Below are 72,089 nucleotides of genomic sequence, written 5' to 3' on the forward strand. Positions count from 1 at the left end.
GACGTACTTGTGCTAGATCGGCAATACCAGCCTCGGAAGCCTCCGAGTGATCACTGTATGTGGAACTGCTCTTCCAAGCTGCTTCCAAGTCCGGATTGAGTTTGGTGGCAGCGATGTGTACCACCCGAAAGCCGATCCTGTGAGGGACCGTGCGAAGAACCTCACACGCAGCTCGTCCGACGCCGAGATCGTGCCAGCCTGTGCCAAATATCGGCTCACATGCTCGATGGAGCTGGAACCATCTGATCCATTAAACTTGGTGAAATCGGGGAGCCGATATTTGGGTGGTAGTGGGATCAATTCGTACTCGTTGGGGTACGGCTTGGAATAGCCGATTGTCCTCCTTTTCGGCATCATGCCGAACTGGTCTTTCGAATTGTACAAATCTGATCCGCGGTGATGGCTGCAGGCGTCGAACTCGAAGATTCGCCGGAGTGGCATACTTAGCCAGCCATGCTTGCTTTTCCAACTTCGGAGCCAACTGCAGGAGCTGAGCTCGCGAGGTTTGTCGGAGTGGCATACTTAGCTAGCCACGTCCGCTTCTCAAGATCTGCTCCCGACGTTCCTCCTCGCCGTTCCGTGAAGTCCCTGCTCGTTGCGGCTCTGGTTCGAGAGTGCCCGATGCTATCGCGGTCCGGCACGTATGCGCACGTGTATCCGTGCGGGATCTCCTTGGGCGCCTCATGCAAGAATTGGTAGTCACTAGGGTCACCATCGATCTTGTAGACGACGTATGCCGATGAACTCGGCACTTCGCGGTGCTGCCAACGCAAACGGCAGCGGTGGACGGGACTGGAGTGGCATCTCTCCTTGGTAAGTCCCCAGAGCCGGTCCTGACGGAGAATACTGATGGCTCATGATTTCCTGGATCACGCGCAGAGCGACACACTCCAAAGTGTTCACCAGGCTCTCAGAATGGCGGTGTAGCGAGTGAGCCACCATGAAGTTGATCTCCTGACGCAGCGACCTGGTGCGTTCTTCTGACGGGGTGGACAGGTCCACTCCATCGAGCGCGCCTTCAGGTGAGAACCCTTTCCACCTGATGCCATGTGAGCGGGTTCTGTGAAAAGAGCCGATGAGGTCGGCTTCGAGGACCTGCTTTGATCTCGTCATGCTTCTTCTTGAGCTCTTCGGTCGGATCCTCGTACTTGACCGGAGTGCCTTCCGCCATCTCGGATGTAGATGGCGATGCGGTTGATGTTGAAGATGGTCCCACCGGGCGTGCCGAAATGTGTTGCGGTCGGAAACCCACCGGCGGGCAGCGACGGGCAACACCGTGGAGCCGGGAATCTCCCGGGACTGCGTGGCTGGCCCTGGTCCCTCCGAGCGACGGCCCGCAAAGCCTTCGGCACGCACGTCCGATGCTGATGCAAGGGCGTGCCACCTGACCTATACCTGGTCAGGAAGGTGTTGGAGAATGCCTCGCTTAGTTTCCTGCATGGCATACATGTAAACATTAAATACGAGCCTCGATCGGCTCTCAGGTTGTCCTGTCAATCGGCTCAAAGAGCCGATCCACCCACGATGCGTACGAGGTGTACGATCAGATGGTGGTCCTGCTTGATCAAGATAAAGCTAAAACAACCTACTACGATCTGGGGTTTTCACCGCATAATCGGAACATCCTACTCGTGATCGAGCCTCGCGGCCACGCACGGTGATCGTAAACCGACCCTAGACAAGGCCTAAAAACCAACACGAGGTTGATCCTCGGAACATCCTGTCTAGGGCTAGCGAACTACACCCTACGCGCCATCGGATCCTTCGACCCGTTTGTAAGGCCTAACAATGCAGATATTAAACTAATCCTTGAAGAACAAGGAGCAATCATAACGGATCGGATCTACTAAACGATGATCAAGCGGGGTGCCGCCCTTACACCCAAGATAGGTGTAAGGGCGGCTAGATGCCTAAGGGCTGCACGACGATAGCATATGATACGAAGAACAATGCTAACCCTAAAACATCTATGATAACTACGTTGCTCGCCATCAAAAAGGCTTCAGTACGAGCAACGCATGGACGACGAATAAACGTGTGTTGCCTAGATCGCAAGATGCGATCTAGGAAGCATGGTGCTTCCCGGAAGAAACCCTCGAGACGGGGGAGTTGGCGATGCGCCGAGATTGGTTTGTGGTGAACATTGGTTGTTGTTTATTTCATAAACCCTAGATACATATTTATAGTCCGGGGGACTTTCTAATTCAGGCGTGCACCTAACCGTGCACGGGTTAAACTCTAACTTCTAAACGACACGTATCCTACTATGTTACAGATACACTGGCAATTCAGCCCAAACTTGGTATACAAGGCCGATTCATGTATTTCTTCCATGTATATTCTTCAATCGCGGCCCACCTCTGATCCGGTCAAATTCTGGTGATAACAAGACCCCGGTCCAATTCTTTACATCTGAAATACAAACTAGTGCAAACTCTGTTCTTTACTGTTCTTCGCAAACATCATCATCCACACTATACATCTAATCCTTTGTTTACAGCAAGCCGGTGAGATTGACAACATCACTGTTACGTTGGGGCAAAGTACTTTGATTGTGTTGTGCAGGTTCCACGTTGGCGCCGGAATCCTTGGTGTTGCGCCGCACCAACAACCTTCACGTGCTTCCTTGACTCCTACTGGTTCGATAATCTTGGTTTCTTACTGAGGGAAAACTTGCTGTTGTGCGCATCACACCTTCCTCTTGGGGTTCCCAACGGACGTGTGTCTACACGCCATCAAGCTCTTTTTCTGGCGCCGTTGCCGGGGAGATCAAGACACGCTGTAAGGGGAGTCTCCCACATCCAATCTCTTTACTTTGTTTTTGTCTTGCTTTGTTTTACTTTATTTACTGCTTTGTTTGCTTCTTATATCAAAAACACAAAAAAATTAGTTGCTAGTTTTACTTTATTTACTGTCTTGTTCTCCATATTCAAAACACACAAAAAATTAGTTACTTGCGTTTACTTTATTTAGTTTGCTTTATTTACTACTGCTAAAATGGGTACTGTTGAGAATACTAAGTTGTGTGACTTCACTAGCACAAATAATAATGATTTCTTATGCACACCTATTGCTCCACCTGCTACTACAGTAGAATTCTTTGAAATTAAACCTGCTTTACTAAATCTTGTTATGAGAGAGCAATTTTCTGGTGATAGTTCTGATGATGCTGCTGCCCATCTTAATAATTTTGTTGAACTATGTGAAATGAAAAAGTATAAGGATGTAGATGGTGACATTATAAAATTGAAATTGATTCATTTCTCCTTAAGAGGAAGAGCTAAAGATTGGTTGCTATCTCTGCCTAGAAATAGTATTGATTCATGGACTAAATGTAAGGATGCTTTTATTGGTAGATATTATCCTCCCGCTAAAATTATATCTTTGAGAAGTAGCATAATGAATTTAAGCAATTAGATAATGAATATGTTGCTCAAGCATGGGAGAGAATGAAATCTTTGGTGAAGAATTGCCCAACCCATGGACTAACTACTTGGATGATCATCCAAACCTTTTATGCAGGAATGAATTTTTCTTCGTGGAACCTATTGGATTCAGCTGCTGGAGGTACCTTTATGTCCATTACTTTGGGGGCGGCAACAAAGCTTCTTGATGATATGATGACAAATTACTCTGAATGGCACACGGAAAGAGCTCCGCAAGGTAAGAAGGTAAATTCTGTTGAAGAAACCTCCTCCTTGAGTGATAAGATTGATGCTATTATGTCTATGCTTGTGAATGGTAGATCTAATGTTGATCCTAATAATGTTCCTTTAGCTTCATTGGTTGCCCAAGAAGAACATGTTGATGTGAATTTCATTAGAAGTAATAATTTCAACAACAATGCTTATAGGAATAATTCTGGTAACAACTATAGGCCATATCCTGCTGCTAATGGTAATAGTTATGGTAATTCTTATGGGAATTCTTACAACAATAATGGGAGTGTAACCCCCTGGTCTTGAAGCCATGCTTAAAGAATTTATTAGTACACAAACTGCTTTTAACAAATCTGTTGAAGAAAAGCTTGATAAAATTGATATTCTTGCTTCTAAGGTTGATAGACTTGCCTCTGATGTTGATCTTTTGAAATTTAAAGTTATGCCTAATAAGGATAATGAAAATAAGATTGTTACTACAGCAAATGCCATCCAAGTTCGAATTAATGAGAATATTAGATTGATGGCTGAATTGCATGCTAGGTGGGAAAGAGAAGAAAACGAAAAACTTGCTAAAGAGAATAATGTAGCTAAAGTTTGGACTATTACCACCACTAGTAATGATAATGCTTCACATGTTTCTACACCCCCTACTATAAATGGTAAAATAATTGGTGTCGGCAATGTTTCTACTCCTATTGCAAAGCGTGCAAAATTGCCTGAAACTGTTTGTGGTAAAACTGCTGAATTTTTTCAAAATATTGCGGACAATGATCCCATTGCTGTAGATCATAATAGTTTAGATTTTGATGATTGTCACATCTCTGAAGTTATAAAGTTCTTACAAAAACTTGCTAAAAGTCCCAATGCTAGTGCTATAAATTTGGCCTTTACAAAACATATTACAAATGCTCTCATAAAAGCTAGAGAAGAGAAACTGAAACTTGAAACTTCTATTCCTAGGAAGTTAGAAGATGGTTGGGAGCCTATCATTAAGATGATGGTCAATGATTTTGATTGTAATGCTTTATGTGATCTTGGTGCAAGTATTTCTGTTATGCCTAAGAAAATTCATGATCTGCTTGACTTGCCACCATTGAGAAATTGTTATTTGGATGTTAATCTTGCTGATAATGCTATAAAGAAACTTTTGGGGAGGATTGATAATGTTCGTATTATGGTTAACAATAACCTTGTTCCCGTTGATTTTGTTGTCTTGGATATTGAATGCAATGCATCTTGTCCCATTATATTGGGAAGACCTTTTCTTCGAACTTGTTGGTGCTACCATTGATATGAAGGAAGGTAATATTAAATATCAATTTCCTCTCAAGAAAGGTATGGAACACTTCCCTAGAAAGAGAATGAAGTTACCTTATGATTCTATTATTAGAACAAATTATGATGTTGATGCTTCATCTCTCGATGTTACTTGATATACACTTTCTGCGCCTAGCTGAAAGGCGTTAAAGAAAAGCGCTTATGGGAGACAACCCATTATTTTACTTCTGCACCTTTATTTTATATTTGAGTCTTCGAAGTTGTTATTACTGTAGCAACCTCTCCTTATGTTTATTTTATTGCATTGTTGTGCCAAGTAAAGTCTTTGATAGTAAAGTCACTACTAGATTTGGATTGCTGCGCAGAAACAGATTTCTTTCTGTCACGAATTTGAGTAGTAGTATCTGTAGGTAACTCAGAAAAATCTGCCAATTTACGTGCGTGATCCTCAGATATGTACGCAACTTTCATTCAATTTGGGCATTTTCATCTGAGCAAGTCTGGTGCCTCTAACAAATTCGTCTTTACGTACTGTTCTGTTTTGACAGATTCTGCCTTTTATTTCGCATTGCCTGTTTTGCTATGTTTGATGGATTTCTTTGTTCCATTACCTTTCAGTAGCTTTGTGCAATGTCCAGAAGTGTTAAGAATGATTATGTCACCTCTGAATATATGAATTATGCATTGACCCTCTAATGAGTTTGTTTTGAGTTTGGTGTGGAGGAAGTTTTCAAGGGTCAAGAGAGGAGGATGATACAATATGATCAAAAAGAGTGAAAAGTCTAAGCTTGGGGATGCCCCCGTGGTTCATCCCTGCATATTTTAAGAAGACTCAAGCATCTAAGCTTGGGGATGCCCAAGGCATCCCTTCTTCATCGACAACTTATCAGGTCACCTCTAGTGAAACTATATTTTTATTCCGTCACATCTTATGTGCTTTACTTGGAGCGTCTTTATGTTCTTGTTTTTGTTTTTGTTTGAATAAAATCGGATCCTAGCATTCTTTGTTTGGGAGAGAGACACGCTCCGCTGTTTCGTATGAACACATATGTTCTTAGCTTTATTCTTAATGTTCATTGCGAAGGTTGAACTACTTCATTCATTGTTATATGGTTGGAAACGGAAAATGCCGCATGTGGTAAATGGTATAATGTCTTGAATAATTTGATACTTGGCAATTGTTGTGCTCATATAGATCATGTTTAAGCTCTTGCATCATGTACTTTGCACCCATTAATGAAAAACTACATAGAGCTTGTTAAAATCTGGTTTGAATGATTAGTTTCTCTAGAGTCTAGATATTTTCTGGTTAAGGTGTTTGAACAACAAGTAGACGATGTAAAGTCTTATAATACTTACAATATGTTCATATGTGAGTCTTGCTGCACTGTTTCATACTTGAGTTTGCTTCAAACAACCTTGCTAGCCTAGCCTTGTATTGAGAGGAATTCTTCTCGTGCATCCAAATCCTTGAGCCAATAACCATGCCATTTGTGTCCACCATACCTACCTACTACATGGTATTTCTCTGCCATTCCAAAGTACATTACTTGAGTGCTACCTTTAAAAATTCTATTCCTTTATCTTTGCAATATATAGCTCATGGGAAAAGTATCCTTAAAAATTATTGTGGTGAAGAATATGTACTTATGTGTCATATGTCTTAATAAGTTGCTTGTTGAGCGGTAACCATGTTTCTGGGGACGCCATCAACTTTTACCTTTGTTGAATATCATGTGAGTTGCTATGCATGTTCGTCTTGTCACGAAGTAAGGGTGATTTTCATGATCATATGGTTTGAGTATGCGTATTGTTAGAGAAGAACATTGGGCCGCTAACTAAAGCCATGATTCATGGTGGAAGTTTCAGTTTGGACAATTAATCCTCAATCTCTTATGAGAATTTTAACTCTTGTTGAATGCTTATGCATTAAAGAGGAGTCCATTATCTGTTGTCTATGTTGTCCCGGTATGGATGTCTAAATTGAGAATAATCAAAAGCGAGAAATCCAATGCGAACTTTCTCCTTAGACCTTTGTACAGGCGGCATAGAGGTACCCCTTTGTGACACTTGGTTGAAACATATGCTATGCAATGATAATCCATGTTAATCCAAGCTAATTAGGACAAGGTGCGAGCACTATTGGTATACTATGCATGAGGCTTGCAACTTATAGGATATCTTATACATAACACATATGCTTTATTACTACCGTTGACAAAATTGTTTCTATGTTTTCAAAATGAAAAGCTCTAGCACAAATATAGTAATCCATGCTTCCCTCTGCGAAGGGCCTATCTTCTACTTTATTGTTGAGTCAGTTTACCTACTTCTTTCTATCTTAGAAGCAAACACTTGTGTCAATCTGTGTGCATTGATTCTTACATGTTTACTTATTGCACTTGTTATATTACTTTGTGTTGACAATTATCCATGAGATAAATATGTTGAAGTTGAAAGCAACTGCTGAAACTTATATCTTCATTTGTGTTGCTTCAATGCCTTTACATTGAATCTATTGCTTTATGAGTAACTCTTATGCAAGACTTATTGATGCTTGTCCTGAAAGTATTATTCATGAAAAGTCTTTGCTATATGATTCATTTGTTTACTCATTATCTTCATCATTGCTTCGAATCGCAGCATTCATCTCATATGCTTTACAATAGTATGATCAAGATTATGATAGCATGTCACCTCAGAAATTATCTTTGTTATCGTTTACCTACTCGAGGGCGAGTAGGAACTAAGCTTGGGGATGCTTGATACGTCCCAAACGTATCTATAATTTCTTATGTTCCATGCTACTTTTATGATGATACTCACATGTTTTATACACATTATATTTCATTATTATGCATTTTCCGGCACTAACCTATTGACGAGATGCCGAAGAGCCGATTCTTTGTTTTCTGCTGTTTTTGGTTTCAGAAATCCTAGTAAGGAAATATTCTCGGAATTGGACGAAATCAACGCCCAGGGGCTTATTTTTCCACGAAGCTTCTAGAAGACCGGAGGAGATACGAAGTGGGGCCACGGGGAGCCGCCACACTAGGGCGGCGCGGCCTAGAGGGGGCCCGCGCGGCCCTAGCGTGTGGGGCCCCCGTGACACCTCCTGACCTTCCGCCTACTTAAAGCCTTCGTCGCGAAACCCCCAGTACCGAGAGCCACGATACGGAAAACCTTCCAGAGACGCCACCGCCGCCAATCCCATCTCGGGGTATTCAGGAGATCGCCTCCGGCACCCTGCCGGAGAGGGGAATCATCTCCCGGAGGTCTCTTCATCGCCATGATCGCCTCCGGATCGATGTTTGAGTAGTCCACCCCTGGACTATGGGTCCATAGCAGTAGCTAGATGGTTGTCTTCTCCTCATTGTGCTATCATGTTAGATCTTGTGAGCTGCCTGATGTCTACGGGTGCTTCTATTCTTGTAGACAGTGTTGGGCCTCCAAAAGCAGAGGTTTGTAGAACAGCAGCAAGTTTCCCTTAAGTGGATCACCCAAGGTTTATCGAACTCAGGGAGGAAGAGGTCAAAGATATCCCTCTCATGCAACCCTGCAACCACAAAGCAAGAAGTCTCTTGTGTCCCCAACACACCTAATAGGTGCACTAGTTCGGCGAAGAGATAGTGAAATACGAGTGGTATGAATAAATATAAGCGATAGCAACGGCACCGGAAAAGTGCTTTTCCCGTGGATCGGCGTGTGGTTGATGGTGGTAATATTGCGGACAAGTAGAGATGCGAGTAAAACGATGAAACAAGCGACGATAGCGATATTTAGGAACAAGGCCTAGGGATCATACTTTCACTAGTGGACACTCTCAACATTGATCACATAACAGAATAAATAGATAAATGCTAGACTCTACACTCTCTTGTTGGATGATGAACACCACTAATTGTGTAGGATTACACGAACCCTCAATGCCGGAGTTAACAAGCTCCACAATATTCGATGTTCATATTTAAATAACCTTAGAGTGCATGACAGATCAACATAACCAAACCAAGTACTAACATAGCATGCACACTTGTCACCTTCACGCTACGAAAGGAGGCATAGATCACATCAATACCATCATAGCAATAGTTAACTTCATAATCTACAAGAGATCACAATCATAGCCTACGCCAAGTACTACACGATGCACACACTGTCACCATTACACCGTGCAGGAGGAATAAACTACTTTAATAACATCACTAGAGTAGCACACAGATAAATTGTGATACAAAACTCATTGCAATCATAAAGGGATATAAATAAGCACTTCACTATGCCATTCATAACAGTGAATAAGTATTCGTGAAATATAGCCTAAGAGACCCACACGGTGCACACACTTGTCACCTTTACACACGTGGGACAAGGAGTCTCCGGAGATCACATAAGTAAAACCCACTTGACTAGCATAATGACATCTAGATTACAAGCATCATCATATGAATCTCAATCATGTAAGGCAGCTCATGAGATTATTGTATTGAAGTACATAGGAGAGAGATGAACCACATAGCTAGCGGTACGGCCCCGAGCCTCGATGGAGAACTACTCCCTCCTCATGGGAGACAAGCGAGCGTTGATGAAGATGGCGGTGGTGTCGATGGAGGAGCCTTCCGGGGCACTTCCCCGTCCGGCGGCGTGCCGGAACGGAGACTCCTGTCCCCCAGATCTTGGCTTCGCGATGGCGGCGGCTCTGGAAGGTTTTCTCTGGTTTCGTCGAACGTGTCAGGGTTTTCGCGACGGAGGCTTTAAATAGGCGGAAGGGCAAGGTCAGAGGGGGTCTGGGCCACCAGACACTAGGGCGGCGCCCCCCCCTGGGCCGCGCCGCCATCATGTGTGGGCCCCCTGTGGCCCCCCTCTGACGGTTCTCGGGTGTTCTGGAAGCTCCCGGGGATTCTAAGATCTTCGGTGTTGATTTCGTCCGATTCCGAGAATATTTCCTTACTAGGATTTCTGAAACCAAAAACAGCGAGAAAACGGGAAGCGGCCCTTCGGCATCTCGTCAATAGGTTAGTTCCGGAAAACGCATAATATATGACATAAAGTATGCATAAAACATGTAGATATCATCAATAATGTGGCATGGAACATAAGAAATTATCGATACGTCGGAGACGTATCAGCATCCCCAAGCTTAGTTCCTGCTCGTCCCGAGCGGAGTAAACGATAACAAAGATAATTTCTGGAGTGACATGCCATCATAACCTTGATCATACTATTGTAAACATATGTAATGAATGCAGCGATCAAAACAATGGTAATGACATGAGTAAACAAATGAATCATACAGCAAAGACTTTTCATGGATAGTACTTTCAAGACAAGCATCAATAAGTCTTGCATAAGAGTTAACTCATAAAGCAATAAATCAAAGTAAAGGTATTGAAGCAACACAAAGGAAGATTAAGTTTCAGCGGTTGCTTTCAACTTATAACATGTATATCTCATGGATATTGTCAATGTAAAGTAATATAACAAGTGCAATATGCAAGTATGTAGGAATCAATGCACAGTTCACACAAGTGTTTGCTTCTTGAGGCGGAGAGAGAGATAAGTGAACTGACTCAACATAAAAGTAAAAGAAAGGCCCTTCGCAGAGGGAAGCATTGATTGCTATATTTGTGCTAGAGCTTTGATTTTGGAAACAAGAAACAATTTTGTCAACGGTAGTAATAAAGCATAAGTATCATGTAAATTATATCTTACAAGTTGCAAGCCTCATGCATAGTATACTAATAGTGCCCGCACCTTGTCCTAATTAGCTTGGACTACCGGGATCATCGCAATCCACATGTTTTAACCAAGTGTCACAAAGGGGTACCTCTATGCCGCCTGTACAAAGGTCTAAGGAGAAAGCTCGCATTTTGGATTTCTCGCTTTTGATTATTCTCAACTTAGACATCCATACCGGGACAACATAGACAACAGATAATGGACTCCTCTTTAATGCATAAGCATGTAGCAACAATTAGTGTTCTCATATGAGATTGAGGATATATGTCCAAAACCGAAACTTCCACCATGATTCATGGCTTTAGTTAGCGGCCCAATGCTCTTCTCTAACAATATGCATGCTCTAACCATTAAAGTGGTAGATCTCCCTTACTTCGGACAAGACGGACATGCATAGCAACTCACATGATATTCAACAAAGAGTAGTTGATGGCGTCCCCAGGAACATGGTTATCGCACAACAAGCAACTTAATAAGAGATAAAGTGCATAAGTACATATTCAATACCACAATAGTTTTTAAGCTATTTGTCCCATGAGCTATATGTTGTAAAGGTAAAGAATGGAAATTTTAAAGGTAGCACTCAAGCAATTTACTTTGGAATGGCGGAGAAATACCATGTAGTAGGTAGGTATGGTGGACACAAATGCCATAGTGGTTGGCTCAAGGATTTTGGATGCATGAGAAGTATTCCCTCTCGATACAAGGTTTAGGCTAGCAAGGTTATTTGAAACAAACACAAGGATGAACCGGTGCAGCAAAACTCACATAAAAGACATATTGTAAACATTATAAGACTCTACACAGTCTTCCTTGTTGTTCAAACTCTTTACTAGAAATTATCTAGACCTTAGAGAGACCAATTATGCAAACCAAATTTTAGCAAGCTCTATGTATTTCTTCACTAATGGGTGTAAAGTATATGATGCAAGAGCTTAAACATGAGCACAACAATTTCCAGGTATCAAATTATCCAAGACATTTTATCAATTACCACATGTAGCATTTTCCGTTTCCAACCATATAACAATTAACGAAGCAGTTTCAACCTTCATCATGAAAAATAAAAGCTAAGAACACATGTGTTCATATGAACCAGCGGAGCGTGTCTCTCTCCCACACAAGCATTTATTCAAACAAAAACAAAAACAAAAACAAAAACAAACAGACGCTTCAAGCAAAGTACATAAGATGTGACCGAATAAAAATATAGTTTCAAGAGAAGTGACTACGATAAGTTGTCGATGAAGAAGGGGATGCCTTGGGCATCCCCAAGCTTAGATGCTTGAGTCTTCTTGAAATATGCAGGGATGAACCACGGGGGCATCCCCAAGCTTATACTTTTCACTCTTCTTGATCATAGTATATCATCCTCCTCTCTTGACCCTTGAAAACTTCCTCCACACCAAACTCGAAACAAACTCATTAGAGGGTTAATGCATAATCAAAATTCACATGTTCGAGAGGTGACACAATCATTCTTAACACTTCTGGACATTGCCCAAAGCTACTGGAAGTTAATGGAACAAAGAAATCCATCCAACATAGCAAAAGAAGCAATGCGAAATAAAAGGCAGAATCTGTCAAAACAGAACAGTCCATAAATACGAATTTTATTGAGGCACCAGACTTGCTCAAATGAAAATGCTCAAATTGAATGAAAGTTGCGTACATATCTGAGGATCACTCACGTAAATTGGCATAATTTTATGAGTTACCTACGAGAGAATTAGGCCCAGATTCGTGACAGCAAGAAATCTGTTTCTGCGCAGTAATCCAAATCTAGTATGAACCTTACTATCAAAGACTTTCCTTGGCACAACAATGCGATAAAAATAAGATAAGGAGAGGTTGCTACAGTAGTAAAAACTTCCAAGACTCAAATACAAAATAAAAGTACTGTAGCAAAATAAACACATGGGTTATCTCCCAAGAAGTTCTTTCTTTATAGCCATTAAGATGGGCTCAGCAGTTTTAATGATGCACTCGCAAGAGATAGTATTTGAAGCAAAAGAGAACATCAAAAAGCAAATTCAAAACACATTTAAGTCTAACATGCTTCCTATGAAAAGGAATCTTGTAAATAAACAAGTTCATGAAGAGCAAAGTAACAAGCATAGGAAGATAGAACAAGTGTAGCTTCAAAAATTTCAGCACATAGAGAGGTGTTTTAGTAACATGAAAATTTCCACAACCATATTTTCCTCTCTCATAATAACTTTCAGTAGTATCATGAGCAAACTCAACAATATAACTATCACATAAAGCATTCTTATCATGAGTCTCATGCATAAAATTATTACTCTCCACATAGGCATAATCAGTTTTATTAGTTGTAGTGGGAGCAAATTCAACAAAGTAGCTATCATCAAATATAGGAGGCATATTGTAATCATAATTAAATTTATCCTCCATAGTAGGCGGCACCAAAAGACTACTATCATTATAATCATCATAAATAGGAGGCAAAGTATCATCAAAGTAAATTTTCTCCTCAATGCTTGGGGGACTAAAAAGATCATGCTCATCAAAACCAGCTTCCCCAAGCTTAGAATTTTCCATATCATTAGCAACAATGGTATTCAAAGTATTCATGCTAATATGTTCCATGGGTTTTTTAATTTTCGGATCAAACCATCCATGTCTTAAATTAGGAAATAGAATAAGAAGCTCATTGTTGTCCATTATGCCAAACTAGTGTAAACAAGAAACAAAAAGATGCAATTGCAGGATCTAAAGGAAATAGCTTCGAACACTCACACAATGGCGCCAGAAAAGTACTTTACCTGGGACCGGAGTATGAGTGCCTTTTACCTTTCTTCCCCGGCAACGGCGCCAGAAAAGTGCTTGATGTCTACGGGTGCTTCTATTCTTGTAGACAGTGTTGGGCCTCCAAGAGCAGAGGTTTGTAGAACGACGGCAAGTTTCCCTTAAGTGGATCACCCAAGGTTTATCGAACTCGGGGAGGAAGAGGTCAAAGATATCCCTCTCATGCAACCACTGCAACCACAAAGCAAGAAGTCTCTTGTGTCCCCAACACACCTAATAGGTGCACTAGTTCGGCGAAGAGATAGTGAAATACGGGTGGTATGAATAAATATAAGCGGTAGCAACGGCACCGAGAAAAGTGCTTTGCCCGGGACTGGCGTGTGGTTGATGGTGGTAATATTGCGGACGGTAGAGATGCGGTAAAACAAGTAAACAAGCGGCGATAGCGATATTTAGGAACAAGGCCTAGGGATCATACTTTCACTAGTGGACACTCTCAACATTGATCACATAACAGAATAAATAGATAAATGCTAGACTCTACACTCTCTTGTTGGATGATGAACACCACTAATTGTGTAGGATTACACGAACCCTCAATGCTGGAGTTAACAAGCTCCACAATATTCGATGTTCATATTTAAATAACCTTAGAGTGCATGACAGATCAACATAACCAAACCAAGTACTAACATAGCATGCACACTCTGTCACCTTCACGCTACGAAAGGAGGCATAGATCATATCAATACCATCATAGCAATAGTTAACTTCATAATCTACAAGAGATCACAATCATAGCCTACGCCAAGTACTACACGATGCACACACTGTCACCATTACACCGTGCAGGAGGAATAAACTACTTTAATAACATCACTAGAGTAGCACACTGATAAATTGTGATACAAAACTCATTGCAATCATAAAGGGGTATAAATAAGCACTTCACTATGCCATTCATAACGGTGAATAAGTATTACGTGAAATATAGCCTAAGAGACCCACACGGTGCACACTACTTGTCACCTTTACACACGTGGGACAAGGAGTCTCCGGAGATCACATAAGTAAAACCCACTTGACTAGCATAATGACATCTAGATTACAAGCATCATCATATGAATCTCAATCATGTAAGGCAGCTCATGAGATTATTGTATTGAAGTACATAGGAGAGAGATGAACCACATAGCTACCGGTACAGCCCCGAGCCTCGATGGAGAACTACTCCCTCCTCTTGGGAGACGAGCAGCGTTGATGAAGATGACGGTGGTGTCGATGGAGGAGCCTTCCGGGGGCACTTCCCCGTCCCGGCGGCGTGCCGGAACGGAGACTCCTGTCCCCCGGATCTTGGCTTCGCGATGGCGGCGGCTGCGGAAGGTTTTCTCTGGTTTCGTCGAACGTGTCGGGGTTTTCGCGACGGAGGCTTTAAATAGGCGGAAGGGCAAGGTCGGAGGGGTGCGGGGCCACCGGACACTAGGGGCGGCGCGCCCCCTCCTGGGCCGCGCCGCCACCATGTGTGGGCCCCCCGTGGCCCCTCTCTGACGGTTCTCGGGTGTTCTGGAAGCTCCCGGGGATTCTAAGATCTTCGGTGTTGATTTCGTCCGATTCCGAGAATATTTCCTTACTAGGATTTCTGAAACCAAAAACAACAGAAAACAGGAACTGGCCCTTCGGCATCTCGTCAATAGGTTAGTTCCGGAAAACGCATAATAATAACATAAAGTATGCATAAAACATGTAGATATCATCAATAATGTGGCATGGAACATAAGAAATTATCGATACGTCGGAGACGTATCACTGCCTATCATGATCAAGATCATCTATTTGTAATCCTACATGTTGTGTTTGTTGGGATCCGATGAATATTGAATACTATGTCAAGTTGATTATCAATCTATCATATATGTTGTTTATGTTCTTGCATGCTCTCCGTTGCTAGTAGAGGCTACGGCCAAGTTGATACTTGTGACTCCAAGAGGGAGTATTTATGCTCGATAGTGGGTTCATGCCTCCATTAAATGCGGGACAGTGACGAGAAAGTTCTAAGGTTGTGGATGTCTTTGTTGCCACTAGGGATAAAACATCGATGCTTTGTCTAAGGATATTCGTGTTGATTACATTACACACCATACTTAATGCAATTGTCTGTTGTTTGCAACTTAATACTGGAAGGGGTTCGGATGATAACCTGAAGGTGGACTTTTTAGGCATAGATGCATGCTGGATAGCGTTCTATGTACTTTGTCGTAATGCCCTGATTAAATCTCATAGTACTCATCATGATATATGTATGTGCATTGTTATGCCTTCTTTATTTGTCAATTGCCCAACTGTAAATTGTTCACCCAACATCTGTTTATCTTATGGGAGAGACACCACTAGTGAACTGTGGACCCCGGTCCAATTCTTTACATCTGAAATACAAACTATTGCAAACTCTGTTCTTTACTGTTCTTCGCAAAAATCATCATCCACACTATACATCTAATCCTTTGTTTACAGCAAGCCGGTGAGATTGACAACCTCGCTGTTACGTTGGGGCAAAGTACTTTGATTGTGTTGTGCAGGTTCCACGTTGGTGCCGGAATCCCTGGTGTTGCGCCGCACTACACTCCGCCACCAACAACCTTCACGTGCTTCCTTGACTCCTACTGGTTCGATAACCTTGGTTTCTTACTGAGGGAAAACTTGCTGTTGTGCGCATCACACCTTCCTCTTGGGGTTCCCAACGGACGTGTGTCTACACGCCATCAAGACGCGCTGCCGCCGGGACTACCACGGCGACAGCACCGACGAGGAGGACGACTGATAATGAAGAGCGTTGTTTCTTCGCAGCGAATACGTGCACGGAAGTTTCTAGATGTTCGTCTCATCGGTAGAACCAACAAGGGCACCATCCTCCCGCTGGATTTTCCAGTTTGGGTGACTGGGTGTGCCCTCGAGTGTTCTTTCTTAGCAGCGAACACAGGAAACCTTCAATGCACGGCCTAGTTAGGTTTAGTTTTTTTGCAAAATTTTATATTTGTGTCCACCATGGTTCAAACTATGTATTAGTTTTCGGAAAACCATGTTCCAAACCGTGTCTTCCTGTAAACCACGTTCCCAATTATGTATTAGTTTGTGGAAATTGAAATAAAAATGCCAAAAAGAAGTATTTTTAATGTTTGGGGCGGCGTTTGGGGGACGCGGCTGGGGAGCGACGTTCCCCAAACGCGTCACGAACAAAACACGTCCCCCGAACGCTCAATTCGGCGCGGTTTGGGGGACGCTTTGGGAGACGCGACTGGAGATGCTCTTATTTGTTAGAGAAAGTTGTTGTTGTTAGCCGTAAAAATGTGAAAAGTAATGTTATACCGAGACCATGTGCAAACAACTTGAGAGGTGAGTGACTAGCAATGTTGAGGAAATCACTTATCGGGGTTAACTCGGTCGATTGACGATTAGCGATTAATAGGCAAATCGACCAATTAATCGGGCGATAAATGAGTTAATCGGACGGTAAATGAGTTTATCGACTAATCGGTGACCACTGAATAGGGATTAATCGGGCGATTAATCGTTGAATCAGACGATTTTTTGAACAGTGGTGACTAGTGAGAGAGGGATAGTGCCTTTGAGCGGAAGGCATCGTGGGCTTTGATACCCAGTCCACACCGAGTACTACAGGGAACACTGTCATGGTAAGGCGATTTGCACAAAAATAACCCAAAAGTGAAAGAAAAGCACAGACTGACCCTCCGGCGAAACTATTTCACCCATCTAACCCTTTTGTGTGGCGCCCCTCCCATCGGCGCCACACATGCCAGTGTGGCGCCCCTCCTGCCGGCGCCACTCTCCCAGCCGACGTGGCGCCCTCGACGCTGAGCTGGTGCGCCAATCCGACGTGGCAGGATGTGTGGCGCCCCTCCCATCGGCGCCACACATGCACTTATAATTGCCCAAAACAAACTGTGATACAATTCGTCTGGGACTTAGCCGTTTTGGCGAGGCTCTATGTGTGGCGCCGATGCCACGGGCGCCACACTAGCATGTGTGGCGCCGATGCCGCGGGCGCCACACAAAGAGCCTCGCCAAAACGGCTAAGGACTTATCGTCCGGAGCCCCTGGATGTTTTCAACCCAATAGTTGATATAGGTTGGCATGTGTGGCGCCGATGCCGCGGGCGCCACACGGTGCGATGTGGCGCCGGTGTGCGGGCGCCACACATTGACTTGTGTTAAAAACATGAAAAATCCTACCAAACTCCAACAGGTTTTGAGTACAACATTGGACACAACAAGTAGCAATTTCAGAACATACACATATAACACTTCATAGCTCACATCGTAGCAAGTAGATTCAAACAACAAGTAGCATTACAGACATAGTTCGAAATGACATAGGGTTCACAACTCGATACTTATGAAGATAGAGTTCACAACAACACGTAGAACATCCTAGTATCGTCCTCGACGTGCCGTCCTCACGGGTTGCTTCCGGACGGCCATCTTTTTCGTCCGTTGCCGTGGCTCTTGTTGCTGCTGCTCCTCCTGCTCCTCCTGCTCCTCCTCCTCTGAAGATAACGGCTCGTCGTTCCTCATCCTCAACAAAGATGATCTCCGCGGTGGCCCCTCATCCTCCTCAATGACAACCTTCTTTCCTGGGTTGACATAATCTTCCGGAGTGTACCGGTTTGGAGCCTTGCCCCTTGGCTTCAACTGGTAAGCTGACCGTGAGGCTTGCTTTTTGCCGCGAATAATGCTTTGACTCAAAATTTCGCCGTCGTCAGGAATCTTCACAAACATGAACACATGAGATTACAAAAGTTGAAATTAGTAAGAACATGTTTTACATCAACAAGATAGTAAGTTGAGGATGTAGGAACATGTCCATACCTGCGCTTCTTCAGAAGAGGAGGATGTAGGAATTTCGCCTTCGCGGCAACCTAGCACGTTGGCTAACTGCCGCATCTTTCGTGCAGTGTTCTGCATCATGGAACTCATGGTTACAAAGCCACCAGAACATAATAGCGTACATTCAAAGTTGGTGATCATACCTTAATCAAATGCCGCAACGGTCCGACAGGCTTTTCATCTCTCCCGCTCTGGTCCCACATAATCTCGCACTCCTCAGCTGTTTTTGTGATCTCCGTCCGCTGTGACAAACATAGCATACACAATTTAAGCGAGCACATGACAATCTAGATGATGTACTAGTTAGTGAGAGAATCCATTACCACGAAGTTCAGCTCGGAAGCAATAGAAGTCGATCTCCCTCTGCGAGCAAAGGTGTCGTGCTGGCTTTGCGCAACCTCATCGAACTCGATGGGGTCGTCCAAGATGTCCTCAGCATACGCGTGCTTCACTAACTCGATACGCGTGTTTTCATGGAACCACTGGAGGTAGTTGTTGAAAGCGGCCAAGTCGTGGGGCACAATCTCCACAGGGCCAGCAGTCCGTGTCGCTTCCAAACAGTGTAGGAACGCTGCGACGTGGCCGCTATGATGAACTGGCCAATTTGTGATCTTCCTCTGCCGCTGCCTATCAAGCCTGCAAGAATCAAGAAGTTAGATTGTACCTCTTCTATCAAGAATCTTCCATCGCATGATTCCAGAAGTTTACCTATGACGCTCCTTGTCCGTGTCTTGCCACTGAGGTGGGCACTCCTAATACAGCCCAAACTGTCTCATCACTCTGTGCGGCTGGTGGTGTTCAACAAGCCACATGCATATGAGTGGGCAGCGCATACGCCAGAACCGCGCCTCCTCCGTGCACTTCTGGTTGAGGTCAGGCATCCCCGCGCCAATACGGTAGTAGGTACCATATGGCTCCCATTCCACCTGCAACATACAAATATTTCAGAATTTAGAACATGCCAGTAGAATCAATGAAAACTAGGATTGCAAAAGAGTGATCGGTTACCTGCTCAGCGGTAAGAGTGTCCAACTCCGCAGTGTACTGCCTGTACATGATCTTTGGATCGCTCGTCATCTCCGAGACATTGTCCCAAAGGTATGCCCAAGTCGGCTCCCGATCAAGGTTCTCATGGTGATGAGGCCATGGCCTCTCGGGGAGTGTCCTAGGTCGCCCAACTGATAGGCGGTCCCAGCTCCATACGGAAAGTAGGAGCATGCATCCACCAATACCGCCGCTCCCAGTCCTGCGACAAGCTTCGTCCAACTGCGTACATAAGACATTTGGTTAGTACTTTGTCTAGCACACTACTATAGGAAAATAGTACATAGAACAAATCATCACCTGCCGGTAGAGGTAGGCAAGTGCCGCTGTTCCCCAACTCCACCGGTGCTCCAACACCGTAAGCGCCTTCAGCCAACACCAATGGGCCAGCTTCCCCCCACTGTCAGGAAAGAGAGTTCTTGAAATCATGTACCATAAGTACACGCGGGTGTACGTCCTTAGAGTGTCCCTGTTGGCCCCTTCCGGGCATTGTCCAAAGTTAAGCCTAATCCAAGAGAAAGACGCGCCGACGGGAGCCCTCACCTTTGGTTCTGCTGGCAGCGGAGGAGCCCTGCCAATAAGCGCCTCCATCTGCTGGCGCCACCCATCAGAAGATGTGTTCATACACAGTGGCTCGCCCTGAATAGGTAGTCCAAGGATCATGGAAACATCCTGGAGAGTAGGGGCCATCTCGCCGGCCCTTAAGTGGAAGGTGTGCGTCTCCGGCCTCCACCGGTCGACAAGAGCGGTGAGTGCCGCGGCGTTCATGTTCGGCCCCCCACGGCATACAAGGGATATGAACGGGAGAAGACTGGTAGGCTCGATGAACTCCGTGTACCTCTCGTCATACGGTATATCCACTGTGCCATGGTAACGAATCTTCAAAGGGTGAAGATCCGTTGTCCTCTCCGTCATATGAACAGCCCGGTGATCCCTGTCATACTCTTGATCTAGGAGCCACACCATCCTACATGTTTACACAAATACACCATATTATGAGCAATACATACATGAGAATATATCCAAATAAGCCATCACAAATACATCAAATACACCACATGAGTTATTCCTTCACATACACATTCATGAAATTTGATGCCTAGGGTTCCTCCACAAATCTAGGATACATACATATCTAGGGTTCCTACACATACACATTCAACACTTACATACCCATTTCAACACATACATAGCCATTTCAAATCTAGTTTCCATGTCTAGGGTTCATGTACAAATCTAGCAAAATTTAACATCTATGGTTCCAACAAATCTATGGTTCAAACACAAGCATACAATGAGGCTATCAATTTCAATACATACACACCAATATAGATTCCAACAACAAACATTTCCAATCTAGGTTCCATGTATAAATCGAATTAAATCGGAGCAAATCTTGGAAGAATCGAAGGGGAACGAAGGGGAATACCTTGAGGATTGTATGGGGATGGATTTGGCTGGCCAGATCTGTCCAATCCGTGGAGGATTTGGTGGGGGGCGGAGGAGAGGCGGCCGGCGGCGGCAGTTGGAGGAGAGAAAGAAAGAAGAAAAAGAGAGGGTCGGGCTGGGGGCGGGCGCGGGCGCCACACTTAAGTGGATGTGTGGCGCCCGTGGCATCGGCGCCACACATGCTAGTGTGGCGCCCGTGGCATCGGCGCCACACGTAGAGCCTCGCCAAAACGGCTAAGTCCCAGACGTCCGGAGCCCCTGGATGTTTTCGACCCAACAGCTGATATAAGTTGGCATGTGTGGCGCCGATGGGAGGGGCGCCACACATCCTGCCACGTCAGATCGGCGCACCAGCTCAGCGTCGAGGGCGCCACGTCGGCTGGGAGAGTGGCGCCGGCAGGAGAGGCGCCACACAAAAAGGTTAGATGGGTGAAATAGTTTCGCCGAAGGGTCAGTCTGTGCTTTTTTTTTTCCACTTTTGGGTTATTTTTTGCAAATCTCATGGTAACAAGCGCCGTGTGGCAGCCATTCAGTGTGACGTGCCAGCTGTGTAGTAAACTGACTATCCTTTCCACTGTAGTACTCCTGCCGAATGCTTTTTTTTGCGAGTCAAGCAACCTTTCATATTAATTTTTAACCATGAAGTTACAATCGTGCTGTAGACAGCTTAAAATAAAACTTGGGGTTCTCCCCGTCCACACACACGACCCATGCGTCGAACAAGGCTGTGTTTTGCAGATAGATGTGCATCAGAGTTGCAGTGCCTCGGTACATGGACAAAGCTGAAATTTCCAGCTCGTTCGCTCAACTCTTTGATCCTTTGCAAAGGTCCTACGATTTATGATCTTTGCTCATCACGCATATGCCAAAGATTGAGAAGCTTTTGACTATCAATTTCTAGTACAATATTATAGTATCCTTGATTCAGAGCAAAATCCAAACCCTCCATGCAAGTCATTGCTTCTACCATAAGCGGGCTTGATACAAGACCATACCAACGTGCATTAGCTCCGAGGAATTTTTCATTAGAATCTCTTCTAATCACAGCGCCTCCAGCTCCAGTACTCTCTTGAAGATAGAACGCTCCGTCAGAATTAACCTTCACCTTGGAGAAAGGATGAGGCGTCCATTCTTGTGCCGGCATAGATTTGTCTGGAGATTTGATGGCCAGATTGCATGTTTCATCTACCACCCTTTGAATCCATGAAACCAGCTTCTTGGTAGATAAGCCAGATTCTCCCTTTGTAGTTTTGTTTCGGTTATTTCAGAGGGCATAAGCGCAGCAGGTAATAATTTCAGCATCTATGTGAGAATATACACATCCTGCAATCACATCAGATGCCCAAGTGTGCGGGTGCAAAGTTGGAAGTTTAACACCGGTTAGTTTTGTAATTGATTTCCAGAAGGATATAATATTTGGACACTCCATCATAGCATGTTGTGCAGATTCTTCGTGATTTTCACAAAATTTACAAAACGACTTTCCCAATGTGTCGTTGTTTTAGAACTTGCATGCAATGAATAAAACCTTTTAAAACCTTCCACCAAAAGGCCTTAACTTTGGGCGGTACACGCATTTTCCAAAGGTGCTTTCACATTGGGTGTCTATGTCCAAGAGATGAAGAAGGTACATGGTTGCATGAATGAAGGGAGGATAATATACTTTTCCATAAAGGGAATGTATGAATATCAAAAGATACCAATTACACCTAGCCTCGGTAACAACGTGTAGAAAGACAGTGTTGCACGATGTATTACTCTGGTGCATATGCACACATATATATAGGTACAATGTGGACCACCACGTCCTCAACTATACAAAGAATGAGGGGGCCATAAGGAAAGAAATAATACACAAGAATACACCAGAGAATATTGCTCAACATCCCCTGCAGTCGAAGCGTCACCAGAACCAACGCAAAGACTGGATCGAAACTCCTCAAAAGCCGCCGTAGGGAGATCCTTGGTCATGATGTCCGCGAACAGATGAGAGGTAGGAACGTGCAGAACACGTAACGTCCAAGAGCAACCTGTTCACGAACAAAGTGAATATCGAGCTCGATGTGCTTGGTCCGGCTATGATGTATGGGGTTGGCGGAGAGGTACACAACTGACACGTTGTCACAGAAGACAACAGTGGTCTTATCCACAGGACATGAGAGCTCAAGAAGCAACTGACGTAGCCATGTGCACTCCGCGATAGCATTCGCCACATCCCGATACTCAGCCTCGGCACTGGAGCGAGAGACAGTGGGCTGCCTCTTGGATGACCAAGAGATGAGAGACGGCCCAAGGTAAACATAGTACCTAGAAGTCGAGCGGCGGGTGTCAGGGCAGCCAGCCCAATCAGCATCAGAGTAGGCGACGATGTCCGTAGTAGACGAGGCATGAAGAGTCAAGCCAAGGTCAAGAGTGCCGCGGATGTAGCGTAGAATCCGCTTCACCGCGGTCCAGTGAGAATCTCGAGGATCATGCATATGTGGGCGCACCTGCTGAACAGCATACTACAACTCCGGCCGGGTGAGAGTGAGATAATGCAGAGCGCCAACAATAGACCGATAGTGCGAAGCATCCGGGGCTGGTGAACCATCAGTGGCGGAGAGCTTGGCCTTCGTGTCGACATGCGTAGTCACGGGGTGGCAATTAAGCATCCCAGCGTGATCCAGAAGCTCATGAGCATACTTCCGCTGATGAAGAAAGAAACCATCCGAACGCCGAACCACCTCAATGCCAAGGAAGTAGTGTAGGGGGGCCAAGTCCTTGAGAGCAAACTCAGCCTGAAGACGATCATTAAGTTGTCGTATCAGCTGAGGAGAGTTGGCTGTCAAGATAATATCATCGACATAAAGGAGTAGGTAAGCGGTGGCATCGCCCTGGTGGTATACAAACAACGAAGCATCGGAGCGAGTGGAGCGGAAGCCGAGCTGATGAAGGAACGATGCGATGCGCTGGTACCAAGCGCGAGGCGCCTGCTTTAGCCCATACAAGGACCGAGAGAGCAGGCAAAGGTGATCTGGATGATCGGAGTCGACGAACCCAATAGGTTGCTGACAGAACACCTGCTCCTCAAGATGACCATGAAGAAAAGCATTAGAGACGTCCATCTGGTGCACCAACCACCCGCGAGAGACAGCGAGCTGAAGAACCGTACGGATGGTGCCGGGTTTAACAACGGGCGCAAAGGTGTCATGGAAGTCAACACCTTCGCGCTGCCGGAAACCACGAACCACCCAGCGAGCCTTGTGACGATCAAGTGTACCATCCGGATGAAACTTGTGCTTGAAGACCCACTTCCCAGTGATGACATTGGCCCGAGGTGGGCGAGGAACAAGCTGCCACATCTTGTTGCGCTGCAACGCGTCGAACTCTTCCTGCATGGCGGCAAGCCACAAGGGATCGCGAAGAGCCTCCTGAGCGGAGACGGGAAGCGGAGCCGGCTTCCCGGAGCTCGATGTCGAGGCGGCACAGGCGTACTCGTCTGCAGGGTACCGCGTGGCCGAGCGGTGGATGCCGGCGCGAGCACGCGTCATGGGGCCAGCCGAGGCACCGGTCTGGCCGGGCGGGAGGCCGGTCATGCCGGCGGGGGTGCTGGTCTGGCCAGGCGGGAGGCCGGTCATGCCAGCGGGGACGCCGGTCTGGCTGGGCAGGAAGCCGGTTGGGCCGGCCTGGACACCGGGCGGGAGAGCAGCCTGGTTTGGCCGGGCGTCCGAGGCTACGCTCGAGGATGACGAGGCGGGGCTCAAGGGTGGCGTAGCAGCAGCGCCCAAGCTAGGACCCGGCCGGGCCGGCGTGGAGGGGACGCCCGAGGTAGAGCTCGAGGGCGTCGAGGCGGTGACCGAGCTAGGGCTCGAGGGCACCGCGGTGGCCGGGCCAAGCATGGCGGAGGGCGGAGGCCGCCACGTGGGGTCGCTCGGAGACGAGGACGGAAGCACCACCTGTTCCTGGGCAAAGGGAAAACAATGCTCATCAAAGTAAACGTGCCGGGATGTGAGTACCCATTGGGACACGGGATCATAGCACCGATAGCCTTTAGTGTTAGCCGGGTAACCGAGGAAGTAGCACGGAATGGAGCGCGGAGCGAGTTTATGAGGTGCGGTGGCGATGGTGCTGGGGTAACAACGACATCCGAAAATCCAAAGGCCATCGTAGGATGGAGGAGAACCATAAAGGAGATGGTGACGTGCATAGTTCCATCGGGTACGACATGGACGAAGGTTAATGAGGAGGGTGGCGGTGGCTAAGCCGTCGGGCCAAAAGGTGGGAGGGACATGGGCGTGAAAAAGAAGGGTGCGAACGTAGTCATTAAGGGTGCGGAGAACGCGCTCGGCACGGCCATTCTGCTGCGAGGTGTAGGGACATGTGAGACGGAAGATGGTGCCGCGAGAAGAGAGAAGGTGGCGAACGGCGGTGTTATCGAACTCTTTTCCATTATCTGTCCGGAGAGCATGTATAGGACGACCAAACTGGGTGGACACGTATGTGTAAAAGGCGGAAAGGGTGGTGGCAACGTCGGACTTGTGGCGAAGAGGAAAAGTCCAAACAAAGTGAGAATAGTCATCGAGAATAACGAGATAATAAAGAAAACCGAAATTACTAGCAATCAGGGAGGTCCATACATCACTATGAATTAACTGAAAGGGTAAAGATGCAACTGTGGAAGACGAACTAAATGGTAGACGGACATGTTTGCCCAGAAGACATGCTTCACAAGTATGAGCAGCCGTTTTATTACATGAAAAGGAAAAGCCCCGCAGTATGTGACGAAGTGCGGTGGAGTTAGGATGACCAAGACGAGCGTCCCAAAGGTCGATGCCAGCGGAGAAAGCACGAGGTCCGGAGCGTGATGAAGATGACTGGACCGGGTAGAGATCTCCATGGCTCTCACATCGGTGGAGTACCATACGGGTACGGGCATCCTTAACAGAGAAACCAAAAGCGTCAAATTCCACAGTTACAAAATTATCACGAGAAAGAGTTTTGACAGAAACTAGATTATGATGAAGTTCAGGAGAGACAATGACATTATTAAGAGACAAAGGTTTAGACGTGGATGGAAAATTAGTGGAACCAATGTGGGTAATAGGGAGACTGGCGCCGTTACCGACGATGATGCGGGAAGTGGTGGAAGTCGGATAGGAACAAGATAGGTTATCCGGGTAAGAGGCCATGTGGGAGGAGGCGCCGGTGTCCATGATCCAATCGCCCCCGCCGACGTAGGGAGCGGCGGTGTGTGCCTGTTGAAGAGCCGCGACCAGCGCAGGGTCCCAACCTGCCTGCTGGGGAGGCGTCGAAGTGCGCCTGGTGGGCATGTGTACGGGGGCCAAGCAGACCCGGAGCTGGAGGGGCACGGGCGCCGTGGCCAAGCCCAGCGGCGAGGGCGGTGTGAGGGGCACGGGCGCGCTGGTTCGCCATGCGGCGGTCTTCGAGACGAAGGTACGAGACTGCGCGCTCGAAAGTAGGGTTAGTCATGAGTGTGAGATTAGTGGCGGCGTTACCAAGATCCTCGCTGGGACCGGCGGTGAGCGTGGAGAGGAGGATCTGGTCCCCCATCATGAAACCGAGGTCCTGAAGCTCGTCGGCGATGGCCTTGAGGCGCAGGCAGTAGGCGTCCAGGGAGAGGGCGCCCTGGGGAATGCCGAAGAACTCCTGCTGCAAGAAGACGACACACTGGAGCTTGTTGTCGGTGAAGAGCCCGTGTACCTTCGTCCAAACCGTGCGAGCATCATCGCCGTCGCAAACGACGGTCTTGAAGATGTCCAGCGCGATGTTGAGGAAGAGCCAGCGGGTGATGGTGGCATCGATCGCCATCCAGTCATTGTCACGCTGCATGGAGAGGAGGTCGGTGGTGCCGTCGATGTGGTCGTGGAGATTGTACTCGCGGAAGAGGAGGTAGAAGTATGTCTTCCATGGATGAAAATTCTTGTCGGCGTGGGAAAGCTTGATGGGTACGTGGGCGGTGATGGGGACGTCCCGGATGAGGGAGGGGGTGGGGGCAATGGAGGCGGAGGATGGGGAAGAGGCGAAGGGGTTGGTGGCGTCCGAGAGGGAGGACATGGTGGTGGTGGCCGGTAGGGTGGAGGAGGAGGGGTTGGGGGCGGCGGCGCAAGAGGAGGGGTGGCGCGCGGCTAGGGAGAGGGGAGAAGCGGTGGCCGAGTAGGGTTGGAGAGGGGCGGCGGCCAGCTAGGGTTGAAGAGGGGGCGGCGGCCGGGAGGGGAGATGTGTCGGCCGGCTAGGGTTAGGTTAGGACCGTGGGGGTGTCTGATACCATGTAGAAAGCTTGTGTTGCACGATGTATTACTCTGGTGCATATGCGCACATATATATAGGTACCGAATTGAATTTCCGCAATGTGGGCCACCACGTCCTCAACTATACAAAGAAGGAAGGGGCCATAAGGAAAGAAATAATACACAAGAATACACCAGAGAATATTCCTCAACGTAATTCCCTAAAACATTACGGATGCACACAGCTAAAAAAAGAGAAAATAAACTGGGATTGACTGAGCTACTAATTTGAGAAAAATCTCTTTTGCAATGCTTTATTTTTTTCTCACCATTTAATACATCCACCAAACGTCAGTAGTAAGGGAATTCGGTACGTTGTCCACAAAAAATAGTTCATATAATTGTCTATAAGCAATAGAAAATAATTTTTCTCTTCTTCGATGATTGAATATCAATAGTATATGTGGATCCCATATTAACGTTAAAGTTCACTTTATACATAGTGGAAGATTTCACAAGATAAGTGAAACCCGGTTTATGGCAAACTACACCTTATAAATATGAAATGTCCAAGTGCTTGTAGCATTTGTAGTTGTCCCCGCCCATCCCAAGGACGCCCATCCCATGCTCAAAATGAAAAGATGAAAAAATTCGGGAACTCAATTGGGCTCCCAGATGCATATACTTTTAACTACCAAAACAAGCATATTTTAAATGTTAGAAAATTTTAATAAATAATTCCATATGTACATCTCGACAATCTATGTGTGTTCATAAGGTTTTGAGAAAGTCGATATTTTTTAGGTTGATGCAAAAAGACAAAATATATCTTACAAAAAGCCTCATTTTTATCACCAATTTTTTTCATAGCCCAACGACAAGTCGAATTTTAGCGCACGTAGCATACGAAGATGTACACCCGAATTTTTTATTTGAAGTTTTTTACATTTCAAAATATATTGAAGATGCATTTCAAAATAAAGAAAACATATATATCCAGACGAAATATCACTCCCAAAAAATATTTGTACAAGAACCTTCTCACAAAATGGAAGAAATGCTCCCGCTAGTGCTACACTGGACTGCTAACAATAGTAATGATTTATGTTAATCACACAATATGTTCATATAGAAAATTCACTGATAAATATTTTTTGATATATGTTAATATAGCCAATTTACTAATAAACATTTTTACAAGTATTGTCTGCTCCCCGCGTCGCAACCCAGGAAAACAATAGGGGTGACCCACGTGCCACAGAAGCCTCCACAAACGTCGGTTCCACTCGTCGCCACCACAACCCAGCTACCAAAGGTGGCCTAGGGTTGGTGGCCTATGAAGACGAGGCAGCTGGGGCAACGACGGTTGTCTTGTCTATGTGTGTCGACCAAGATGACATCCCTGCATTGTGGTGGTGGTCGAGGTTTCCTCCGGTGGTATATTGTGAGTTTTCGGCGGCGAAAGCACGGGTGTGGGCCCCCAAGATTTGGCGAAACCCTAGCAACCCCAAAGCGCCCTCTTTGTCGCCTCTACTCCCAGTTGTGGACGAAGGAGGCTGTCAGCCCTCCCATACTCTGATGCCACTGGAGGAGGAATTTTTTGTCCTAAATAGCCCGGTTTGAAAACTTTAGAGCACTTTTGGCCCCTTTCGAAACATAAATACTTCTATGGCCCTTTTTAGTCATGCCATGCAGGATGAAGGTGGAGGTCAAGTGAAAGAGCATGGAACCCCCATGCGTAGTTTTGGTAATTAATGTTCCTATGGACTAATGTTTGCATTGAGTTATATTTGTAAGAGTTGTCCATAGGTAATGCTTGAACCATATGTTGGCTTCAAGGTTGCAATAAGAAGAAATGAGGTGCAAGTTCAAGATGAGCCAACTTGAAGAGAGATCGCTTAAAGCTTGCCATTCATATGGTGTTCATGGATATGTGAAGATGCCCCGAAGAAGGAGCTCTCCATAGTGGAGTGTGGGGGAGCAATCCGAAAGACTTCATCAAGCAAGCACAATCAACAAAGACGTTCCATCTTGTTGCGGTCAAGATCAGAATCATCGAGCTCAAGTGAAATGCGCAAGGTTAATGTTTGCTCTTAATAGGATTTATTTTCTTACCGGTCTCATGGTTTAGTTGAGAGACCGGTTTATAGGATAGTGGTTGTACTATCAAGAAGGCTCTCGAGTGAGTAACTCGATCGTATCGTTCATAGAGAGCTCAAACCGTTGCATCCTTGCATCATCTTTCTTGGTTCTTATTTGGATCTTATCCATGTGGTATTTTAGAGCTTGTGGTTATTTTCATGACAATCTCTAGTTCATCGAAAACGGTTTGGCATGTATCACACGTTGGGTTTTCGAGTTTGGTGATTTTCTCGGTTTCTCGTATTCAGTGGTTGCACCTCTAAAATTCATAGAAATCATCCACCACTTGTTTCCATAATTTTTTGGGTAGATCTTGTCACCCTCTTTCCAACAAAATTGGTTTCACTCAATTCGGAGTTCCCAAACTCAAGATATTAATGTTACAAGATTGTCTATTTTGCTTTAAAAAGAAAAAGGGGAGACAATTTTGGGCCGTGCAGTAGTACCGCTGGCAGTACAGGCCCACTACCGCGCCCAATTTTTTGTCCACTGTTTTTTTAGCGGTAGCTGAGAAGTATCGGGCTGGTAGTACCGCCCAGACCTATAGGCGGTAGTACCGCTGGGTGGGACGGTACTACCGCCTGCCCATCTCCTTCCAAGGCCTTGCACGCGTGTAGCTCCCCGCTCGCCCGCACACACGCGCTCGCTCCTGCCTCCTTCCCCCGGTCCTCTTTTTTCCTTCGCTCGCTGGCCTCTCCCCTGGCCGCTTTTCCTTGTTCTGATTCTTGGTTGGCTTGCTGGGTTGGGCTAGGGCGGTAGTACCGTGACCCACACGGTACTACCAGCCCATGGACGAATTCTCCCCCACCCCCAACGGGCAGAAAATTGAGGCCACCTATTTAAGAAATGAAAGGACGAGATGTCGCCTAGAGGGGGGTGAATAGGCGTTTAAAAACTCTTATGGATTTGGCTTGTGAGAATGCGGAATTAAACTATGTTTATTCTACAAGCACAAACCCTAAATATGCTAGGCTCAACTAAGTGCAACAACAACAACTAGAGCTAAGCAAGATAGGCAAAAGATATATAGATGAGCAACAAGTGATAGCAAGATATAATAGACACTTCAAGCTCGATGGCTATCACAAGGAAAGTAAACTCGGGTATAGGAATAACCGAGGCACGCGGAGACGAATATGTATTCCCGTGTTCCCTTCCTTTGCAAGAAGGTACGTCACGTTTGGAGTGGTGGAGGTCCCACGAAGGATTCCCCAACGCCACGAAGGCTCACCTTCTTCTCCGAGCCAAACCCACGAAGGATAATGGCCCTTTTCTTATGGTTAGTTTTTCCTCCACTCCGGAGATGGCAAGCTCAAAAACCACTTCACAAGCTCCACGAAGGAGAAGCCCGGGCCTCTTCACAATCTTCTTTGAAGAGATCACCGGAGCACCAACCGCCAAGCCAACTAGGAGGTCTCCCTCCAAGAGTAACAAGCTCACGGTCTCTCACTCGAACTAATCGTGGTGGAGAGCTCAACACTATGCAATGATGCAAAGCAAGAACACTAGAGGTGTTCAAATCCTTCACACTCAAATCCCACCAAAGCAACAAATTCTAGGATGAGATTTGAGAGGAAGAACAAAGAGGAAATCAACAAATGACTCCAAGATCTAGATCCAAAGGGTTCCCCTCACTTAGAGGAGAGATGGATTGGTGGGGGTTGTAGATCTAGATCTCCTCTCTTAGATCCCTCAAGAATTAGCAGAATCATGGGGTGAATCAAGAGAGAGGGCAAGTTCTTCAAAGTCAACAATGGAGGAGAGAGAGTGGAAGAACTTATCCAGCCCAAGGTGGAAGAAGGCCTATTTATAGTCTAGGGAGAAAAATAACCGTTGGGTGAGTTTCAGCTTAGCACAGTCGAGGAGGCTGGTCAACCGGGCCTGGGGCCGGGCTGTCCGGTCCAGGTGCCGGTCAGACCGGGCCACAGGCCGGACCCGACCGGTCCAAACCGGGTCTGTGACCGGGCCATGACCGGGACACTACTGTGTCTTACAGTACATGGCCCCGGTTGGCACCAGTCCAGGGGCCGGTTTGAACCGGGCCATCCGGTGGGACGGCCGGTCACGCCGGGCGAGAAACCGGGCCAACAGTAAAACATGTTATACAAAAACTGTGATAACTTTTGTGTCCGGACCCCGATTGACATGAAACCAATTTTGTTGGAAATATGGAGACTCCTCACAGTATATTTTTAGATGTTTTTAGAGAGGGAGTCTCCCACCGTCAAGAAACGGTGAAGACGTCCAAACTCGAAAACGCAATAGAAGATGCATGCAGATTCCGGTTTCGATGAACTTGAGCTTGTTGTAAAGCTAGCAACAAGCTCAAGAACCTCTCACAGAGAAACACCAAGAAGCAATAGGGAAATGCAAAGTATGCAAAGGATTGAGCTCCCTAAGATGATGTGATCAAGTTACCCAACCGAAAGCCACTCTTGATAGTGTGGCTATCTATCCTATAATCCGGTCTCCCATCAACCACCTTGAGACCGGTAAAAATAAAACCTATCAAGGCCATACATTTGCCTTGCGCATCCCGTTTGATCTTGATGATAACTCTTCAAGCTCCACTCAAGCCGGAATGCCTCACTTGATCATTGTTGCTTCGTGAAGACTCACAAATGCTCCCCCATACACCATGATGAGAAAGCTCCATTGATGCACATCTTCACATGTCCATTATCACCAAATGGACGGCAAGCTTCAAGCATATGATCCTCTTGAGATGCTCAACTTGAACTTGCCCAACTCAACCTTGATGACGATCACCACTTGTCGTCATCCTCTCATGGGCTATATGAGATCTCACTTTTGATGCATGCCCATGGAAAGATACCTAACCCACATAGACAACACAAGAGCACATATATGATGGGTTAGTTCATGAAGCATAATTGACAAGGCTTACCATACCACGTGACTTCACGTGGCACATTCTTCATGCTTCTTGTGTTGACCAAACTTGAATCTATTCTTCACTCTTTGTATTGGTCAACCTTGTATCTTCTCATGCTCTATCATACTATCTTGAGGTGTATAAAGAATTCTTCATTTGTTTGCATGCTCTAAATCTTAGTCAACCATAGCTCAACTTATGAGAGTATCATGACACCGACTTAGAGCCATAACTTGAATTCTTCACTTGGAATCAAGCTCTCAAGATCTTGATCATTCATTGCTTATCACATAAGCTAGAGCATGGCTAATATTGAGTTCCACATAAGAACTCTATCTTCATTTCTTCTTCTTGATCATATCACATGTATATCTTAAAATTGATGATATTGATGCCAATACACAAGGTATATCTTTATCTTCATGGCATCCATACTTGAATCCAATACATGGAATACAAGTAGTACATATGAAATATTCCTTCATATAAACTCAATGAAAACATTAGTCCATAGGGGTTGCCACTAATTACCAAAACCACACATAGGGGCAATATACCCTTACAAGCAACATTCTCTCTTTTATGGTTGTCATTGCGTTTGGTGCATCGGTTGCACTTCTCCGCGCGATACGTAGAGATGAAAGTTCGTGAGTATATTACTTTAGGAGCTTGTTCCCGGAGCTTTTTTCTCTTGGGTCTTTGGACCCTAGATGGCTTAGTGGTCTTTGTGGTGTTCTTGGAGATTCCAATTAAGTTGTGAAGATTCTTCAAGAGCAAGGCCTTTGTGGCGATTTATTGGAAGGCTCCAATTTAAGTTGTGGAGATAACTCCAAACATTGTGCGGGTTCGGTGACCACCCTTAAGGCTCCACGGTGGATCGAGATCTTTCTCTTTGGTGGGAAGGGTCGAGGAGAATACGGTGAGGTATTCGTGGCGTTTGGAGTGTTTTATCCTCCACACCGCTCCAACGGAGACTAGAACTCGCAAGAGTGTGAACTTCGGGATACATCGTCGTCTCCGCATCATCTCGGTAATTTTTATACCCGATCTATTTACTTATACACTTTACATTGTGATAGTCTTCGTGCTTGAAGTTATATATTTTACTATCACATAGTTGCTTATCTTACTTAGCATAAGTTGTTGGTGCACATAGGTGAATCCTAGTTATATAGGTTTTGTGTTTGATAAATTACACGCTATTTTTATTCTGCATTTGTAAATCATATTCGTAAAAAAAAGTTAAACCGCATATTCAGTCGCCTGTATGCGGCATCCGTGTCCTTTCATCATGCCACTTTGATTGGCAAGGTTGCTCAAAATCATTTGAACCTAACCATACTAAATGGCGTGACCTACCTGTTTTCTTATCTAGAGAGTCTGAAAACATTCTCAGAGGGTTCCAAAACTTCTGTAAATTAGTCAACGTAAATGGCTTGATCTAGCTATTCTAGGGCCCAAAACAGCTAAGCCATTTCAGTCTATCCAACCTAACTATCATGAACTTTACTCCACTTTAGGCATCCTACATAGCGTGACTAAAAATGACCATAAAAGTTTTTTTAAAAATGGGAAGAGCTAAAAGTAATCTAAATTTTTGAAAAGAGCCTTTTAGGATAAAGAACTCCAGAGGAGTAGGCTTTCGGCCTAAGCATACTCTGCAGCCTTTAAATATGAAGTGATGTAGAATTTCAATGTTAAGTGTACATATCGTTGCATGATCTTGGTTCGTTTTGAATGCATGAAGTACCCATTTCTTGGATAGAGATTTGGTGCACATGGGCACCAGTGATCTCGTTTTTAAAATAAATTAAAAATCATATTTTTAAGTTTCAAAAAATTATGAAAAAAATATCTGCATATAGCCAATAATGTATCCCACAAACGTGTAAAAAATCAATTTCAAATACTTTATATTTTAAGCTACACAAAAAAGACAAAAATGCAGATCTGAGTAGTCATTTTCAAATCTAAAAAAACATGTCAGATTTGTTATTTTTGTCTGGCTCAAAGTATAAAGAATTTTGGGTTGAGATTTTTTATAATTGTGAGATATATCACTAACAATCTACAGAATTATTTTTCAGATTTTTTAATAAATAATAAATTTTTTTAATTTTTTTTTAAAATAGCGAGAGCACTGGAGCTCGGGAGTCAAAAGCACTTTTCGCCATTTCTTGGGTTTAGTTTTTCTTCAGATTTGGTCTGATTGTTAGACTGTTAAAACTGCGGTCTAAAACAGCGAAAAGTGTAGCTGCAGTTTTGCTTCAGATTCAAGGAGAATAGGTCATCTCCAACGGGCCACAGATCATGTTCATTGATGTCCACGGTCCAAAAATGTGAGGCCCAACGCCGTACCGCAAATCTAACGCGCGGTCATTTGTATCCACTTGGTTCGCATTTTTTTAGCCCAAATTTGGGCTGGGTTTGGCCTTGCGGCGGATAACCACATGACGTGTGTCATCGCTAGATTTTGCCGAGCCTCCATGTCAGCGACCGAGGTAGGCCAGAAAACGGGGTCTTCCCGTACGTGGTCCTTATTGATGGGACCCTCATTGTCTCAGTTAACTGAGATTGAGATTCTTTTTAAGTCCAAGTCACTTATAAAAAAATGTTTTAAGTTATTTTCTGTTAAAAAAGTACAATTCTGCTATAAATGTGCAACTCGATCGAGTTGCACTTTTATTTGAACTGCAGTTGTACTTTTCTGAGGTGACTGAGACTTAAGAAAATCTCAGTCAACTGAGACATAGACACACCCCCATCAGTCCCGAGTCCCGACACGTTACCTCACAATTCAAAGTAATGCCTGAAGCTTCCCCAAATCCTAGCGCGCGGAGCTTCTCGTCCATGGCGAAGGGTGGCGACGGGTGATTCCGCCCCGGTCGTAACGACCACGAGGCAAGCGAGTCGAGCGACGATGGCAATGGCGATCGCAGGCTCTTCCGCATGCCCGTTCCCAGGGCGGCACGGCCACCTCCCGCGCCACGCTCGGAGCAGCACCTGTACATGGAGACGGCCCACCCGTACGCCGAGGCAGGAGCGGCCCTGCCCTGGCCGGATTGCACCTTCCTCACGGCGGCATATGAACCAGGCCAGGGTTCCCGTCCCCGCCATCCCAACTAGCGGTCCGGCTCTCCATCGGGAGATCTTGTGCCGACGGGTTTTCCTGCCACCGAATCTACGTCGGGACCTGGCATACATGTGGACTCGCTGATGTGGGTGCGTTGTTAAGGCCAAGCACGATGCTCGGCTCCAGAGCATCGAGGCCCACCTAGAGGGCCTCAAGGACGATAACATCGATTGCATCGAGGCCCACCTGGAGGGCCCCAAGGAATATAACTACGAGAGGCAAGTGGCGCACGAGCAACTAGCGGTTCAGAGGACGACACGTCGGAGGAGTTGTTAAGATACATCTTCCCCACCCAACGGCCAGGCCACCCAAACTGGTCGTAGTACCGCGGCGCCAACATCGAATACGTCGAGCCGCTCTCATGGCTACAAGCATTCCCGCACGGTCCCTTCTTCTAGGGCGCCACCGAGGACCCGATGGAGGAGGAGGACCTCGACTACGAGCTGACGGAGGAGGAGGAGCTCATGGACGAAGCGGCCATCGTGTGTCCCATCGTACTGCTCAAAGCAGTAAGGGCTCTCCAAATGGGTTGACCTCGAAGAGGCCATCCAGCTCTCGCAGTAGGTCGTGGCTGAGCCGGCACCTCCAATACCGGAGGAGCTGTCACCCCTCCTTCATATCAAGTCTTAGAGCATCTCCATCGGGGAGACCAATAGTGCCCCAATAGCAATTTGGGGGACGGCGGCAAAACTGAGATCACACCGGTGCGCCCAATAATGCGCCAACGCGGTTACGGGCCCAATAAAATCGCCCGCAACCCCGTGTCGGCCCCTTTGCAGGGGTGCCGAAGGGCGAGCCGGCGCCTCGCGCCACGTTGGATTCTAAGTGCGGGACGAACCTATCAGTGACTCAACAGCCGTCGCCATCATAAATGCTATGCCTCGTATGCTTTGCAGCCGGTTGCCGATGAAGCCACCCACTACTAGGAAAAGGCCTAGCCGTAAGGTTGACTTCAGTGGCGCACCATGATGGCCGTGCGCCACTACTACTTAGCAGTGGCGCACCACAAAATGGTGGGCCACTTGTTACAAATGTAGTAGTGGCGCACCTTGTTTGTGGTGCACCATTACTAATTCACGGCGGGAGGCCGGCTCCACCCAAAACTAATAGTGGCGCACGTCTCCATGGTGCGCCACCTGCTACATGGCTTACTTATAGCGCATGTCTTTGTGGTGCGCCACTGCTAGGAGGTGGCCGGGGCCCTTTAGAGATGAGGGCTTTAGCAATGGCGCACTTGCTTGGTGCGCCACTACTAGCTATGGCGCACCGCCGACATGGTGCGCCACTGCTAAGTTGGGCGGGGCGTGGGTTTACGAGTAACGGGTGAGCGGTGGCGCACCACTTAGCGATGCGCCATTGCTATGTCACCCTAGCAGTGGCGCACGGCTAGGTGGTGCGCCACTGCTAACCTGGGACCATTTCCTGCTTTTCACCCTCCACTCACATGTGCCACCCACTTTCCCCAAACACTCTTCCACCACCACCTCCCACCAAATCTGGATCTGGTCGTGTTGCCCCTCCTTCCCACCTCATTTTCACCTCTTCATTCACCAAAATTAAGTTGGTAAACTTAATTTTCTTCATAGGTAACTAATGGTGAAGCTTTCTTAGCTCAATACCCTACTTAATCTCAACTTTTTACCTCATCCAACACTCTAGGTCTCACCGTATCGGTAACTTTGTTGGTTTTATGCTTTGTGTGTGAACGGTTCCGATCGTCTTGCACACACGTCATGCACATATGTTATGTGCGAAGCTCGATGATATCATGTGTACGTGCGCATGCGCGAAAAGCCTCACGTGCATGTGTGTTGTATGCGAAGCCTCCGGATCCACATGTGTGTTGTATATGCGAAGCCTCCACACATGTGTTGCATGTGTTTTTGTTTGCGGGGATTTGAAATGCGATGGAGTTGCCAATATTTTGCCGAAACGTTGATTCATTTCCGTTTCGGCGAATGTTGGGCATACTACGCATATACATGTCCTATTTTTAGGGAAGGTCATGCCAAAATTTTCTTTTGGTATGCTAAGATATCCATTTTCTCTATATCCGCGAGCGACCATGGTCCGCATGATGAGCGAAGGCGTTGTGGCTAGGTTTTTGAAAGCCGCGACGGACGAGATGATTAGAAATAACCAAAAGGAGATAAGATGTCCGTGTCGAAGATGCAAGCTAACGAGCCTTATGGACCCTAAAGCCGATATGGTGCGGGACCACCTTCTCATGCGTGGTTTCATGGATGGCTATCGGTGGGAAGGCGACGAAGATGATTATGAATTTGCTCATGGCTCTGGAGATGAAGGTAAATCACAAAATGACCGACACATCCTTCAACGACAACATGTCATTCTGGCAGGAACGTCTTCCCAAAGGTAACACGTGTCCGACTAGTATCGAGGAGGCTAAGAAAATCGTGTGTCCTCTGGATTTACCGCATGTGAAATACCATGTGTGCTTGAACGATTGCATCATTTATCGGAACGAGCACGCAGAGTGTACCATATGTCCGGAGTGCGGCGTCATTCGGTACAAGAAGGGGAAGAAAGCTCCTCGGAAGGTGGTGTGGTACTTTCCAATCACTCCTCGTCTGCAGCGGTATTTCGCGGATCCTAAGCAAGCAAAGCTAATGCGCTGGCACGCGGAGATGAGGAAGGGAGAAGATGACGCAGATGATCCGAAGAAAAAGAAAAAGGACAGGATGTTGAGACACCCTTCGGATGCTAGTCGGTAAGCTCGCTGGATGGGGTCACCGCGACGGTAGCCGCGAAATGCATGTCGACTTCAAGGGTCGAATCGCCGACTTTGAAAGAGCAAACCTAGTCACGCTACAACACATAGACGTGGTCGATCCTTGGGTGGTAGAGCACAAAACCTTCATCGCAAAGACGTACGGTGATCGGGGCCAACGGAGGACGGACGGAGATATAATCAAAGAGCACAACTCAACCTTCACGCGGTGGTTCAAGGACAAGATGCTGACGTACCCTATAGACGAGGATTCTTCTGCGGAAGAAAAACTCATATTCGCCTTGTCACAGGGCGCCGAACACAACCTGATGACATTTCGGGCGTACGATATCAACGGCTACACATTCTACACCGAGGAAAAGGACATGAAGAGCGATTATCGGAACTCCGGGTAACGATGGAGTCCTACACTCGGTGACGTCAAGCGAGAGATACTACGGAAAGATCGAGGAGATCCGGGAGCTGAGCTACGCCGGAGAGAATGTGCCGATGTTCCGTGTCAGGTGGGCCAAGAACGTCATAAAAGAAGACCGGCATTTCACCACCATGGTTATACCCGAAGCCAAATCCAAGACGGCGGGCGCAAAGGTCACCGCGAAATATGAGCCATGGGTACTAGCTTCCCAAGTGGACCAATGCTTCTTCATTACCGACCCGCAAAAGCCCAGCCGTGTTGTCGTGAGGAGAGGCAAAAGGAGCATCATCGGAATGGATGGAGCCGCCAACGAGCTAGACTTTGACCGGTACGGCGATCCGAAGATGGAAGATGACGACGACGATGATGAAGAACCATACACAACAAGAAGAAGCGGTACCACCCTACCTAAAGGCCGTCCATTCAAGAGAAGAAGTCTAGGAGTTCCGGGGCTAAATTATTCAACCGCGAGAAAGAAGGGCAAGAAGATTGTGAAAAGATAATTATGTATCATTTTCTTTTTTTGAGATCAATTATGTATCATTTTCTTGTATGAATAATGGATGTCATATTGTTAATCTACACATTGTACCGATCAAAATAGACATATAATTTATATTTTTGGATATTCTACATAATTATAATTATTTATGCCTTTTATGTTGGTGTATTATGCTATTTATTATAGTATTAAATCAATTTAAAAAAAGGGAAAAAAATTGGGGCCGCCGGGGTTCGAACACTGGCCGGCCGGGGTTAACCAAACGGGGGACGGATAGCTAGCCACGCGCGGTACGGTGCGGATCTTGTCAATAGTACGAGCCAAATTCTTTTTGACCCTATCCTAAAGTCGTAGTGGCGCACCCGTAGTGGTGCGCCATTGCTAAGCATCACCGTGGCGCACCCCTAGCGAGTGCGCCATTGCTTAGGGGGTCGGGGACTTAGCCATCCCGACCATCTCTTCTTCTCCCCATCCCCATTCCCCCCCTTCCCCAATCGATCCTCTCCTCTCCGACGGCGGCCTCCTCTCCGACGCCACCTCCCCGGCGACACGAGCGACGCCCTCACCACCACGGCGACGCCTCGGATCTCCGAAGCCACCTGCTCGCCCATCGCGCCCATTCCCCACCACCGCAACCTTCCCTTCCGCCTCGCGACGCCGCCCCTTCCCTCGATCCGCCTCGCGACGCCGCCCCGTCCCTCGATCCACCTCCCACCGGCGCCCCCCGAGCACGCCGCCACGCCCTCGATGCCACGCCGCGGAGCGGGATCACGAGGAGCACTCCGCCACGCCCTCGACGGCTGCCTCTCGCCTCGCCTCGCCGCCCACGTCCGGGACCGGGAGGAGGAGCACCACCGGGTGGAGGGCGACCTCATCCTCGACCTCGCCGCCGAGGAGCCGCACGCCCTCGACCTCCGACCGCCTCCGGCCACCATCACCGTCGCCGCGGGTGAGGCCCCTCTCCCCTCCCTCCCTCTCTAACCTAACTCGGTGCACATACATTGTTCCTTTTTTGTTCAATTTAAGGGGAAAAAAGAACACAAACTCTACTTGTTGTAACTTTGTATGCTTCACTATGTGCTAGTCTATGCACCTTATGCAAACCAAATGAGGAATTTTGATTTCACAAAAGGTGGTTCTCCTTCTGCTGAGAGCAAATGTAGTTCTTTGTAGTTCATTGGAGTTCATAGGAATGCTCTCTGTAGTGTTGAATATGTCTATGCTATGTCTCTGGTTATATGCATATCATAAAGGTAGCAACATTTCCATTGATCTTGGACTCTTGGTAGTGTAGCAAGAAAGGAAGGGGGAAAATCATGGAAAATATCATGGAAAAGCTGCTGGCTATTTGTTAGGTTGTTGCTTAGGTGCTTGCTGTCTGTTAGATGTTGCTTAGGTGCTTGCTGCTGCTGTTAGGTTCACAATTGCTGCTACGCTTAGGAGCGAGTAGTGTTGTTGCTTAAAATTGATTTAGTAACTCACAAGTGAAATTTGAACACCTTGAACTGCAAGCCTGCTGCTTAGTAACTCACAATTGCATGCTATTAAGAGCATTGTTACATGTAAAGTACACTTGTTTATAAATCAAAACTCACAATCTTCCCATAGCCTATTGTTTATAAATCGAACCTGTGTCCAGATGTTCACATTTTTTGTAATTCAGTTTGCTGACATTATTAGTAGTAAAATGAAATCACTTCGGACTGTTGTAAGCCCATGACTTGAGTAGCAAAACTCTCTAATCACAATCTGTCACTTCTACAGATTTTCCAAGTTTTTATTGGTAGCAACCATGCATTTCATGTTGGTTTAGCTTATAAGTGTTCAAAATGTTCTTACATGTTGTAACCCTAAAGATCTACTTGGTAAATATGCTACATTATTTTCTTTTGGTTGAGGGATTGCTTGAAGTCTCCTCTAAATTAGTGTATGAAATCGTTATAGCTTCATCCAAGCTGGTTCTTTCTGTCCTGAAAGCACCAGGAGAGTAAGACCTCTTATAATTGATATTGCCCTATTGTACTTGTGAAGTTTTAGGCTTAATAACAGAAAGAAATAAGGAATTAATAGAGAGAACACCAAGTTAAAAACAATTTGAGATTTTTAAACCTGGGTACCTTACTCCGTCGAAAGCATACAAGTGTACGTAGGCTTTCAAAACTAGAAGGCTGAAAAAATTGTTTGTGTTCTTGACATTTGGAGTATTTTTGCTCATGATGTGTGTTTTGATTCCAGCCTCTGTACAAGTAACACCACAATTGTTTTCACCGAAATGAATAACCACCATTGTGTACTTGTACATGTACACTCAAATATGAATAACCACCATTTTAGTTGCTAGGTTGATTGTTGCTGCTTGCTAGGTTCTTAAAGTTACTGATTTGTTACTGATTTTTCTATTCATTTAATAGTTTACATCATCTTTCACAGCCCTTGAACAAGAGCACCGACCGTCGCTGCCGCATCTTCCTCGACCCGGAGCAACAACTCACCTCTCGGAGACTCCACGCGACTCACGGTGAGCAACACCTCACCTCTCCTGGTCCCGATGGTGCTGATGGTGCTTGCTGCTCGGTGCTCCTAGTGCTTGCTTGCTACTAGTGCTTGCTACCGGTCTTGATGGTGCTTGATGTTGGTGCTCCTGGTGCTTGCTTGCTGGTGCTACTAGTGCTTGCTGCTGGTGCTACTAGTGCTGATGGTGCTTGCTTGTTGGTGCTGATGGTGCTTGTTGCTGCTTGCTGCTTGCTTGCCTATCTGCTGTCGGCTGCTAGCTAGCTACTTGCTGCTTGCTGCTTACGCTTGATGATGCTTGCTGCTTGCTTGCTTGTTGTACTCGCCCATGGTTAGCTGATGCATATGGTGTATATGAGGAACAATTGTGTATGTGCCATGGTGCTCAGCTGGTGGATTGTTTTGCATGTGTATATGGTGACATATTCTTGTGCGGGGATCGACGAGAGATGCCCATTATCGCCGAAATGTTGATTCATTTCCGTTTCGGCGAAAATGGGGCACTCATATGTCCATAGATTAGCATAGGTCATGCCCAATTTTGTTAGTGGAATGGATCGTAATATGGTTCAAAAATGTAAACATGTAGGATGGCCGGTCCCGGTGGCCGGCGAGGCGGTCGAGGCCGCGGTCCTGGGCGCCCCCGCGGCCGGGGAAGGGGCCGCCGCGGTGGAGCAGCAAGGGCCCCACGGTCACCGTCACCTGCATCCTCCTCGTCTTCGCATGAGGAACGCTGCTTCGAGTTCCTCCTCCGCATCGACGACGACCCACTCGGCATCAAGAGGCTACCGGACAAGTTCGCCGAGTTCGTCGACGGCGTCGAGCCGGCGCACTTGCGGCTACGGGAGGCTAGGCTGCAACTTCTGCCGCTGGTCCGTGGAGGTCCTGTTCGACGGGCAGGGCAAGATGTACCTGCACACGGGGTGGGACAAGTTCGCCCGTGACCTCCACCTCGAGCCCGGCTGCCGGCTCACCTTCTCGTACGAGGGGACGGCGAGATGATCGTCAAGGTGTTCGACGACACCGCCTGCCGTGTGCACTACCCCCACACCGGCGAATCCGGCTCGGACACCGATAGTTAGAACTTAGAGTGTTGTCAACTCTATCTTCGTTGCTTCGTGTTGTTTGAATTCTATATTAAATTGTATGAAGCTACGATGTTAGGTATGATGATGTTATGTCCAAATATCAATCTCTTGTGCATCCTACCTTGCCTCGCCGACACCATCCCGGGATGTTCATATTTGTTTGGACCAACAATGTATGAGGCCCTTGTCATTCCATTTGCTTTGGTATCTCAAAATGCCGATGATTAGAATGTTCGGTCAACCGTACACTCCGGGGTGTCGCTAGTGAGCCTGGTGTGATGGCACAAATATCAATCTCTTGTGCATCCTACCTGGCCTCACTAACGCCATCCCGGGATGTTCATATTTGTTTCGACCAACAATGTATGAGGCACTTATTCCATTTTGTCATTCCATTTGCTTTGAGATTTTCAAAATGCCGATGATTAAAATGCTTGGTCACCGTACACTCGGGGCGGTGTTAGTGAGCCTCGTGTGATTGCACAAATATCAATCTCTTGTGCATCCTACCCGGCTCGCTAACTCCGTCCCGGAATGTTAATATTTGTTTCGACCAACAATGTATGAGGCATTCCATTTAGTTCATACTAGCTACTTGTTTCTTATTTGAGTTGGCACTTCTTAATTGCATTGGCCGATGATTAGAATGGTTGGTCACTTGTACACTCCGTGGTGACGTAAGTGAGCCTGGTGTGATGGCACAAATATCCATGTCTTGTGCATCCTACACGGCCTCGCTTACGCCATCACGGAATGTTAATATTTGTTTTGACCGACAAAGTATGAGGCCCTTGTCATTCTTCCATTTGCTTTGGTATCTCAAAATGCCGATGATTAGAATGTTGGTCACCTATACACTTGGGGGAGGGGTCAGTGAACCTGGTGCGATGACACAAGTATCAATCTCTTGTGCATCCTACTTGGTTTCACCGACGCCTTCTCTAAATGTTAATATTTGTTTGGACTCGACAAAGTATGAGGCCCTTGTCATTCTTCCATTTGCTTTGGTATCTCAAAATGCCGATGATTAGAATGTTGGTCACCTATACACTTGGGGGAGGGGTAAGTGAACCTGGTGCGATGACACAAGTATCAATCTCTTGTGCATCCTACTTGGTTTCACTTACTCCGTCCCTAAATGTTAATATTTGTTCCGACCAACAATGTATGAGGCATGCCTTTTAGTTCATACTACTTGGATCGTTTTTGAGTTTGCTCTTATTCGTTGCAAACATCTATGAGCGTGCACTAATGTTTCTTTGGGTTGTGCATATGTACGCAGATATGACGTGGTATGTCGTGTACAAGGGCAAGGTTCCCGGAGTCTACAACGACCGGGAGGAGTGTCGGAGACAGGTTCACCGTTTTAGCGGTAACAGCTACAAAGGGTACACCACTAGAGCGGAGGCCGAAGACGGATACGCACGCTATCCGGCGGGAGAGAGGACGGAGCGGAGGAGGAACCGGATGAAGACCACTTTCATCGGGACGGTGCTAGTAGTGACTCTAGCTCTCTTCTATGTGATGCTAGTTTAGATGATCGACCTTGTGCCACTACTAGCTCATTTGTGACTTGTAACACCGTAACTTGCATTGTAACCTCTAATGTGAATGCTTGTGAATCATGTGGGGCTAATGTGAAGAACTATGTATGGATAAGCTGTGCTTGTTGTTTATATGCTGTTATATATCCTGTATTGTGCTATTGTACTTGTCATATACAACCTGTATAAATACCTGCCAAGATACAAAAAAAAAATTCGAAATCTTAGCGGTGGCGCACTAGTGGACCATCCGTGGCGCATTACCACTAAGTAGCGGTGGCGCACGCACTGCGATCCCGATGGCGCACCGCCACGTGATCCTCTCCGAGACTAGCGGTGGCGCACAAGGATAAGTAGCGATAGCGCACGTCCTGGAGAGGGCGGTGGCGCACGTACTCACGCAGCGGTGGCGCACCTACTAGCTGGACCGGTGGCGCACGCAAGACGGTAGCGGTGGCGCACCTCTTCTACACGGTGGTGGCGCACTGCCTCGACCAACGGTGGCGCACCACTTTGGAGTAGTAGTGGCGCACCGGGGGGAATGTCAATGGCGCACCGGGTAGTGCGCCACGAGTATCCGGAGCTAGTAGTGGCGCACCCCTAGTGCGCCACTACTATGTGTTAGCAGTGGCGTGATAACAGTGGCGCACCACTAGTGCGCCACTGATGGCTATATGTGGTGCGCCACTGAAAGCCTTTTTCCTAGTAGTGACCGGTTCTTCACGCGCAGATGCTGTCGTAAATGCGACTCCTCTGATGCTCTACGGCGAGTTGGCTCTGCCTATCTAGTGCGCCCTCCGCTAGACTAGCCTCTGCATGACCGACGTCCTCTCCACCACCGCCGATCTCCTCTCCAGAACAATGCCGCGGCGGCTGGCGACCACATACTCGATATTAGACTGGAACGGCCGCACACCGCCATCGGAGCCGCAACCACCACCGCAGCCACAGCCGCCGTAGCCTGAGCCCGTCGCCCCGCCGCAACCCTATGAGCCCAACAGTAGAGACTGCTTGAGGTCAACGCTCAGCACCGGGCCGAGCGATAGAGACTGCTTGATCTCAACGCTCGGTGCCGGGCCGAGGCGATCGCCCGCGAGCAAGCGATGCTTGCCAAGAACGATGAGTCTCGCAAGTTGCAGGCGACACTGAGGGGGGCAGCGCCGCCGGCAAGCTCTAGCATCGCCGGTGGCCATGCTCCACCGCTAGATGCGCGAAGCAATGGCGCGGGGTGGGTAAAGTGCATGCGGCAACAAAGGGGAAAAACGACGACGAGATAGACCCATCGCGTGCCCCAACCAACCGCCGGTAGATTAGGATTTAATTTAGTCTAGTTTAAAGTTCAAGTTTCACTCAATTTTATGTAGATAATCGTAATTTTAAATGAAATTCCACAATTTAATTATATTTATTTGTTCAAAGTTATTTTGGGGAATTCTTAGTGAGGTTGCTGGCGTGTGGAGCTGCTTCCCAAACTTGGGAGCATGTGTCGGTGACCCAAAGTGCTCTTAACACTTTCTTTCCTCACTCCGCTCAGAAACCACAAGTGTAGCTCAAGCTACCCACCTCTTTTTAAAAAAAATTGAAAATAATATTTTAAAGTTTCAAAAAATTCTGAAATTAAATATGCATGTAGATAATACTGTGATCTGCAAACATGAAAAATTTCCACTGCAAATACCTTATATTTAGAGCTGTGAAAAAATGACAAATCATGATATCAATATTAATGAATAGTGTCAGATATCAAAATCTCAAAATGTGTCAGATTTTGTCATTTTCTGCAGCCTCTCAAGTTCAAATTACAAACTGGTAGATCCCATCATTGTCTACGTCTAGATTTTTTGTCAGATTTTTGAAACTTTAAAATCCCATTTTCAAATTTTGCAAAAAAAAAGGAGCTACATGAAGCTCGGGCTACAAAAATCCACTCTGCATTCCACTCCTCTAGTATGCAAATTCCTGTTCTCCACTAGTATGGAACACTATGCCAAACCTGTTCTCGTGCATGAACACACTGACCGACTGACGTAGGATGTGGTTAACGGTGATACGAAACTTCAGCGGCTCTCGCTCACGCGATACAATTGCCGAAAAAACAGTCGTGCTTCTGATGCAGTTTCTTGATCAGGTTCCACGATTCCATGATGATCTCTACAGCAGTCTCGCATTCACAAAAAGATCAACAAAAGCGGCTCCAAGTTTCAAGCTAATCAGCGAGCTAGCTTATCAAGCCCGACGGGCGAGCCAGGCAGTGCGACGAGCTAATCCAGCGGCAGGAGCAGCTTGGCGGCGTCGAGGCGTGGGTTCAGCCGGAGCGCAACGCGCTTCATGTCCTCCGCGCCGCGCTCGTAAGCCGGCAGCGCTTGCTCAGCCACCCGCCGCGTGTACTCCTTGGACCGCAGGAACTGCTGCACCGCCGCCGTCTTGGCGATTTCCACCTCTGCCGCCGTCGCCTGCCTCGCCGCGGCGAGCTCGGCCTTGGCGTTCTTCCTTTCTGCCTCCATCGCCCGCTTCGCCGCGGCGAACTCGGCCTTCACCTCGGCCAACTGCTCCCGCAGAGCGGCGACGTCGCGTTCATGCGCTCTCTGCTTCTGCTCCAGCTCCAGCGCGTGGTTCAGGGAGTATGACACGTGGTTCACGGCCTGCACTCGCCGGCCGTTGCCGCCGCCACACGCACAAACGATATGACCAACCGGTGAATGGTTTGTGCGTGTATGTAGTTACTGTACGTACTAGCATACCTGGCGAATTGCTACGAAGCTCGACGCGACGACGTCGGAGGTCTTCGCCGCCGCGAATTCGCGCTGCCGCCATGGCGGGATGATGCGATCCAGTACGTTCCGCGCTTCCTCCCAGTCGGCGCTGGCGCCGTCTTGTGTGTCGGGCACGGGCAAGTGTCGCCGGTTCGGGGCAGCAGGTGGCGTGCCTAGCTCAGAACGGCAAAGCCCGGCTTTTGCACTGGCGACCTCATCCTGTTTCCTCTTCTTGCCAGGCAACTGCGGCGTGCAGCTGACCGGCTCGGCTTTCACCTTCTCCGCCGGAGCCACAGCCTCGTCCGCTGGTAGACCCATTCCTAGCACACAGCAGCACGACGGTAAATTATCTGCTAATTCGACGAAGCGGAATCGATTTGCGACTTATTACCTTGGGAACCAGTAGAACGAGGAGAGGGCTGGAGTGGCGGTGGTGGTGATGTCCCCACCAGGTGAGAGGAGAAGGCTGCGCCAAGATCGGCCTCCGAGAGGTAAGCCCGGAGATCAACCCCCGCGCCGTATGTCTGTGCTAGCTTTGCCACCGATTTGTTATCCTGGCTCGATAGCACCGGACATTTGGTGGAGATCTTGCACGGCGGCTCCTCGTACCAGCGCACCGGGCACGACCATGGCACCGGCGAGCTCAGGAAGAAGAAGCCCCTTTTCCACTTTTTCCCGGATTTGGGACCCTTAATGCCAGTGAAGAGCGCTCCGACGCCTTGTTTGCACCGGAAGAAGCACCAGCCCTTCCTACTGAGAGCGAAAAAGTGCCGGAACACGGCGAGCGACGGCGGCACGTCGGTGGTGTGGCAGAGCACGACGAAGCCCACCAAGACGCGCCAGCCGTTGGGCGTGAGCTGGCCCGGCGCGACGCCGAAGTGGGAGAGCACCTCCGAGAAGAAGGGGTGAAGCGGGAAGCGCAGACCCGTCTCCAGCGCGTGCGCGTACACGCAGACGCTCCCCGGCGGCGGCGGCGTGCACGCGCGCCTGTCCCCGGCAGGTGTCGCGCCGAACTCCCTTGGGACGCCGTGCTTCTCGCAGAGGGCGTCGACCTCGGCCTGGGTGCACAGGGACGAGGCGAAGCACTCGGCGGCGGGCATCGACAGGGCGGCAGCGTCGTCGTCGTCGCTCTCGGTGTCGCTGCGTATCAGGATGGGGGAAGAGGAGGAAGGCATGTCGCTGCGCTGCTCTCGGTGCAGCGTGGGCGTACCGCTCTTCTCTGTTTCTGAATCCGGGTATGCGCGCGCACACCTTTCCTCTACCTACTTTGCATTCATGGCAATTACGGGTATTCAAGAATTTCGTTTTTAGATTTTGTTTACTTGCGCACGATCCCGTGAATTTCACACCTATTTACATCTTGTATAACAATGATAAAAATTAGGCAAAATACGATAATATTTTTTTAGGTTGAAAGCAAAATAAATAGGATGAAATTAGGATAAACACTTATATTTGAAACAGAGAAACAAACATCTTAATGTGGAGTCAAAATAGGTACTGGTTAAGCTAATATTAATATTCTTCTAAGCCTGTTATATAACATAGCCGATGAAATTATTGCGTACATTCTATGGAAATCTACCAAGGTCTACTGCTAGCAGGGTCCTCCAAGCGTAGCTAAGTTACACAATACGAAGCACTTGCTGATAGAAAAACATGTGAGCACTATCTGAAGCAACATGAACTTTGAAAAGTAAAACCGAGCTTGGTCACTAGGGAAGTAGCTTGGATGGATTCTATCTGCATGCAGAGCAAAAGAAGGCCACAAGGAACCTACATCACCAAGAGCTAGCTCTACTGCAAACAAAATGAAAAAATAACCAGAAGTTATTTGTCTTAACGAAATAGATGGCAATAATATGAGGTTAATTCAAGTTCAATACACATAAAAGTGCTCATGAACCTCGGTGTTTCAAGATGCAGCAACCGTGTAAATATTGGCAAAATAATAATACCTGCATGCGCATATAGATTAAGTACTGCTTAAACTGAATTCCAACTAACTAAATTAAATGGCTGCTTAAACTGAAGGGGTTCTACTTGTTCATACTTGTATCTTACTCCCTAAACCAAAATATCACCCAAACAGAGCTGCAGTCCAACAACGGCCATGCTTAAAGGCACCACCTAAATGACAGATGATTTTCCTGGAAAAGATAACCAGGTCCAACCATGAGGTAAAAAAGCAAAGGAATCTATCGCATGATGTGCTTCCACTTTTAAAGTTACAAATAACAGACACCCAGACTGCACTCGTGGGCAGCAAATTTTTACAATAGTAATTAAACCAAAATATCACCAAAACAGATGTGCAAAAACCACACCCAAATTTGTTCGGATGTGCCTAACCAAGCATCACCAGAACTTGAACTAATGATTACAAAGGTAAAAATAAGCCAGCATTTAATAGCCTGAATCCAATTTAGTTCTCTCCGAGCCATCGCATTATTAAGATTTTAAAATGAAATTTGCAGGAAGTACATTCTAAGAAAAATGGAAAAACTCGCCAAACACATTGGATAGAAAAAGCACCTCGCAGTCTAGAGATGATTAAAATTGACTAACTAAAACATCCAAAACAGACAACATGCAGACGAATATAATGCATGCATGAACTGCATTGGCATCTAGAAGACAAGCAATCTCTAGTTGAGTCAAATTTCAGTTGATGACTTCGATTAAACAATCAGAAGATTAGGATAGGAGATGCACAATATGAAGAGTTGCTGCACCTAGAAACACAAGAATAGACTCAAACTGCAGCCAACTCTTTAAAAAAATAATGATTCCTACCTTTGCCAAAAATAAAAATGATTTTGGCATATCAGATGGATCAGAAGCACTAAAAAATAATACTAAAATATAGTTTCTTCACCGAGACAACACCTAAAAATCATTTACTTGCAGATAGAAAGCTAAGAAGTTCAAATCAAATAATTGGCTTGCTAAATTGCAAAAGGTGACGTGTAGAAAGGACCAGAGGTGAAAGACGCAAGAGCGTTCTTCCCTAAAAAGTGTCAAGAGTGTTCTGTACTTTTATTCTGTCTTCGAGAAAATATGCTTTAATCCGAGGAAATTACTGGGGGGCCTTGCTATATTATGTGTGTTGAAATTTGTCGATGGTATAATAGATAAATAATAGTTCCGTTTTGCAGAGCTGCTGCGGCCCCTCATTTATTTTTACAATTGAATTATCTCATTTAGATGTGCGCCTTGACGCACGACCCCGGTATTGCTTATGTGTACAAATGAATGCTTTGAAAGTAGGAAACATAAAGCAGGACTCGTTATTTTAAAGCCTTGTTTGAGCAAGTGACTCACATGACAAGCTTTTGTCCATGGTGGAAACACAGTTTACATACAAAAGAAAATTTTAAATATGTTGTAGAAAAAATATTGATATGGTTCAGCCTTCATGAGTTTGAAGTTCAGATCACTGATGTCGCATGAAACACCAACTATTAACCTGTGTGACATTGTATATGGTGCAAAAAATGGAATCCATTTAACCTGTATGAACTGTGTCATCTGACAACCACAACATCCATGGTCTTGACAGATAAGTTGTTGCTTGAGAGATAAATTGTTGGTTCTTTTACATTGGAGAGTCTCAAGAAATATTAATAATATTATTGTGCTACGAAGAACGCCAACTGTTGTCTAGTATCAAAGGCACTACCTTTCAGGCCTATGAGCTTGTTCAACAACTCTGGCGTTTTCTACGGTTGAGCTGTCTGTGCCTTGATCTCATAGCTAAAAGCCTAAAACCCATTCTGAAACAACGCTGGCAAAATAAGTATATATCAGATTTTATTGCACTGAACTATTGCATGAAAGCTTGCATTTATGTAAAGAAAAATTCGGGTCTTATTCTAGCAGAAGGTAAAAATGCAAAAAGATATCTAAATCCAAATATTTGAGTACCAAGGAATATGCAGTAGTAATGCTGACAATCCTAGAAATATCGTTTGGTTACATTCTGTCATCAAACAGTAAACTCAGATGCCGATATTTTATAGAAAATGATGAAACCATGCATCTTATTCGGTCAAAGACTTCACTTATCCTGACCTCCGGTTTCTCATTGGTATCCAAAAATGTCTCAAACTGAGGTGCATATGACATCTGCAGCTGATTGCCAAGAAATACATATTCATCCAAATTAGACAGATCATCACTTTCTTGTCAAATACTTGAATGCTTCGCTTAAAAATAATATAGTTTGTCTACATGCATATTTATAATTTTATGAAACTACTTGTTTCCTCCCATTGCGTCTCTGCAAGTAAAAGTGCAGCAAAAATTAAAGCAACGTTTCGCAACAGAAGTCTATAGTTCACCTATTCAGTGCCCATTAAATGTCAAACAATTAATCTCCTGTAGCTTGACCGTGTGTAAGTTATTTTTGTTCAGCAAGTTCAACAGAGCCAAAAACAAGAACAAAAGAAATGCATGTTCCATTTGTATTAATGAGGGGTGCAAAGACTCGTACTTCAGTATGTCAAGGTTTGTTGAATCAGATGCTCTAGGGTCACCAAAGAAGTATTTAATTCTCACGTCCTCACCACATAGGAGATTATAATATAATAAATGAACATGAACTCCCCGTACGGGAGATTATAAATGAAGAATCTTATGGCTGAATTTATAAACCTACCTCATGTACGCACTTACCGCTTTTCTATGCAAAAGAAGCTACATTGAACTACTGTGAGCACAAGGTATGAAAGAACACTAAAGATGAACGTCTTATAATTAGAGCTGCCACTGGCAGAGTAATAAGAACAAAATGCGTAAGAGAAAACAGAGAAGATGTCAGTAACATAAGCCTGTTTAAGCTAACACACAAACTGATTCAAGGGCTAAGCTCAAGAAAAATGGCTAGTACCACAGAGAGCTTACCTTACCCCTGATATACACACTAATCGTTGTGATCTTCTCAAAAAATCTGAAACAAATACTCAGCTAGCTTATCTTACTACAGAACCCTGAACCTGCAACATGGAACATCATGAGGTATGGATCAAAATTCGGATTAATGATGCAGCAAACTGATGATAAACCAAATAATCTTTTGTGATGTATTGAGAGTGTCAGAGAGAGACAAATCAAATAATCCAAATGCCCAGTACTGATGGTGCAAGCCGATGACAAACAAACTAACCTGCATGAAGATGGAAGAGTAGCAAGACTAAGCTGATGTGGTATTGAAAGGCACACACAAATATATAGCAAGATGAGTAGTACATGAGATCTATAGCTCTGTTTTCTAGTACAGGTAGTTTATATTTCGGAAGTGGTGTATGGATAGGTACGGTGCCTTAGACTGACAGAACTTTGGTCCGTGTGTTCCTATAACAGACTGTGACCAACCCTTTGGTTTCATTTTAAATGAAAGCGGGGGGCTTTAGCCCGAAAAAATAGGACCATCAAAGGTCTGCAGAAGTATATACATCCCCATGTAGGTAAAACAATGCAATGTTCAGTGAGCAAGTAGAAAACTTACTTAAGAAAATAGTACTGGTAAAACTTGAAAAATAGGATATGTGGTAAGTACAGTTTTCCAAGAAAAAATGTAAAGTAAACACACATGACAATCGTTGCTGTAATAGAAATCCATATTCCATTTATTTCCTCCATCTCAAAAAAAGCTGCTCAACTTTTTCTAGATACGTATGTAGCTACAACTAAAATATGTCAATACGTCCGTATCTAGACAAAGTTGAGCAGCTTTTTTAGGAACGGAGGGAGTACATTTTTTGATACGAGTAATGGCATTAGCTCGAGGTCACAGCAAATGCACGATCAAAAGTTTCCGATATCATTGTGTGCAGCATGATAAGATTTGTTAAACTCAAAGTAAGGCAAGAGATATCTTGTCAGCGTTTATAAAATGCAGGAACGTGAATCAATCTCGTCACTGAAAGAACATGTATCTTAACTTCCATTTGGCACAAAAATCATCCAAGATCTGAACTCTAAATATTTTTAGAGATGCATCAGAAGTAATTTCCAAAAAAAATCCAATCCCAAAGCCTAAACACATGCACCAGAACCACGATACATATTGATATTATTTCCACCTGATCCCATTTATCCATGATCATATTCGCTTTCTTGCATCATATGAAATATTCAAAATAGGAAGCATATATGCCAACTAATGATCAGGAATGCATCTAGGGAGAAAGCAAGACCCAGTTGAGAATGAACCGTTTTAGACACACATAAATTCAGTAGTTGTTTTGGAAGTGAAATCACCTTCTAGGTTAATAGAAGTATTCAAAGTTCTTTAATTAACCTATAATGATTGGATCAAGCTCAACATTGAAGAGAATATATCTTACCTTACACTTGCAGTGAAGCATTCAAATCCAAAATTTCTGGGATGCAGACATCTTGTTATCCCTACAAGGCATTTGCAAAAATAACAGTTAATACTTAATACATAACTATGATAATGCATATTTAGTTCTCCGACTTCCTTTCCATCTCCACCTTTGATAAGTACAGTATCTGCTTGTTTTCATTATGGTGGCAAAGTTAATCTAATTCATCATCGGGAGTGCTAAAAAAGCCAGTTGAACCAAAAATATTCGAGCAATGGGACTGTATGCAAGATACAGTGAGGTTGCACCACAATAGTATTGATAAGCAGAAGATTAACACGATTTCCTACACGGTTTGGATCCAATGCAAATAAAGGCTCAAGAAAATAGAACCAATAGCTGCCTATAGGTGCTTATATGCAAAAAAAAAAACAGTACAAACTTGTACAACTACAATGCATATGAGTAGAGTGGAGAGCTGTACACCAAATAATTTCTATAACACATGATGTAGGCTCAATTCTACATAATGGCCCTAGAAAGGAGATAATTTAGAAATCCATATTCCATTTATCCTGGCAATTTGTTACGTGTATCAATTCTTGTCAGGATCACAGATGATTTGGGCCTCACAAAGTTTTGGCGAGAATACAAGGGTAGCAAATTAAACATTTACACCAATAACACAAGCACCACCGGGTAAAAAATGCACCAGGATTAACATGCCATTAAATAGGACAGGTAACAAATTCAACGTATATAAGAAAGAAATAGACACACAGGGATCTGACACATGCAAAGAGATTACCTGACAGAGAGACGGGCACAACGACCAACCCACACCAACAGATAGCCTGAAACAAACAACAGTGGCAAACACATATCAGAAAGCAGACATGAAAACACGATAAAATAGCTAATTTCGTGATATCTAAACCAATCAATGTTATTTGGAAAGTTTCGTGATATCGAAAATAATACACATTCTAGATCATCTTAATAAACAACTGGTGGTACATCCTGTGATGTGGAATCAAAGATGAATCACTTCCATCGCTAATAACAGTGGTCTTGCTCTTCTCACAGGATATACTAATTAAGAAATTATCAAGCTGGGGCTAATTCAAATGATATACTAATTCACTAATTAACAGTGGTCGTAGAGAAATGCTAATTATCAAGCTGGGGTTCCAAAATAATCTAAGTCACCATGAGAATCGAAGATAGTTTTCTTGCTAACATGCTATATACCAATTCTTCAGGCGCAACGACACAGTCATTGTGAGGCTGGTGCAGTCCCATGGGTTGGTGTTACAAACATAGCTTATGGACAATTGGACACACATTAATCTGGGTCACCATCGATATGTAGGATGCATTTGCTAGACGAAATGAATAGTCAAGAAATTTTAATCCTGACCCCTGCACAACCACAGTGAGGCAAGGCCTTCAGGGTATCAAACCAATAACAGAAGCATGAAAGATTAAACGCTAGTGCTGCCAAGCCATGCAGAGATAGCTAGAACATAGCATACTCACCAAGAACGTAACTGGACTACAGACGAACGAGAGCAGATGCAGCAAAACCGGCGCGACAATCCCAGCAAGGCGACAAACATGCAAAGACAGAACACAGAGGCAACATAAACACGACAGGGGGCAAGGCGAAAGGCAAAGAAATCATGGAACAGGCATCGACAAGGAAAGGACCCTGGTAAATAAAAAGACCATAAAACAGTTCTCAGCCCTTCTATTTGATTGTTCTGTGTAACTGAAACAAACAACACTGTCTTTTATGACATCACATGGATAACAAAGAAAATACAACAGACATGTCTAATCTCCAGACTAAGCAATGGTATTCAGCAAATTACGTAATATCCAAAACTCCACACATTTTAGGGCTTCTTAATAAACACTACCGTTGGCACGTCCTGTGATGCGGAATCGAAGATAAAAATACCTTCATCACTGATAACAGCAGTATATGTGCTTCTTATAGGATATACTAATTTGCCAGGCACAGAAAAACAATAACTATCAAGATGGGGTTCCAAGGACCACCATGAGTATTTAGGATAGTTTCTTTCTAACATGATATATATCAAATCACTTGTCAAGAAACACCAAACACCAAGCTAGGGTTCCAAGCTAATCGCCAGAAACCCAAAAAACCGAGGCAAGCTAATGTACACAACCACACAGGGTATGTTTTGATAAAAGTAGTTGAAAGTGCTAGCACCAAAGAACAGTACCGGCATACAGCTGATCTGTAGAGCTGCCTTTCTGTCAAGTTACCACGAGAGGCAGCTGCAAGCCTATGGTACGACACCAAAACAGAGAGCTGCATGAATACCTCATTTCACTAATTGCGGGTTAAATTAAGTAAACATATTTTTCCATTTAAAAATTAACCAATGTTTGACATGCCCAGACTTGTAAAATGGTTGCCTTGCAGCATCTATACACACATCTATCCGTGAAATCTTAAGGCTACTATAACAAGCCACCAAACTTCTGCAGCATCGAAGGCAAAACACGGAAAGAGCTAACAGACTATATACTAATTCATTCAGGCATGGACAAGAACGCAGAGACAGCCGAAACAGGGGACTCGCCAAGAACGGAGTCAGACAACAGATCGACCAGAGCAGCCGCAGCCAACCGACGCAGAAATCCTGGGAAGAAGACAACCTGCAAAGACGAAACACAGAGCCAAGTTAAATCAGCTGAACGGAGGACCCGTCAGATAAGAAGAAAAGCCTAAAACAGCCGAAAAAACCGACCCAGATTCGTGAAAAGGAGTACACGGTCCTCTGTCTCCAGAAACGCGGCTAAGAAGAAATCAGGAAGATGCCAAATTTCATGGGAAACGGATCGACCGGCAGCCGAACGAAAGGATCCAAAAGAGGTGAATCGAAATCAGATCTAGCAAAAGCAACTGATACAAAGGAGGATGGAACATAGGGCACTCACCGACAATACAACCGAGCAGCAGCCCAACGAAAGCAGCCGCCGCAACCCCACGCGGCAATCCCAGCAAGGCGATGACCTGCAAAGGAAACGAAGACGTAGCAGAGAAAGTAAGCAATCTCAAGAAAAAGAAACCAAACGGAAATCCTGCCGGCGAAGACCCAGGCGGAAAGGCAAGAAGACAAAGAGGAAGAAAGAAGCACCCCTAAAAAAAGAAACCTAACAAAGTGACCCGAATCGAGCTGCACGGAATCAACCGAGGCCCAGCATGGCAGCATCGATTCGTCCGCATGGAGATCAACCAAATCCCAACACCGGCCGCGCCCTCTAGAAGGGGAAAAGAGACGAAGCTCACCTCAACCAAACTCACGGGCAAGCGCCGCCATGGACCAACGCCGGCGGCCGCCGCCGACGTCGAGCAAGCGGTCGACACGGCCGACGGCGGATGTACGGCGCAACGGCTAGGTGGACCAGGCGAGGAGGAGAGGATGGCGTGGGGGAAGGGAGAGCAGCTAGGGAAAAGTGAGGTGGATGGGCATGGAGCGTTGACGCCGGCGCACTAGAAGGATCTCTCTCCCAGGCAGAGCTCCTCCGTGAGCTAATGCCGTGCCGACAGCGAGCCGAGCGCACTCACTAGACGAAACGACGCGCATGCAAATGTCTGGGCCGAGCGGGCTTCACAGGACCCGTGGATAAAATGTGGGTCTGCGGGAGGGCCTCGTGCCCTGGATGGAATGGCTGGCCGAGATCGCGCCACGTCAGCTCGATCGGACGGCCCAAAATCCAAACGCCTGTGAGAGCCCCATGGGGGTGCAGCAATCATACCGTGAGATTCAAGAATTTCGTTTTTAGATTTTGTTTACTTGAGATTTCGTTCTCCCTTCGTTTTTACCTTGCATTCTACTCACCCACTGTTACTAGGGTATTCAAGAATTTAGGTACTTCTTCTGTCTCAAAGTTGAGATAACTTTTTCTGAGATAGAGGCAGTAGTAGAATCAAAGGACATGCTCCACCCGGGGACCCTAAGAGCATCTTTCCCAAAGCGTCATCCAAAACGATTTGAAGCGCACCGGATAAAAAAATGTTCACATCCGCGTTCCTTAAAGACGATTTTTGTCCGGTGCAGTCCGATACGGTGTTCGGCGCCTCGAGCCCGTTCCCGCCCCACAGAGGACGCTCCGGGCACGCCGGACACAACGAAAAGCGAGGCGAAGCGACGCGGGCTCGACCCGTCAGCAGCTCGGAAGCTTAAAACCCAGTCGCCTATCTTTGGTCAAGCGACGTTAATGGCGTCCCTGTTTTCCCAGACGACGCAGGGACGCGTCTCGTCGTGCATGGCCGCGTGGTCGTCCGCGCCGACGTTATTGCGTGCAACCACCCGCTGCCGCCGCTGTACATTAAGAGGCCCTGTGGTTCGTCCCAATCTCTCACCGCTCCCAAACCTTCTGATCTCCACCCCCAGATCTTCTCCTCGCCGTTCCAAGCAATGTCGTCCTCGTCCTCCCGCAAGATCGTCGCGGCGAACGGCTCCGGCCGCGGCAGCCTAACCGTGAAGGAGGCGTGGGCGCTGTACCACGCGGGGTATCCTGTCCCGTCGGACATACGCCTGCCAAGCAGCGACGGCTGGAAGATGGCCGTGAACGGTATTGGCATCTCGCTGCCGCCGAAGCCGGGCACGGAGCAATGGAAGGACGCCATCAGGGCCCGACGGGATGAACTCGACGCCGAGGAGCGGGCGGATCCGACCTGGGCGGCCAAGAACAATGACGCCTGGTGGGCCACCTACTTCAAGGTCAAGTACGACATGGAGATGCACTGCACCACCGGCCTCATCGGCGGGCCGAACAGCTGGAACAGGGAGGGGCACCTCCTGTTCTGGGGCGTTCCGGGGCGCACCCTGGAGAGCGTCATCCACGGCATCCGCAACGGCACTCCAAGGTTGGAGGCGCCGTCCTCACCGCCACCATCTCCCGCAGCGCAATGGCAGCCGAGGAGGATGTACTCGTCCTCCTTGAACTCTTCTTCCTCAGGACCGGCCCGATCGACGCCGTCCTCGTCGTACCGCTCAGCACCCTACACCGTCCCCAATCGCGTGGTGAAGGAGGAGCCGGCGATGCCCATCAATCCGAGGCGCGGCGGCAGCAAGAGAGGCGCGGCGGGGCCCTCCTCATCCCGAAGCCGGAGGTGAAGGAGGAGCCGGAGGAAGCGTCGAAGGCGGCGCTGCTGGCGGAGTACGAGCGACATCAGCGACGACCCCGAGGACTGCCCAGGGCTGCGAGCGGCGTGCTTGGCGTCGCTGAACGACAAGGACGCCTGGAGGGGCGACCTCGAGACGGCGATCGCCTTGTCCATCCGCGACTCCGGCAAGCCGCTCGTGGACCTCACCGACGATGCAGAGACAGGGCCAAGTGGCATGGTGAAGGACGAACCCGTCGATGAGCCTGATGAGCGCGTCAAGCAGGAGGTCGTCACCGACGACATGTACAACTTCCATCAGTACTACGATGCCTCCGGCCGCCGCAAGTACTTCTAGATTAGGTTTAGTTTATATTTAGTCGAATCTCGTTCGAATCTATGTAATATGCCAAGTTTGGATGAATTTAATCGAATCGCGCTTAAGTTTAAAATTTCCGAAATTTTGTTTGGGGGACGCCGACTAGGGAGCAACGTCCCCCAAACGCGGCACGAACGAAACACGTCCCCCAAACGCTCAATACGGCGCCGTTTGGGGGACGGTTTGGGGGGACGCGAATGGAGATGCTCCCCCAAACACCGCCCCCAAACATTAATATACTTTTTTTGCATTTTTATTTCCATAAAGAGAAAAAACATTTCACAAACTAATACATAATTGCGAACGTGGTTTACACGAAGTTATAGTTTGGAACATAGTTTTCCACAAACTAATAAATAGTTTGAACCATGGTTGACACATATATAAAATATTGTAAAATAAATAAACCTAACTAGGCCGGGTATCGAGGGTTTCGTGTGTTCGCTGCCAAGAAAGAACACTCGAGGGCACACCCAGTCACCCAAACTGGAAAATCCAGCTGTTGACGGTGCCCCGTGCATTTTTTCGTTGCGAAGAACCAACACTCATCAGTCGTCGTCCTCCTCGGCGTTGTCGCCGTGGTAGTGCCGGTAGCAACGCGTCTCGTCGAACACATTGACGCTCATGTCCCTATCGCCAAAGTAGGAGAACACGAGCACGAAGCCGGCTTCGAGGTGGTGGTAGCGCGCGAACTTCTCCCAGCCAATGTGGAGGTACAGCTTGCCGCGCGAGTCGTAGATCACGTCCACGATCCAACGGCAGCAGCCGCAGGCATCCTCCCGCAGATGCAGCGAGCCTGGGTGCTCGTCACCGACGAAGGTGTCCGGCAGCCTCTGGATGCCGTGTGGATCGCCCTTGAGGACGACGACGAACTCGAACAGCACGGGACCCTACTCTTCCTGCATGTTTGACGATGAGGACGACGGTGGCGTCGCAGGAGACGGCGAGCGTGCAGCTCTGCCGCGGCCACGACCACGACCATGGCCGCGAGCTCGGCCTCCGCCTCTACCAGCCATGGCGTCGACTCTTGAGATGGTGGCGACTAGAGTTGAGGAGAGAGGCGCTAGGATTTGTGTGTGAGAGGGATGATGAGAGGCAACCCTTTTTATAGGCCGGAGGGAGGAGGGGGAGCACTGGCGCTCATTAACGCCGGCAGGCAGAGCTAGGCGCGACGAGACGCTTCGCTGCGCTTCTGCGGGAACTGCACCATCGCTGCGCACCACTAACTTCCGTCGCGAGGTAGGCGACAGTTAGGTTAAAATTCAATGTGTCGCTGACGCGTCGGCCCCGCCACTTGCCGCCTCGCTTTTCGGTGTGTCCGGCGTCCCCGCTCGGGGCGCCGGACACCGTATCGGGCCGCGCCGGAAAAAAAACGGCTTTGGGGGACGCGGCTGGGAACGTTTTTTTGTCCGACGCGTCCCAAATCCCTTTGGGGGACGGTTTGGGGGACGCGACTGGAGATGCTCTAAATGCTTCCTAGAGAGTGGGTGTGTGGGTGGCTCGCGACAAAAAAAAACGCGCCTAGTCGGTCCCCACAATTTTATTTTGATGCCGATGCGGCCCAACAATTTATCCGGCGCGCCTAGGCAAAATACAACCTATGGGGAGGCTAGTGGGAGCACCGGCGTGTCGCGAGTTGGCGGGAAGCGGACGTGCTAATCGGCCCATCGTCGTGGGTCAGCTTAGTCAGCGGTCGCGGACCGGTCGTCTTCCTCCTCGACTTCCGCGCTGCGTCAACATACTGCGCCTCCTCGTCTTCGGCGCCTGCTCGCCTCCAGCCTTTATGGCGATGACAACATCGGCGCATCCTGTTGACGGGGCATGCGTCGACGTTAATGGCCGCCATCGCCTACCCTTCGCCCCACTATAAAAACCGCCTCCATCACCAATGTTTCTTCACCATCTGATGCCTTCACATCTGACAAGAGCACGCCAAAACCCTAGATCTAGCCGAGCAGACTCCCCCACGCCCATCCTCGCAATTGAACGCTAAGTCAGCGGCGACGACGCCGCCAAAGGCTTCGGGCGTCGTTAGCTAACCCTGGGGGAGGCACGCGCGCTCTAGGAGGCGCAATACCCTGTTTCGCCGAACATGCGTTGTCCGTCGAGATGGGTAATTAGCGCCGGAGGGATGCCGATGCCGCCCACTTCGGTCGGGAGCGCCCAACGGCAGGTAATCTACAACCACTACTAGTCGGCGCTTACGCCGAAAGAGCGCGATGACCCACAGTGGGATCCCGACAACAACCTCGCACGGACCACCTTCTTGCACGCCCAGCGCAACGATCGGATCACGTCCTACGACGGCGTTGGCTTGCCACTGGAGAACAATAACTCGACGGGGCGGCGGAGGTGACGGAGCGCGCCTAGGAGGACCCTCGTTTGGGTCCTCCACCACATCGTAGACGGGAACAATCCACCATTGACGATGCCACCGCGCCCGCCGCGCCCGTCCCCACGCCGCCAGAGATGGAGGTGGGACACGCGCCGCTAGGCCGCATCGTCTTCGTCGCGCTCTTCCTCCTCGCGCTTGTACTCCTCCCCGCCCGATACCGTACTCCTCCCCGTCAAACAATGTTACAATGTTCAAACACATAAATGGTTTCAGACGATAATCCAAACATACTAATAAAGTTACTCGTACAAGAATTCAAATAAATTGCAATTCATATTATTGAAGAATCAAGCGGTGTTTGTTCTCCTCTCCCAGAAATTCTCAACTAGACCGTTTTAAAGTTGAGTATGAAAGTGTGTGTCTCGAATTTCTTGATGCATGGCGAGGAAAGCAACAAACTCGTTCAACACCTAATCAAGTTGGGCAAGAGTTCCCTGATGATCAAATGGCCGGTCATCAACCACTGGTTCTTCCTGCCCACTCTCAATGATCATGTTGTACGTGGTCACACAACATTTCGCCACCTCCCAATAAGAGCAGAGTATTGAACAATGGCAAATTGTTGTTGGATCACCGCTCGACATCCTTCTGACATATCTTTGAGCAAAATAAAATCTCTTGTCACTAGCAAGATCGGGAATTGTCTTCACAAATGTAGCTAGATAGTACCCTTTTTCATATGTGTGGCTATTGATCTCATAGTTAACATGTGGATCATGTTTCTCAGCTAGCCTTGCAAACACCGAAGAGTGATGTAGGATGTTGATATCATTGTGAATTCATGTCATACCAAAAAAAAGTATGCCAAATCTAGAGTTCATAATCTACCACATCTTTCACACTACACTCTTTGGTATGATCTTTGTACAACCAAACAACAATTGGCAAGCAACTAGGTAATTCTGCCAACTCTAATGCATCTAATCGATGTTCTCAAACATCCCAAAAAATCATCTCGCTACATCCTGTATCATGATCCAAGTTGTATCTTCTGCAGTTGGTGCTCTCAAATACTATGGCCTAAACACTGTCACAACTGCCTGATAAACATGTAGGCACTCTCAAAGCAGGTGGTCTCTGACATGAGCAGATAGATATCTTGTGTATTTGGAGGAGCTCCATACGCAAGACTCCGTGGAGGAGGAGCCGTGCATTTCTGAACCGATGAGCTTGTCGAAATTCGCTCTGGTGTGCTCTCTTTGAAGCGCCTTGGATGCGGTCTTGCACACAGTCGGCCAGTCGTAACAATAGCCTTGGGTCTGCACAAACTTCACGCATAAAGCACACACGATCGGTTACATGAATCAACCGAAAGGAAGGCAACAGGTAGGCATGTAGAGGGGAAGTGCCGCAGCCGTGTGACCTCCGGTAAAGGTAGAATTTACAAGCAAACCCTTAGAGCATCCCCACTTGTTGGCGCTCCCCACGCCCAAATCCGGCGAAATTTTCGTCCGGATTGGAGGAAGATTTGGCGTGGGGAGTAGTAGTTTCCCAGCCGCGTGCCCAGGCGAAGTCGACGATGCGAATTTAAAAAACGGAAACTTGACAAACTACGGCTAAAAACGGGTGAATATAGACTAAATTTAATGATATTTATTACATTACGGGAGGAGTTCATACATAGAGGCCGAATTCGACTATATTTCGAATTCGGCTAGGGGAATTCAAACGCTAATTTTAAAACACGGCGCTCTACATGCCGAAATGGCGGTAGAACACCGTGTAGTCGCCGCCGTCGTCGTCGGAGCCGTCGTCGTTGGCCTTCGGCTGCGCGGCCCGGCTGCTGCCGCCACGGCCGGCGTCTCCCCACCCCGGGGATGGCTTGTACCGGTCGTCGTCGGAGGACTCGAGGTCGACGACGGGGACAGCGACGCCGGATGGAGGTGTCGCAGGACGGCGGTACCGCGCGACATCGTCGTTGGCGGTTGGAGCGGCGCGGGCGGCGAGTTGGCGTGCGGCGGCCGAGGTCCGGCAGCCGCCGCCGGCTGCTCCGCCTCCTCGCGCTCCCGGTCGCGCCTGGCCCGGTCCGGTGCGGCGTCGTCCGCGCGCTTCTCCTCCTCCATGTCGTGCAGCGACTCGGCGATCGCCTCCGCCATCGCGGCGTCCTCCGCGCGCTTCGCCTCCTCCTCGGCGAGCTGGCTTGCGGCGGCCTCTTTCTTCGTCTTCTTCCGGCCGCTCGCGGCGCGGAAGGCTGTTCTCGGATGACGAGGGCGCCGCCGCTGCGCCTCTCGGTCGCCGGCGGAGACGCCGGCTCCTTCTTGACGCGCACCGGCGTCGAAGGCGACGTCGCCTCCTCCTCTTCACCGGCGCCAAGGATGACCTTGACGCCGATCCGGAAGACGACGAGCCGGCAGCCATGCGCCGTGGCTGCCGAGACGCTTCCCCGACGGCGGCTCGCCGATGCCCTCGATGCCGATAGAGGGGGCATCGTGAGCACCGGGAAGTTGCCGCCCTCGATGTGCGCGAGGACGTTCGCCAACGTCCTTTCCGGCGCGCTCCACCACCGTCGGCGGCCCGCGGCGTTGTTGCGCGCAGGCGGAGGCGGCGGGCCGTCGTAGGCCGCCAGCTCCCGCTCCCACCGCCGGAGGAAGTAGGAGTTCCACCGCGTGTAGTTCTCGGGGTGGTGGCGCGGGTCGGCGCGCTCCTCGTCGGTCATCGTCATCCTCGCCTCCTCGATGGCGACGTCGAGGGCATGGCCCCGCGGCGGCGGCGGGATTGGAACGCCGCCGCACTCAGCCGCCGGCCGCCTCCGGGAGGCCTTGTGTCCGGCGGGCAGGGGTACCCCGCCCGGTGGAGGAGGTGCCCCTCCCACGCGTGGAGCGACCGGCGGGGAAGCCGTTGTTGGCTGCGCCGTCGTCGTCGTAGAACGCCATCTTGAGAGTAGAGGGAGAGTGGAGGGAGAGTGGAGCACGGGGTGCGCCTCGCGGCGAGCGGACCGGCGTATATAGGCGTGGCCGGCGCGGGGATTAAATGCCGCGTGGATTGCGACGCGTCCGCGGCGAGCTGACCGGCGGCAGCCTTTAGTGCGCGCGGAAGATGATGCGTGCGCGGAAGACGACGACATTAACTCGCCGCGTGGCCGGCGAATGCAGACCGGCGGCAGGCTTTTACAGCGCGCGGAAGACGATGCGATGAGGACGACGATCGGTTTCTCTCGCCGATAAGTTGGGGCCACCAGACGCGCGGGAAGTTTTCTCGCCGTTTCGCGCGCTTTCGTTTCGTCCGGAGTCCCCGAGCGCTCCCCGGGGGGCCGGGGATGTCGTGGGATCGCCGGATGAATTTAGGCCCAAATCCGGACGAAAAAGAGGAACCGGGGGCGCGACTGGGCCGAATTACGCCGTCCGGATGTAAAAAACGCTCGTCGGAGATGCTGTTATCCACTCCAGTGAAATCTGGCTGGTACGCACTGTCGAGTGTCGGCACCGAGTAGTACAAGGAGATCAAAGAAAGCCCCGTTGGCCGTATTTCGGTCAATGTGACGGGCGCCGCGTCGTCACTTCCCTTTGAACTGTACTACACTGTTGCTCGCTTTCGTTTTTTTTCTTCTCACCATTAAAGCGTCCTTGACACATCTCTACGACTCTACCTGCTAGTCTGCTACTAGCAAGGACCACCACTACACGAGGAGCAGCGGTTCAGCCCATCCCTCAGACACCCATCTCAACCCATTCCCATGGATCTCAAAATGGAACGATGAAGAAATAGCTCCGGTACACCCCTCTTCCATGCTCCATGACAAGACAACTGATACTAGTGAGTTATTGACATGAAAAAGCCAGTGAACATGAAATTGATCCTCTAAATCTGCAAACAACTCTTCCGTTCGAAAATACTTTCTTATCTACTACTCCCTCCGTCCCGTTCGAAAACACCGATGGAGTACCTTTGTCCATAAATAATTGAAATTTTAATTTTATTTATGTTAAACTACTCTATGAGATCCATAATAGGTGTTGGGGTTTAGTTTAAATTAATTCAAATTTAAACTAAACCCCCGATACTTATTATGGATCCGAGTGAGTACTTTTCGCTTGACCAGTTTTATATAAAAATATATAAACATCTGGAACATCTTTTAAGTTTTATTAGATCTATCATAAACTATATTTTTATACACATCTAAAACATCGTTTTAATTCGTTTAGATTTGCCATAAAGTATATTCTCATACCATGTACGTTTGAATATCTTTCCATAAACATGGTCACACTTAAAGATGTTTGACTCACGATAAAACGAATTTCAGTTATTTTAGAATGAATTGAATATTTTGGTAAGGTCAAAGAGGTCGAAAAACAATGTTTGCAGCTCTTTGTTGTGAAGAGGGTTCCTTCTGTTCCATTACCTCAAAATCCCTGTCTATTTCTGAAACTTCCTCGTAAGAGCATTGGAAGGAGGTCGAGGATAGGTCTTAGAAATTATTAAGCAATTGAAACAGCAAAACCATGTCCTATGGAGGATAACATGTCCTTATCAATGATGTGCTCATGACCTTGTCATTGTTCACCACCTTCTTATTTGCGGTACAGCGCGGGGACACACCGGAAAAGAGGACGGCCGCGGCGTCCGGAACGACGCAAACCCGGCCCAAATCTGGGCTAGGTTTGCGTGGCCGCGGATGGCACGCGCCGTCCGCTCGCGTCCGCGCGCTGGTCGCCTCGTCTCCCTTGGGCCCACCTGTCGGTGATCAGGGAGACTATTAAATGGGGGCTGGAGGGGATCTGGCCCTCCACTCCAGTCCCCACTCCACTCCCCGAGCAAAAACCGCCGCCATGGCCCCGAAGCGACGGTTCGCTCCCGGAGCGAACGACGACGAGGCGAGCGGCAGCCGCCGTCGTCCGCCGGCGTTGCGGCCATCGGGAGGATACCAGCGCGGCCTCCACATCGGAGAGGCCGCCCGCGGCGGTGCGGCATTGCCGCAACCGCCGCCTCTCCTCCTCGAGCCGAAGCCGGAGTCCTCGGAGGAGGACCCGGACCTCCGCGCCGCCCTCATGATCTCGGCGGCGGAGGAGGAGGCGCAATGGCCGCAACTCCATGCGGCCATTCGCACCTCCGAGATGGAGCGAGGCGGCGCGGCGGGAGGTAGAGGAGGCGGAGGGCTGGGCGCTGTGCGCCCGGGCCGGCCGGGCGGTACGGGAGGAGGAGGAGGCGGCGCGGCGGGAGGAGGCCGGGCGCCGCGCCGGCGAGGACCGCCGCCGGGAGCAGCGGCGGCGGGAGGACAGGCGGCGGCGCCGGGAGGCCGGGCGCCGCGCCCGGCGGCCGAGGCGCCGCTCCGTGCGCCGGCGCGCGCGCCGGGTGGCTCCGGACCCCCACTCGCCGTGGGAGGAGGCCCCGTGGTCTCCGTGGCCGGAGTCCCCGGCGCGCTCCGGCCACAACAGCGCGTCGCCGCCCGGGGTGGACGACGACGACGTCGCCGACGATGCCCACAGGGGCTAGGCGGCGCACTGGCGGCCACCGCGCCGCCGACCAAACCCTAATAGAGGGTTTTTACTTAGTTTAAATTTAAAAGCCCATATAGGGGCTTCTTTTGTTAGTTATTTGCACAAAATAGGGCTATGTATAAATTTGCCCAAAATAAGGCATATGTTTTAATCAAATTTCGTTTAAATTTGCTTTTTTTCTTTTATTTTCGTGTTTCCGGATTATGCGATGCGTCCGCGCGTTGGGCGCAGCGCGCGACCTAAACGGACACGCGGACGCGGGCCGCTGTCCGCGTGTCCGGCCGGCGACCCAAACGGCCCAAAACGGACGGCCCAGCGCGTCCCTTTGGGTCGCGCGGTTGGAGATGCGGTACACAAACTATTCGACTATTATGAATCAATATTGGTTTGGCAGTTCTCGATGGGCATAAAAAAGCAATGGTTGGAGTAGACCAAGTGATGAGGTTAGCGCGGGAGCAAATAATCTTGAAGTAAAGGACTGGTGTCTACTCAACAAATGTATGTGCAATTAGCTGAAGCGACAATGAGTCATTTCGATCCCACATTCTGAAATTATTCTATAAAAGTTAAGGAAGAGTTTTTCTAGCTCGAGTTTGTCATTATCAAAATGGCACTGCTACCAGTTTTTTAATAGATTCCTAGCTAGGAGATGTGCTTCTTAGCTATATATACCCATCTTTGTACCATATTGTGCAACATGAATATGTTATCTTCTCTAATATTTCAAATGCAATGCGTGTGAATATTAGTGTCAGCCAATCTTTATCTCATGACAAATGGATATATTGTCTACATATAGTCCAACGATTTATGGTTGTTAATCTATCTCTAAAACCCATGCTGAAAAAACTTTGGAGCCTAATGTGTTTCGTTGGAATCATCTCTCCAAAGAAAAGTTTTCTGTGAAGTCCATGTATTTGGATATGGTCAACGAAAACATGATTTTCGGAAAAATCATATTTTCAAGTTGAAGGTCCACCACAGATTAAGATATTCAATTAATACCTTGGTAAAGGTGTTATTTGAAAGAAAAACCTTTGTACCTGACACCTTAACATGCGTTCCTGCAAGTCCTGCCTTCAAATTTCCACAATTTGAAGAAGTCCATAGTACTAGAAGGTTGTTACGGGCGAAGAATGCATTACTCACAACCTTAGACAAAATTCACATGGTTTGCAATTCTACTAATCAAATCTGAAAAAAAAACCATAGTATTAAAAGTTTGTCACGTTTGAGGAACGCAACACTTTTTTGGAGGGGTTGTAGTGGATATAAGTATTTTTTTTCCTATAAAATCTTGTACAAATAAATCCTTGGAAAAAAATGACATAGTTTAGGATCCTACTAATCAAATCCGAAGAAGCCCATAGTATTAAAAGGTTGTCACGGGTGAAGGATGCAATATGTTCGAAAGGATTGTAATGGATATAAGTATTTTCCTATGAAATCATGTTCTAATAATTTCTTAGACAAAATTCGCATGGTTTGCAATCCTATACTAATTTTAAAACTAATATACTTCTTTCAATTCATTAAATGTATCGGTAAACTAAATCTCAACGCTTTTATGAATCGGAGGGAGTAGAGAAATTCTCATAGATTAAACATTGAATCTAAGAGGCCATACATATAATCCTTTTGAATCACACTAGAAGACACTCTACTGGTCTTACTTTATTCTCGTTGCACAAAGATCAAAAATGTGTCTGAAAGAAAAGACCATCAGGTCCAAAAGAGTACTTATTGCACTTTGTACGCACTATGCTGGCTCATCTTTCCGCTGCACTGCAGGACACGACAGAGGAGACGCCGGCGATGCCTTCCTCCTCCGTCGAGCCGGAGAACGGTGTCGCCACCGCAGCCTTCGTGGCGTCGAGTCCCGCGGTCGACGAGCGCCTGGTCTCCTCCCTGCGCACGCAGGCCGAGGTCGATCTCCTCTGCAAGAACCACGGCGTTCCGAGCGTGTACACCGGGCGCCCCGCCGGCGACGACCGTCGCGCCTGCACGCCGCCGCCGGGGTCCCTCTGCGTGTATGCACACGCGCTGGAGGCCGGTATGCGCGTCCCGCTGCACGGCTTCTTCTGCGAGGTGCTCGCCCACTTCGGCATCGCGCCGAGCCAGCTCGTGCCCAACGGGTGGCGCGTCATGGCGGGCTTCCTCGCGCTCTGTCGCTCCGTCGGCATGCCGCCGTCGCTCGCCGTGTTCCGGCGCTTCTTCCTGCTGGTCATCGTCAACAGCAAGGTCAAAGGCTGGTACTGTTTCCGTGCCAGAGACAGCTTGGGCCTGCGATTCACGGGGCTGCCGAATACCCCCATGGACTGGAAAAAGATGTTTTTCTTCCTATCGTCGCCGGAGCCGTGGCCTTGCCCTGTGGAGTGGGGCGAGCCGTCGATGAGCTCATTCGTAAATCCGGTGCTAACCAGAGAGGAGGAGAGATCCGCGAAGAAGCTATTGGATGCTTATTGCGGCGGCGGCGGCGCCGTTGATATCAAGACATGCCTGTGCGATGGCAAGCTTGCCGGCTCCATGGTAACTGCCACATCTACACCGCCGCCGCCGCCGGCTTCTGCTTCTACCTGTATCACTTCCAGTTCCAAAGGTAACTGAACATCAAAATCCCTCTGATTCCCCTGTTTTATGGACCGCTGAATTGCTGATGTTGCCGTTGTTTGCTAGGAATAGGAATGGATCCCTCCGTCTACATCATGATGAAAACTATGCTTGCGGAGAGGGCGGCCGCGCAAGCGTCGGCGTCGACGAAGGAGGTGAAAGCTGAGCCGGGCAGCAACGCGCCTTTCTGCGGGAACAAGAGGAGTCTGGAGCAGGCGAACGGGGAGGAAGGCGCGCCTCCTTCTGTGCTGACGAGCACGCCGCTACCCGGCCCGTGTCCGCCGCCGGGCTTCTCTAGGAAGCGACCGCACTTTCCCAGCAGGCACAGCGGAGACACCACGAAGTGGGAAGCTGCACGGGAGCTGCTGCAGGGCGCCGTCGCGCCGCCGCAGGAGCGCGTGTTCGCGGCGAGCGAGCCTTCCGAGGTCGTCAGATCGAGCTACGCTGCGATTCTGGAGGTATGCCAGCAGCAAATGCGACGGCAAATTGTTCGTCGGTGGGTGTCTGATCGAGTACATTGTTCGTTTCGCAGGCCGTGAACTACGCGTCGTTCTCCCTGAGCTACGCGCTGGAGCTGGAGGAGAAGCTGGTGGCGCGGGACGCGGAGGTGGCCGCACTGCGGGCGCAGCTGGACGAGGCCAAGGCGAAGCTCGCCGCTGTGAAGCGGCCAGCCGGAGAGGCGGAGCTGGAGAGCGCCGTGACGGTGGCAGTGCAGCATACCCTGGGATCTGAGGAGCACGTCTGGCGGCGCGCGGAGCACGCCGTGGAGGGGTGCGAGCGCTGGCGAGGTAGGAGTAGGAGAACGGCACCGATGACATGAGGCTGGTCGTGCCGCCTGATTAACTCGCTGATCGACCTTGTTAACGTTGTTTGACGCATTTCATGTTCACTACAGTAGATGACTGGCCGATGATGGAGCAGAATGGCCGGCACAAGAGACGGACAGAACCATCCACCAAGTACGATCCCAAACAATGGGTTCTGTAGTGGCGACTAGAAAAACATCTTGCAAGAACCTCAACACCTTTCGACATGTGTAGCTTCGTGGTCATCAAAATCTATTTTTCAGTTTTTGGCTCGATTATCACAAAAATATTGCGAAAGAAATGAGGAACATAGCCCCGGATCTACATGAATTGCGAAAGAAATGAGGAGCACTAGGAAGTTTGGCGCGGCGGCCCCTCCCTCGGCTGTTAGATAGTTTGTTATGTCACCCATTGGAAAAAATAATTATGATAAAATGAAGAATTATGTTAAAGATTTAACATCAAAACAAATATCATACAAGTGCCACCCAAAATAATTCAAGTTGTATTGTATATTGATATGAATTATGTAGAATGATGCTACTGTTCATATGAAAAAATAAACATTGGATTGGAGAGCTCACACGCCAGCAAACATGATAAGCTTTTATACAGTACTAGAAAGTTTGCGGCGCGGCATGCTTGTCTATGGTGCATCATTCTTTTTAAAAGACGCTTTTTAAGTTTAAAAGTGCGGGATTCCTTTTCAAAAACAGCTGAAGAAACATCTAAAACTTGACCGCACCTTTAATATCAAGATCGTTGGTTACAATTTTGTAGAACTAATACAACATTTGGGTTGCTGGAGTACCGCGGAAGTGCTAGTGAAATAGGCAACGGATGGTGGAGTGCTTTTGTTTCTAGATCGTTGGTTAAAATATTGTAGAAATAAAACAATATCTGGGTTGCTGAGGTACCGCAGAAGTGCCGGTGAAATAGGCGGCAGATGGTGGAGTGCTTTTGTTTTTGGTGTTGCCAGAAAAGGAAATATTAGTATTTCTCCAACCGAAAGAGGCAACGGGTGATGAGTAGAAGAAGGTCATTCCAGGTGAAAATGTGACGAATGGTAGAGTAAGTATATTTTTTCGATGTTACAGTAGAATAACACAACATTATTTTCTCTGAGTAAAAGAGGGGGGAATGTTGGATTTTGTGAATCACCGTTACTAAAGAAACATCGACGGGTAATTAAAATTAGTACCCTTGTGCATCGTTCCAAAATAACCAATGGAGAAATATGCAACCTTAAATAATTAATAGTAAGTAGTTAACAGCGTGTTTCATAGTTGACATCGGCAATGTTCAAGATGTCTACTTAGAAATTTCTTTCTAGAAAAATATAGGTACTTTCCGCCTGTAAACTTGAGGTTGAAATTACCACGTTGTTTCACCGTTGAGAAACTATTGTCACTAGAATATGCGCCCTCGAATAATTATTGTTAGCTAGTTAACAACATGTTTCATAGGTGACATCGGCCCACGCTTGTGCACTGTTAGGAAATTACCATTGCAAGAATATGCACCATCGAATAATTAATGTTAGCTAGTTAATGACATGTTTCATAGGTGACATCGGCCCATGTTTGTGCACTGTTGAGAAATTATCGTCGCAAGAATATGCGCCCTCGAATAATTACTGTTAGCTAGTTAACTACATATTTCATAGGTGACATCGGCCCACGCTTGTGCACTGTTGAGAAATTACCGTCGCAAGATTATGCGCCGTCAAATAGTTATGGTTAGCTAGTTAACGACATGTTTCATAGGGGACATCGTTGTTGGGGATATGCACGAGAGGCAATAATAAAGCGGTTGTTATTATATCTTAATGTTTATGATATATGTTTATATCTCATGCTATAATTGCATTAACCAGAAACGTTAATGCATGTGTGTTTTGTAAACAAACCAGGGTCCCTAGTAAGCCTCTCGTTTAACTAGCTTGTTGATTAATTGATGATCGAGGTTTCCTGATCATGAACAATGGATGTTGTTAATAACAAGATCATATCATTAGGAGAATGATATGATGGATACACATACCCATAGTAAGCATAGCAATAAGATCAAGTCACTGAAGTTTATTTTATTGTAGTTATCAAATGCATTGTAACCTAAATCCTTCGACCATGTTAATCACTAATACCGGAGAAATACTTTGATGACATCAAA

The 72,089-nt window shown here is 47.5% G+C and overlaps 2 protein-coding genes across 2 annotated transcripts; one reads left to right on the forward strand and one right to left on the reverse strand.

Annotated features, from left to right (window-relative positions):
- Positions 1–46,313: 46,313 nt before the first annotated feature.
- Positions 46,314–47,986, reverse strand: LOC124670258. Its single transcript, XM_047206757.1, has 4 exons — positions 47,197–47,986; positions 46,799–47,125; positions 46,584–46,699; positions 46,314–46,550 (listed from the first exon to the last, which is right to left on the reverse strand). The coding sequence occupies exons 1-4, from the start codon at positions 47,978–47,980 to the stop codon at positions 46,314–46,316; spliced, it is 1,464 nt and encodes a 487-aa protein (XP_047062713.1). The 5' UTR covers positions 47,981–47,986.
- A 20,276-nt stretch (positions 47,987–68,262) lies between these two features.
- LOC124706158 lies at positions 68,263–70,098 on the forward strand. The gene is made up of 4 exons (XM_047237811.1): positions 68,263–69,100; positions 69,184–69,569; positions 69,644–69,899; positions 70,007–70,098. Exons 1-4 carry the CDS (start codon positions 68,263–68,265, stop codon positions 70,096–70,098), a joined length of 1,572 nt encoding a protein of 523 aa, XP_047093767.1.
- Positions 70,099–72,089: the final 1,991 nt, after the last annotated feature.

This window comes from Lolium rigidum, chromosome 1 (assembly GCF_022539505.1).
Source record: "Lolium rigidum isolate FL_2022 chromosome 1, APGP_CSIRO_Lrig_0.1, whole genome shotgun sequence".
Taxonomy (NCBI): domain Eukaryota; kingdom Viridiplantae; phylum Streptophyta; class Magnoliopsida; order Poales; family Poaceae; genus Lolium; species Lolium rigidum.

Excerpts from the sequence above, each read along its gene's own strand:
- LOC124670258 (XM_047206757.1), bottom strand. The coding sequence starts at position 47,980 with ATGCCTTCCTCCTCTTCCCCCATCCTGATACGCAGCGACACCGAGAGC. Across the intron at positions 47,126-47,196 it reads TCGTTCTACTGGTTCCCAAG|GAATGGGTCTACCAGCGGAC; the intron begins GTAATAAGTCGC and ends GCTGTGTGCTAG. Across the intron at positions 46,551-46,583 it reads AGCAGTTGGCCGAGGTGAAG|GCAGAAAGGAAGAACGCCAA; the intron begins GCCGAGTTCGCC and ends CGGGCGATGGAG.
- LOC124706158 (XM_047237811.1), top strand. The coding sequence starts at position 68,263 with ATGCTGGCTCATCTTTCCGCTGCACTGCAGGACACGACAGAGGAGACG. Across the intron at positions 69,101-69,183 it reads TATCACTTCCAGTTCCAAAG|GAATGGATCCCTCCGTCTAC; the intron begins GTAACTGAACAT and ends TGCTAGGAATAG. Across the intron at positions 69,570-69,643 it reads GCTACGCTGCGATTCTGGAG|GCCGTGAACTACGCGTCGTT; the intron begins GTATGCCAGCAG and ends TTCGTTTCGCAG.